Genomic DNA, 72,089 nt, shown 5'->3' with positions numbered 1-72,089 from the left:
CTCATCCCACTCCAAATACAACGGCTCGGGTAACTGATAAAAAGTTAAAAATGATGTTAGAAATTTTGTAGGATTCAAAAATATTGAGACTGCATGCTATTTACGCGATACATTCGGATTCGTATTGCTGGATATATACCATAATACTACAAACCAGTACCAGATACACTTACATGTTACCATGGGACATAAACAGCCCTTTTGCAGGGCGTTTTACGGGGATTGCGTTTGTTGGTATACAAAAACATTCAAACCTATCACTTTTCATTTGTTATATTTTTGAGGGAGCGAACAGTTAATAACTGTGAAACTTTTTGTTATTCAAAGCAAAGTTATATTCTGAAGGAAATGACCATTTGTACAGCACAGTATATAGATTGCATTCTTTTTTATGTCTCCCAGTTCATTCAATTCATCGTCTGCAGCTGAGCAGCGTGCATTAAATTGACTCACCAAAAATCTTCATGGTCTGTATTGGGAACATGGTGTCTACCCGTAGATTTATCTAACGCAAATATTACAAAAGCGTGGAATTGAGAAACCGGAAAGCTGTATACTTTGCCAGTGGAAAAGAAAAGTCAGAGTTCTTGGCAAACATTTTCGACTGTAAAATCATTAACTTGGATCCAATTGGTTGTCCAAATTTTGATGCAAAAGGCGACAACTCAAAGTTTTTGAACAATTGTGAAAACCATTATCCTAGCAGAATAGCTGGCATACACTTGAACCATTGTGCTTGCCGAAAAGTAGACTTCTTTTTTAATTGGTTGAAAAAACAGGCTAACGATGTACAACCAAAGCTGTTTCAATTTTTGGAGACAGCATCAGTTTACAAATCAGAGTTGAAACACAAAAATCGAAGTTGGAAACACAGATATCACAAAATTTATCTATCTCAACACGGATATCAACATCGTGTGAATTTCTGACTTCAGTGATTAAATAGGAGAAAGTCTGTTTCAAAACCCAGACATTGCAGCACAAGCAGGAAATTGTATTATCGCAAAAGAAGAGTTTGTACGTTTTGCAATTTTTCTGCCCATACTTGATCAAATCAAATTCCTGCATCAGACTAGAGGAAGTCATCATGGAGCACAGCCAACAACTTGCAACAGACAGCAACAGCTGCAGTGCGACTATCAGTGCTACCAACAAAACAATCAAGAACAACCAATTCAAAGGCAAAAGCAGCACCATCAACAACAACAGCAGCAGCAACAACAACAGAAACAGCAGCAACAATCGCAACCCGATCTAATGACTGCCCGAGGTAATACTGGATCGAAAACAACCAAATTGCAAAATCATGGAACCATGTAGCTCCTCCTTGCCATCAGCTCTAATCTCATTTCTTTCATCGGAAGAAATTCAAAGCATTAGTAATTGCGAAAAAACCTACCCCTTACCTGCAGATTTCGTGTATCGTTTAGTGGAAACAGAAGAAGATTTGAGAACTGGTTTTGTTCGTTATCAAATGTTTTATGAAAAATTTTTTTTGTAAATTATTATAAATTTTAAAAAAGTGAAATGGATCAAAACAATGCAAATGATGAAATTGATTCCTCACAGGTTACAGATTTTTTATATGACAGTAATGAGAGCAAAGGAAGTGTGTGGAAAATTTATAATAATATTAACCTACCCCAGTCAGAGGTTGTGTTCTTTGTTCAAATGTTCGTAATCTTTTCGCTGATGCTACATTGTATAATCAAACTCGCCTTCTCTTCTTCTACTTGTGAAGAGACATCAGCATGAATATCTATTCTGTCAAGTCTAGTCGGCTAAATTTTACCCAACCCCAGATTATGAACAAAACTATTACAACAAAATAAAGGGTTTTCATGGCTGTTGTGGGACCCTCTGGCTCTGGAAAAACCCAATTGATAATCATTATGTTAGTTCGGGGACAACTTCCACCACGCTTTTCCAAAAACTTCGCTATAAGGACTTCCAACCTCAGTTTCCCTCTTATCAGGAACAATCCTACGTTTTCAAAATTTTGACTTTTTCGTAGACTTAGTAGATTGTCTGTTAATCTTTACTGATTCAAGTGAGCAAATTTACAGCAACAAAACGTTTGTAATGCTGCCAACTTGTGGTAGAAATAAAAACTTAGGTTACGTTTATGTAAAGCACAAATTTTTCCAGCAGAGAGGATGGTCGCAAGTAATTGACTTGAATACCACTCATATCTTTTTGTTTAAGTCCCCTCATGATGTTCAACAAGTTGATTACTTAGAAAGACAATTGAGCCTTGCAGCTTTTCGTCGTCATTGTAATCCGTTGTCCACAAAAGAAGCTTTAGTTCATTTTCTAATAGACTTGAATCCCAAAACTTCCAAAAGTTTAAATTTCTGGTCTAATTTTACCAGCCCGGGACCCTCAATATTTTACCTACCAGCTCCACAACCCGATGAAATACCCTTGAGAATTGAGCAAGACAAAAGTTTACCTGCCAAAACTTTTGAATCAGTGTATCAAAGACACAGCTGAGGAACACATTGAGATCACAACGTAACAACAGAGTGCGAATTTTTTTAACTTAATGTTTATATAATATAGTTAAGGGTTCAGTACCTGTTAGGATTTAAAAAAACTGAAAGGTTTGACAACCTTAAAAAGCAGTAACTCAACAAACAGTACAGCAGAAGAGTTTAATCTGATTCCAAAAAACGTTGCTTGAGAATGCAACAAAATAATGAGTCGTATGTTGGGAGAATTTTGAATGATCCAAATGTTCTGAAGAGATCCAAAATCGCCAGCTGTCACTTCTGAAGAGATTAGAAACACGAAAGCAGAGTTCGGACACATCTAAAGTTGAATTAGAAAGCGAACCGAGCAGTCAGCAGAATATTCTTTTGAAACTACGCCAGATAATAAGCGGAGCTCAGGACAACACAACAAGTACTTTTTGGTCTACCGTTTCTCGAAGGTCTTAAACTAGACAGGATTCGAAATATACTGGAAATTTCTTAAAAATGTCTGATGAAATTACAATTGATGAATTCAGCGGCAACTTTTTTTGAGATTGCTTGGTGACACAGGATAGAAGGCAACAACAATTCTGTACAACATTCAACAACCAACATAGATAATAGATAAAAACTTGTCTCCCTATGAGAACACTTTGAATGATATTGACTTTTCAGCGGCAACTTTTTTTTGAGATCGCTTGGTGACACGAGATGGAAGGCAACAACAATTCTGTACAACATTCAACAACCAACATAGAGAATAGATAAAAACTTGACTCCTTATGAGAACTCTTTGAATGATATTGACATTGAAGAGGAGATGGTAATTAAAAAATACGCAAAAGCTGTAGTCAGGCAAAAAACTTGAAAGAACTCAGTTGAGGTCAGAAAGCGAACAACCTTCAACATCCACACGAAGTGAAGCAACAGAAAAGTCACTTGAAAGTTAGTCCCAATTCAGGATCCAGGACGACGATGAAAAAAAAAGAATGAATTCAACGACGCCAAAGATAACCTCTTTACCTCACCAATTATCAGAGGAATGAAGCAACGGTTTATGTTAAAATAAATTGTCGAAAGTTGCATCGCCTGACAAAAGAGTGGAAAACATCATACAGTAAATGTTCCGCAGCCTACGGTAGTGTAAAAAATCTTTAGAAAGAATCAAAACTTCCAGAAAAAACAGTTAAAAAATTCTAACACACACAAAACGCGTATACCAAATACAGAACCTACCGTAAAAAGATCAAAGTATTCGATCTGAAAGAGATCTGGTCTCTAGATATTGCCCACGTTGAATAACTCGCAAATTTTATTGGGGATGTAAACTATTCACTGGTTGCTGTCGATTGCTCATCTTGATATTTACTTGTACAGCCTATGAAGTCAAAGTATGCTACATGTGAGGAAGCACTCTAAAAAATGATAAATGTGAAGCAACCAAAAAAGTCTGGGTGGATCAGGGGACAAAATCCAAAAACTCGTTCAAAAATTTGTGTGACAAAAAAGAAATAGAAGTCTACACAACTCACAGCGAAAAAATATCGGCTTTTGCCTAGCCAAATATCAGATCACTTAAAAAAATAATCTATAAATAGCTCGACGAAAATTTGAGATACTCGTATATAACAGAGCTACAATGTTTTGTGAACACAATTCATGGTCGTACTAGTAGGGTTACCGAAATGGATCTTATCAAGATAACGAAAAATGATGTGCCGTATTTACGCTCTCTCACAACAGGTGCAGCATCATGCATGAAAAAACAACCTAAAAACCTTATTGCAAATGAACTGAAAATCCTCCAATTTACAGTTTATTAAAAAATGCGGAACGCATTCTCGGAAAATTTTACGAAGCTGAGTTGAACAAGGCGGTCGTGAAGAAATAATAAAACATCGAAATAAAATTCTAGCTATCATACGAACCTGATAATGAGTCAAAATGACTTTGGAGAAAGCGAGTTCACAGTTCATTATGTTTTGTCTGCATCTATGAGTGTTTTCACAAATAACACTCTTGCCAGTTTTAAAAATTTGTTTAGCGAAGAAATCATTCTTGATGGTGACTGGCGCGTAGCACCTAGTGAAGTAGTTTTTTCTGAGTGTCTTTTTAATGCTGTTGACACAGAGTTGAGATTGTATAGAAAAATGAGAAACAAGAGAACCGAGCAAACAGTGAATTAACTGTTAGTAAATCTTATACTGGTGAAAGAGCAAGTATTTTGGAGGGGGCCTATGAAAATTTTTAAAGAATTTATCCAACAAAATAGCTAGTCATGTTAACATAACACTCAAAAGCAAAGGAGAACGAAAAACGTTCCCTAAGCAAATTTCCAATCTGCTCAGTTTTGAAGGATCTCAAGACGGAGGGCTAGGTTTCCAATTTGGCTTCAAGTCACAAATAATTTTTAAGAACACGACTCAGATTACCCTTTAGACATCATGGCTGGAAGTGAACTCATGCTTATTTCCTCAATATTATCAATTACAAACACGTGGGACACTCAAAAATTCCTTTTTTTAGAATCATTGACAAAAAAAGACGATCGAAAAACGGTAACATTGGCATTGTAGAGCCTAGTCACAGAATAGACTTCAGTAAATTAGATTATAAAAAGCTGTTGACAAAAAGTATACAGTGTAATGCAGTTCAATTTTTTCGTGAAATGGGTAACGTAGTCCAATTTTCAGGGACCGGAAAAGCTATTCTCACCTTACGCTTTAAAAATTTCTACGCATAGTTTTTGTGTGAAGTCATACTATGTGCTGCAAGGTGTATCGCCTAATTTTTCGGGACACCATAGACAACGAGGAAGGGGTTTCGGTGCTCTTGGTGCTGGAATTGGGAGAGCAGCCCCACCTATTGCCAGGAAATTTGTGCTACCTGCTGTTAAACGTATTGGAAAAGAGTTAATACTTCAGGCTGTTCCCGAGCTAATTGAGGTAGCTAGCAAGCGCAAAACTTCCAAAAAAGCGCTCAAAAGCACCGTCAATAAAACTGTACGGAAACAGGTCAGAGACTCAATAGGAGCCTACTGCGCAGAAAGGCGAAAATCAGTTGAAAAGAGTCAAATGAGCAAATGCAAGCAGAAAAAATCACAAGGTTCCAAAACAAAAGTAGACAAAAAAACGGTTCTCCTACAAAAGTCCTGTCGTCAAACTTTTAAACGAAAAAAAACAGTCACGCGCAGTCGCTCTTAATTTTCTCAATTTTAAACAATGATTGCTAACCTCTTACCCTCGGAGGCAACACACACAACTCTAGTTGTTTTCGAGAACCCGCCTCTTCTGGTTATTTTCGGGAACGCTTTCACACAAGAATTGGACCATCTTTCTCACCCGACGGTCCAGTTTTAGAAGTCGAGATAATGGGTGATTGCAACAATTTTATTGACCTTCGAATATTGTTTTGGAGATCAAATTTAGAATTACCCAAGCAAATTAAGCTGACCTACGTGCAGGAACTTAAGCCGCTAAAAGAGATACCTTTATTTTGTAAACAATACCCGTCACTCTCTCTTCTCTGAAGGTACTGTTTCGGCTAATGATATTAAAAGTTTTGAACACAAATGGTAAGTTGAAACCAAAATTTTTCATGGAGACAATGCTATGAACACTTGGTTGGTCTGTCAAAGATATCATTACGAAACCGAACAGCAGAAAGTTGTTTGAGCCGATATCCATGCAACAGATGTTGGTGATTGTAGGGCGTCCGTTGCTCAGTCAGTTGAAGCCACTTTCATTGGTTATCCGGCCTGTGACATCTTGACAAGCGATAAACAACTTCTGAATGATGTAACTTTATAATTGCTTTTCCGAGGAAGCTCGAATGAGTTTTTAACTATAGCGGAAGCAAAAGCAAAAAAAAATAAAAGCACTTGAAAAACAGCTAATGCAGACACCTGCTGTGAATGTTTTCACAGAAATTCTACCTCGAAGATTTCCGGCTACGATAGGTGTTCAAATTTGGCGCCTGAAGATGTATTTTCGAAGGAAACACTACGTCGGATGATAATTGCATTGACAACTAATCAAGATTACCTAGGTACAAGCGGGACAAATCCCTATTATTACCTAGCCATCAATTTTTCCGAAGTCACTGTATACCGTAACGGTTTCCCTCTTGTAGGCACTCCTATTTCAACAACACAACATAAACGAATCTACCTCAACACAATTGAAGCCTTGGTTTATTTACAGAAGGGACAGGACATGGTATTCTCGTTAGAGATTATGATAATCATTTCATTATGGCTTTTGATCTTACATTTAATCAGAAAGATTCTCAAGACTTCATTCATCCAGAACTAACAAGCTCTTCGATATCAGTCGACCTCACATTCTCCCGAGCATTAGCTGACAAGGTTGAAATGTTTCTTTTAGATGAGTGGAATCCAACGTTTTTACATCATTTCAGACCAAAAAATAACAAAAACGCTTTGATAACATATCCAGGACATGATTAGTTTTGAAATTCTCCCCTTCGTACTAAAATGCCACCATCTCAAGCATAAACTTATGCCCATTTTTGCAGCTTACTGCTTCCCTAAACTCAGACTAGAGATTTATTTTTGTTAACGCATCCAAATCGTCAGAGCCAGGAACGCATTGGTTTATACTATGCAGACGAAGAAACAAAGTACAATTTCATCAAGAAATTTTTAAGAGAGTGTGTCAAGTGTACCGGTGTTATCATAAGTCATACATAGGCTCTAACATTTCGTTTTTCGCTCTCACAAATCCACAAAGAACAGTCAGAATACGCGCAATCGTTTTCAATTGCTGATGTCATAGCTTATATACCACAACTTATTTTTGTTGCCTAATTTTAGGAAATGAATCATTTTCTCTCCAAAACTCAATACCTACTACACATATGATCTTAGACAAACTCTTTAAAAAATCAACACATGCAGACACTCTCAGATTGTTCAAATTCAAAAATCTATTTGCTATTTTATGGCATAATGTTTTTCTCAGTTATAATTCTCCAAAAGTCCGGTTTTTCGCACCACAGATATTTATTTGAAAAGTATCAACGTCGATGTGTAGCCGTCATTGATCAAAATCGTGAAAACAGTCAGTGGGTGAACGTCAAAAAGATAATGGTCCTCAAATATGTATGCGATCAATTTTCTTGTTTTATCAGAAACGAGATCTTTATATGGAAACCTTGCACCCGTTGATCTAATTCCTGGAGTTGCAAGAGAATTTATTTCAGACCCCTCTACTGTCGGCAGTGCAAGTTTTAATTTCCTCTGTGAAATGGAAATCCCAACGGTCCCTTTTTACGATAATCAAGAAGGTACAATTCGTAATTCACATCAATTAATTCCATCTTTGGTATAAAGAACCTCGATGAACGAGATGATTTACTACAATAGGCAAAAAAAAGTTATTGTGAGAAAAATGTAATCGAAGACTCTCAAGGAACTATGGACATAGTTAGTCCTACGTCACCGTCTCTTCAAAAACTGGTCGGAAATAACCCCCCAAATCAAAGGTTTTCCAAGTATGGCAGCCACGGCTGATGGTAGTGAGCAGAGTAGTATAGATATAACGATGCGACGTTAGTTAGCACTCACCGAAGAAACACCACCAATTATAGATGCTCCCACAATAAAACAAATTGAAGCGGTCTTCGAGTTGTATTCTACGAAGATGATGCAGGCAAAAAACGAAAACTCTAATCAAAACTAAGATTAAAACTTGGATTTAAAATCTTTTTGTGTCTGTGTGTCATATAAAAATATTATATGCATAAATATAAAAATGAATTCGTTTGAATTTTTTTGTTTCGTTTACTACTTTTTCTCAACGAATTCGAGATTTGTAGTTTTTGTAAGCTAATGTATTGAACAACAAACTGATTAATGATTTCAGCTACAGTCAGAATTCTAGAGATACCGTAGGTGAGTTGAGCTAAAATGTTTCTGAATCAAGAGATTGTTCTATTAAAAGCAAGCATAAAGCATATTATTTGGTTTTAGGAAACTCTTGATTAGTTAATAAAACAGATAGTTGAAACAAACAGTAGATAGTCAGGATCGGCTGCAGGTCGAAGCAAGATAACCCCATCTACCACATCTGAGGTATCGTGGGGCACCGGAACTCTGCATTTGAGCTACCTCCACTAGTCTCGCTTTCCGCCAGCCTTGGAATTCGATTGCAGCGGCAAGTCGATTTTGAGAAGCAATAAGCCTCTCCATCTGATCGCCCTGCCCACTGCCGTTCGATTTCTCACTCTCCCAGCCCACTGGACTCTGTGTTGCTGCTTCCCTCCTACTTCGATATGCAACAACACTTGTTGCACTTCAGCGGGATGGGATTCCTTCTGATGATGAGAAAATCTGAAATGTATTAAACTTTCACATTTTTTAATTGCTTTGAATTATTCAGGTTAAGTTTCGTACTAAAATATTATAGTTATGTACACAGCTAAAACTTTCCGCGCGCAACAAATGAGAAATCTTTGCCTTGAAGCAAAAACAGAATATGTTATGCTGTGAAAACCCACAACTAAAGAAAAACAACTAAAAACTCCTACAAACATATTAATAAGAAGTTTTTTTGTGGTGTGTTTTCAATAAGATAGGTATAAAAGCTTTCGTAGGTGAAACAATAACGAAAAATCTATGACTAAGATACCTTTTTAGGTTTAGAGAAACTAATAAATTTATGAGAAACTTGTAACAAAAATAGAAACTAAACTCTTAGTCACTTATTACACGATCAAAATGCTACACAAACTCTTAATCACAGAGCTCCAGGAGAAGTTGAAATAATAAAAAAATTTGAACCAGTTAATCACAACAACTCTGAATCTCTCAGCAACTAGTTGGTCTTTTTTTCTCGTCAATAGAAAGAAGAAACCAAAAAGACTACAAAAAAGATTTTTCCTTGTCTTCAATGCAATCGAAAACTCGCCGAAAAAAGAAGTCTGAGACGACATCTATATATACTTCATAAAATACAGCCGGAGCGCCGAACTTTATCTGTAATTAATGAAATTTCAAAAATCAGACCATACTCGTGCTCACTGGTCACTGCCGCGGCTGCCATGGAGGGAAAAAGGTCGAGAGTGTATGCATATACTGCAATCATTGCTTCATGAGCAAGGAAAATTTTGTCCAACACATGAAAAACAGGCAAGGAATACCGATATATAGTACAGATAGAACAACACAAACATTATCTCCAAAGCAAGCTGGACCATCACAAGCTGGGGTGTTGGAGAGGGAACCTCCAAGGCAAGGGGAGAGTTCGTCAAAACTTGTACATTCAGCCTTCAGCGGCGGTTTTAATTTGCAAAATCAAGCCAACAAAAGAAATTGACATGCTGGCTTACCTGAATTCAGTGAAACCGGAGAAAGAGGACATGGCATTGTACAACACAAAACAAGCCATGTAGCCCATAAAGTTCAACTGGCAGCAGATTTGAAGCCACGAGTTGAAGAAGATGAATACACAACATTTTTCAGGAATACTGATTTGAAAGCTGTCTATTATAATGGTTTTTTTGAATATAAATTTTTCACGATGACTCAGCAAAAGATTGGCGTCTTCAGCAAAACATTGAACAGCTTTTTTTAGCTTTTCATCGAATGAGAATTGATGGATTCTAGAGAAAATAAACAAATTGCAAATAAAAATTGTAAAATTCAATCCTATCCATGGCTCGTCACATTTAGCGCTGCCATCAGAACTGGTTAACGACTAAAATCTGCTCAATATTCGCAATGAAAGGGACTCGAACTGTTTCCTATACTTCTACACCGCAGCATACCACATGAAATACGGCCGCGCGCTAGAATCAATCTCATGGCGCACAACATCTCAGGTCTGTACAAGAGCATGAACACGACTGCTTATCAAGCTCAAGGCAAGTATAAAATGCAAATGGCTATCAATAAGATCGACTCAATTGAGACGTTTGAACATGTAAACGTCTCAAGTAGCCAAGAGAAGATGCCATGTAGTCTTGCATGTACTTCTGGTTTCTGACGGCCAGCGGTATCACTATGTTCTGATTAAAAACAATTTAGAAAAACTAATGGCAAAAAAGAGGTATAAAAGTTGATAACAGTTCGGTTGTTTGTAGGAACTGCTTTCAACTTTGTAATAGCTGAGAATTATTGAAAAAACATCAAAATCTGTGTTATGATTACAACGCTGCGTTTACTGTCATGCCTACCAAGAAAAAACTGACCTTCAAAAAGTATAGAGCATAAATGTTTTCACCAAATGTAGTGTAAATTGCCTTGAGTCCATACTGAAAAAAGTTCGAAGCGTATCAATTGACTCAAAAAAGTCATTCCAGGTTAATAGGAAAGCATACGCTGAGCGGATTACTGCTTCGCTTCAGTGAAACACAATAACCCAGGTCTTTACAGATACATACTGCATCAGGGGCCTGACTGTATGATAGATGTTGTATATCAAACAAAGGAACTGGCTCGTGATGTTTTTAATAGAAAACAGCAGCATCGTGTTTTTTCCGGAACTTTTCCGATAATCAGCAAAAACAAAACCCAAACGCAAAAATCAAACGCATTAATTTTGGATCACTGTCATTTCAGTGCAAAATTTATGGGCTGGGCTCACGATGTTTGCAATATCGACATGAAAACTCAAAATTGCCACCCCAGAAACAAGTTTACAACTATACCAAACACCGATGAGACATATATCAGCCGAACGCTAAAGTTTCCATTGAAGAACATCTAGACAGACAGAAGGGGTTCATTCAAGTGTATGAGGATTGGCAATTTTTGGACTCTTTCAGATTTATGAACACTTCGCTAGAAAAATTGGTCGAATCAGTGCCAGACGACAATTTCAAGATTTTGAATCAGCACTCTGAAAAATATCAGTCAAGTTATATTAAGCTCTTACACGGCGAAGGATTTTATCCGTACTCCTACGTAAATTCTTTTGACCGATTTCAGGAATCGAAACTTCGACCTCTGAACAATTGGATAAATTGACTGTCATATGAAAACAACGCACCATCCATAACACAATCTAAATTATAAAAAACACAAAAAAATTTTGGAAAGTTTGATGGCTTCAGTTTTGGTGATTATCATGATCTATATTTATCAGTAGGCACATTGCAGCTAGCAGACGACGTGCTTGAAAGTTTTCGTACTCTTTGTCTTTAAACATATGTGTTAGATTGCGCTCAATATTATCCGGCGCCGAATCTTGCCCGAGATGCGTTCCTAAAAATTTATGAACCGCAACTCGAATTACTCACTAACAGAGACCATTTAGATTTTGTTGAAAACATGAAACAAGGGGTGTCGCTTCTGTGTTTGAAAACGTCTTTTCGAAGCTAACAATGAGTATCTTCCGAATACATTCAATCCATACAGAGAGCATAATTTTGGCCTAATGGTAGAAGCTAACAATTTGTATGCAGGCCTTATGAATACTTTCCAATCCCACTTGGAGTCTTTGAGATGGACTCAACTACGAAATTGCAAACAATTCTCAAAACTACAGATGAAAGTCATTGGGGTTTCAATGCGGAGTTTGATCTTGAAAATCCAAACGACTTGCATGACAATCACAAAGATTTTCTGGCGGCTCCAAAATAGAAAGCCAAACCATTTTGGTTGAGTGAGTTTTAATTTGAAATTTTACTTGATATCAAGCTAAAGTATAAATTCAGAAAAAAAACGTTGGCAGACTCTTTACAACAAGGAGTGTTATACACTTCATTACATTACCCTGAAACTTCATGTTGTCTTGGGCTTGAAATTAAAAAAATTCATCGTTGTCTCAAATTTACCCGAAGCAAATTGTTTTCAGCTTACATTGATCTGAGCCAGAAATGCGCCAGCGTGCAGCTAATAAAAATGACGAGAATTTTGTCAAGCTGATTTCAGACTGTGCTTACGGTAATTTTTGTGAAAGTAAAGGGGATCATTAGTCTATTTCACTGGTTCGTACTGAAAAAAGTTGTGGTGGATCCAAGAAAAGTTCAATTTGAAAGAAAACATCAAAAATCGTTTTGAATAAAATGGTCTCGGTGGCAATGCGGAAAAACATTTTTTTAAGAACAAACCAACAAAAGGGAAAAGTGGGAGCGACAATTTCGTACTTGTCGAAGATGTTTGTTTCACTTCCACTACAACACCATAAAAAACAATTTGATTGTTTGTCATTAAAATGAGACACGAATTCGCGTACCTATGAAATCCCAATTGACTTGTAGAAGGATCTAAAGAAATCTTGGCTTCTGTGCTCTCAAATCAAAAGTGTACTTCAGCACAACTGAAGGTCAGCTATCACGTTCCCTTTTTTGTATGATAGCATCTAATATATCCTAAGCAAAGTTTTGGTTAATTAAAATGTGTGATAAAAACTGCAGAAAAAATTGTTTAGAGTTTAAGCATTTTAAAACGAAAAACTAATTCATGAAGAAAACCTAAAACTTGAAACACAAAAAAAGTAATGATTATATTGCATAATTATTTGTTTTGTTTATAGATGAGCAGAAGAAATTTGTTAAAGGGATCATTAAATACGCTCAGGTTTAACTCACCTACGACGTGTTCAAATAAGTTTTGATGTGGGATCATGGCTTGATTAGAACGCCAAACTACAGAATTGGTTCAATTAATCACCAGCTTTACATAATTGAGACACACACAAAAGCACTGACCGCCTTTCGTGACCAGCAGTATTACTGTGGCTCAATGCACTCACTACCCTATGGTTTTAAAGCAATTCGGGAGAACATGTAAACGTCAACATTTTTCGATATCACAAAAAGCAACTGCTGCCTCTTATTGTATCCAAGAGAAGATACCATGTGGTCTTGGATGTACTTCTGGTTTCTGACGGCCGGCGGTATCACTATGTTCTGATTAAAAACAATATAGAAAAACTAATAGCAAATAAGAGGTATAAAAGTTGATAACCGTTCGGTTGTTTGTAGGAACTGCTTTCAACTTTGTAATAGCTGAGATTTGGTGAAAAAACATCAAGATTTGTGTTATGATTACGACGCTGCGTTTACTGTCATGCCTACTAAGAAGGAACTGACCTTCAAAAAGTATAGAGCATAAATGTTTTCACCAAATATAGTGTAAATTGCCTTGAGTCCATACTGGAAAAAGTTCGCAGCGTATCAAATGACTCAAAAAAGTCATTCCAGGTTAATAGAAAAGCATACGCTGAGCAGATTACTGCTTCGCTTCAGTGGAACACAATAACCCAGCTCTATACAGATACAGACTGCATCAGGGGCCTGACTGTATGATAGATGTTGTATATCAAACAAAGGAACTGGCTCGTGATGTTTTCAATAGAAAACAGCAGCATCGTGTTTTTTCCGGAACTTTTCCGATAATCAGCAAAAACAAAACGCAAACGCAAAAATCAAACGCATTAGTTTTGGATTACTGTCATTTCAGTGCAAAATTTATGGGCTGGGCTCACGATGTTTGCAATATCGACATGAAAACTCAATATTGCCACCCCAGAAACAAGTTCACAATTATACCAAACACCGATGAGACATATATCAGCCGAACGCTAAAATTTTCATTGAAGAACTTCTAGACAGACAGAAGGGGTTCATTCAAGTGTATGAGGATTGGAAATTTATAGACTCTTTCAGATTTATGAACACTTCGCTAGAAAAATTGATCGAATCAGTGCCAGACGACAAGTTCAAGATTTTGAATCAGCACTCTGAAAAATATCAGTCAAGTTATATTAAGCTCTTACACGGCGAAGGATTTTATCCGTACTCCTACGTAAATTCTTTTGACTGATTTCAGGAATCGAAACTTCGACCTCTGAACAATTGGATAAATTGATTGTCATATGAAAACAACGCACCATCCACAACACAATCTAAATTATAAAAAACACAAAAAATTTTTGGAAAGTTTGATTGCTTCAGTTTTGGTGATTATCATGATCTAAATTTATCAGTAGGCACATTTCAGCTAGCAGACGTGCTTGAAAATTTTCGTACTCTTTGCCTTTAAACATATGTGTTAGATTGCGCTCAATATTATCCGGCGCCGAATCTTGCCCGAGATGCGTTCCTAAAAATTTCTGAACACCAACTTGAATTACTCACTAACAGAGACCATTTAGATTTTGTTGAAAACAAGAAACAAGGGGTGTGGCTTCTGTGTTTGCAAAAAGTCTTTTCGAAGCTAACAATAAGTATCTTCCGAACACATTCAATCCATACAGAGAGCATAGTTTTGGCCTAATGATAGAAGCTAACAATTTGTATGCAGGCCTTATGAAGACTTTCCAATCCCACTTGGAGTCTTTGAGATGGACTCAACTACGAAATTGCAAACGATTCTGAAAACTACAGATGAAAGTCATTGGGGTTTCAATGCGGAGTTTGATCTTGAATATCCAAACGACTTGCATGACAATCACAAAGATTTGCTGGTGGCCCCAAAAAAGAATGCCAAACCATTTTGGTTGAGTGAGTATCAATTTGAAATTTTACTTGATATCAAGCTAAAGTATAAATTCAGAAAGAAAAAACGTTGGCAGACTCTTTACAACAAGGAGTGTTATACACTTCATTATATTACCCTGAAGCTTCATGTTGTCTTGGGCTTGAAATTAAAAAAATTCATCGTTGTCTCAAATTTACCCGAAGCAAATTAATTTCAGCTGACATTGATCTGAACCAGAAATGCGCCAGCGTGCAACTAATAAAAATGACGAGAATTTTGTCAAGCTGATTTCAGACTGTGCTTACGGTAATTTTTGTGAAAGTAAAGGGAATCATTAGTCTATTTCACTGGTTCGTACTCACAAAAAGTTGTGGAGGAGCCCAGAAAAGTTCAATGTGAAAGAAAACAGTAAAAATTGTATTGAATGAAATGGTCTCGGTGACAATGCGGAAAGACATTTTTTTAAGAACAAACCAACAAAAGTGAAAAGTGGGAGCGACAATTTTGGAGTTAACGAAGATGTTTGTTTGACTTCCACCACAACACCATAAAAAACGTTTTGATTGTTTGTTATTAAACTCAGGCACGAATTCGTTGACCTATGAAATCCGCCCACATTCCCTTTTTGTATGATAGCTTCTAATATATCCTAAGCAAAGTTAAAGTTTTGGTTAATGAAAATGTTTGATAAAAGCTGCAGAAAATATAGTTTAGAGTTTAAGCATTTTAAAACGAAAAACTATTTCGTGAAGAAAACCTAAAACTTGAAACACAAAACGTAATGATGATATTGCATAATTATTTGTTTTGTTTACAGATGAGCAGAAGAAATTTGTTAAAGGGATCTCTAAATACGCTCAGGCTTGACTCACTTACGACGTGTTGAAATAAGTTTTGATGGGGGATCATGGCTTGATTAGAACGTCAAACTACAGAATTGGTTCAATTAATCACCAGCTTTACACAATTGATACACACACAAAAGCACTGACCGCCTTTCGTGACCAGCGGTTTTACTGTGGCTCACTACACTCACTACCCTATGGTCTTAAAGCAATTCGGGAGAACGCAGTGTATCAAGAAATAGCACTGGATGAGGAAGTTGTTGAGACGGATTTTGAAGAAAAAACTGAGGAAGCGGACAAAATTAACCCGAATGCTACATTTGAATGATCAGCTGGAACAATTGTTTAGCAAGACGAGCAATCTTTTTTCACACCTCCAGATCTGGGTTTCTATCAACAGATCAAATACACCGGAAATGAATTAGAGGGAGACTTAGTGAATTTTGATGAAGAAAAAGCAAGAAACATTAGTATTGATAAGAGTGAGGAAAGAAACCCATTCATAAATTATGAAGCTGTTGAGGTGTCTAAAGTAGAGCAAATTTGAACAGCAAATAGAAAGTAGCCAAATAAAGATAATTGAGAATTAAGAAATCAACAGAGCAGTCAAAATTGAAAGAAGAAAAAAAACACCAACTCAAACAAAATTATAAACATGGTCGCATGGTCGTAAACAACGACGCGTCTATTTTATTGAAAGTGATAAAGATTGATACTTGAATTGTATTAATATTCATAAGAGTATAATTGATGCTAGCTCTATTACCAAAATTATGTGTTGCTTGAATAATTTACTGTGGAAATGAAAGATTTGAAAAATAGACAAACGTTGGAAAAATAAGGATAATAAAGACAACAAATAATTACCTCGCCTGTTGTCTTCTGTGTCTGGTGATTTCAAAATTTTGAGGGTTTTGGGTAACCAAAAGGTTTTGAAAGCATCTTCGATAAAAAGATCTGTTTGATTGACAATTATTTCTAAAAAATCTAGGCAGAAAGCGTTTGAAATTTTTGTTAGAAGAAATCTTTGTGTTACAAGGATTATGGTTGGGAATATTAGAAATAGGTGCGAAAATTGAAACAGTTGTTGATTTTTGCAATTGCAATTCTCATATAAATTTCAGAATCAGCTACTATTACTTGAATTTGTATCAGTATTGGTTTTTGATTTACTTCGATTTGAAGTCGTTGAATAAATTGGAACTTCTAAAATAGTTAAAAATTTAACTGGAATACAAATTACAAATAGATAAATCGATTCCAGCTAGGAAGTTCATTGGATATATTTAGGAGTAATTAGACTTTTAACACCATAAAAATGTTTTGATTTTGTTCGAACCTAATAAGTTTTAGCTTTCTATGGGAAAAATCTTTCGAATGAAGTGTTAGTAGCGGTAAATTGTGCGACATTCACCATAACAGTTTCTTTGCCTTCAAGCAGCTTAAAACTTATCAACTTGGTTCAATCTTGCTTGACAATGAATTTTAGCTTAATCTTGCTTCTTTAAAACCCTAATACACAAGAATTCAATTCTGGTACCATGGGCAGAGTTAATCAAAAAGTTGGGTGACTTGAAATAGCTGCGGTGCTTTATTCAATGGAGACGAAGCAGAAGGAAATCACATAGTTTTCTAATTGAATGCCCCCAAACATACAAAAGTGTTTTTGCTAATAACAGACGAGCTATTTTGTTGTTTATCTCAACGCCATTCACAAACAAGCTTTTTTTAGCGTTTCTTAGTACACTGAATACAATTTGATTATACAAAGGCAATCTTTGTTTGAAATTTTTCCTCACCGCTTTCAAGCATTCAGTTGTGAACATTGCATCATTGTAATTAAAAGAAAATATTTCAATCAAAATTGACACAAAAGTCTTTCAACTATAATTAGTAATCAAATATTAGGACTACGCGACTGAAATGACCAGAACGCAATTGCGTGGCAGTGAGGGAAGTATAAAATAAGTAGAGAGTTGAGACAAACAAAACCGAAACAAAACCAAATAACAAAACAAAATGACCTTAAAAGTGTTTGGAATATTCAAATTGAAAACCAGAAAGCCTTCTCCGCGTGTTGTTAACACGAAGTATTCGAATACAGTTTCTGCATTAAAAAAATGTTTCGCTGGGCACGCAATGGGGGACATTTGTGTGAGCCTGTGTTAGCAACGGGGGGACTACTCTAACCAAAAAGCCAAAAAATTACTAGAAAAGCAAAAAAAATCGTGTCTCCCCGTTGCAAACAATGGGTTACACAAGTTTCCCCCCGTTGCGTGCCCAGAAATACACTATACTGCTTACGTAGTTCCTACCATCTGGAACTGAATGGTCATATCGCATCCATTTTCAATCTCTCGGCTCATTGAATGAGATCAGAGAGCTTTTGTTGAACTCTTAAGTTGTTTTTCCCGTCTCATTGGATGATAAAACTTATCTTTAAACTTTCGTTGGTAGCCTTTGAGAAAACAAAAAACTACATAAAGATTTAATTTCTCAAAAATGGAAAGAAATTTTCTTTGGCGCACTTGTGAGATTGCGAGTCAATTCAATTTTGCACTTACCGTGCAGGTCCCATGTAACATCCTAAGTTAAATGGTTTTCTCTTTTCGGAGAACTTAAAATGTCACAACTACCTATAAGAACTCTCAGGTGAAATGAATTTTGCACCACCATAAATTCCAATGAACTTGTCGACAGACGTTTAGAATTTCATATAACGTAGTCCAGTTAAATCTGAAAATCTGTCTTTGTTGCGAAAAAAATGCGATACTGAATTGATTGTTGTTGTGCTCCAAAATGTGATGGATGAGTATTTTTCAATAAACACTGGTAAAAATTAGACATTTGCTACTAAAAAGGCGTGTTCCAATCAACCAACATAAATTGGGCATTGAGAGTTTAATTCTGCAAGAATATTTTTGTCTACCATGTTTTACTTGGTACTTTTACCGAAAAACACAATAAAGGTTCCGAGTTAAATCACTGCTGGGAAACTGAAGTAATCCTTACAGACTAGGTTTTCATGTTTTCTAAGTTTTAGTTTTTTGTTATTCATTAAAAGTTGACTATTGAGGTCTGAGGAAAATTTTATGTCGTCTTGAATACGATTAATTTTGAAATTAGGTTTCAAACACTTAAAATTAAAAGTATTTGTAAAAATTCCTGTGGTATTTGCAGTCGTAAAAGTCTTGTGTTTGTAAAAGTCCTGTGTTCTTTTCATTCTCTCAAGCGATTGTTAACGTCAAGTAAAATGAATACATTCACAGAATCTGATCTACAAATGAATGAATGGTACTTCCATGAAGTCTTGATTTTAGTAAACGAGTAACATATAGTTTCCAATTTCAAGAAAAATTCTTAAAAAGCATTTTAAAAAATTGCTTCGTATGGAAAGAAATATTTTTTGTTTCAATACGTTTTTTTTAAATCTGAATTGATATCTGCTGCCAAACAAAAGTATGAAATTTTTTTGGGGGAAATATGCCAATGTTGGTGTCCAAAAATAAATAGATCAATTTTTTTATCGTAAGAAAAATTTAATCAATGTAAAATAATGTTGTGGTTATTCGAGCATTTGGTAATCTTCTTTCATTAGCCAAGTCATTAGTGCTCCTTTTGAACGCTATGAGCTATTTCCAAAAACTATAATATGCTGGAAAAATGCCTCAGAAACAGCTTTTAGAAAAATTAGAAAAAACTTGAATTGACCAGAACAGCCATAAATTGGAGGAGCAGAATGTTGCTGTCTCATGATGAACACAAACTAAATTTTTATTAAAATTTTTTCTTTTGCCTTTTAACAAATTTACGTAAAAAAATCCAGTAAATGACTTTAAACATCATAATCAATCATTACGACGCATAGGTATACCCCAATACTTCCACCTTAGTAAAATTGGCTCGAAAATTAGATACATACAATGACCGAAATTAGGAGACATCATTTGTATCTTAATTTTCGCAAAAGGGGTTTCGCCAATTTTGCGAAATAAAAAAACATTCGGAAAAAAAATTAGGTTACAAGTCTTGTAGCACGTTTCCGCTCAATTTAGGTATCTATTATTCGCGAACATTTTGAGCATGCAATAAGCACTTTAAAAAAGATTTATTTGAAACTTTCAAAGCAACCACAAAAACTGATTTTTTTCCGAAAAAACCCTCGCACATCAAAGGCTTTGTATATCAATACGGCACTGGCTGATTTTAATACGTGGTACTAAATAGTACTAAAAGGTAGTAATAAGTAGTAATAAAGTACTATAAGTAGAAATAAAGTAGTAATAAAGTACTACTAGTAGTAATAAGTTAGATAATTTAATAAGTAGTAATTTGGTTAGGCCTAATTGCGGATTATATGCGAAATTGAGCTACTTTGCGTGCAAAAGTCAATACATAAATGGAGCAGATGCGCGATATGAGCCATTCAAAAAATCGGTTATAAAGTTTGTACTTGTATTTCGCGTTAGGACGCTTTTGCGAACACGGGTTGCTAATTTGCCTTCCATTGTGCCGGTTTCTGCTAAAAGAGCTATTTTCCGCAATTTTGTTCCATTTTCAATGTATTAACATAGTGAAAACGAACACGAGATACACGCATCGGTCATATCTGCCCGTGACGATTTGGGTATACCTCTGCGTCGTAATGATCAACTTTTATGACTCAAATATATGTATCCCTACAGATATTTTCTCATTTTTGCTCAGTTTGTGAATTGCTTGTGCGTTCTTTCCAAATAAAAAATTTCAGCCAATCTTTCAGTAAAAAAAGGGACCTATTCTGTTTCCCCCCAGTGTTTTTTATGACCCCCAGCTACAAATTATAAGTTGTTATATAGCACGTTACTATGTAAAAAAAAGAGAACGTGCGCCTGGGGGTCATAAAAAAATTTATGCTCACTAAGCTGGGGGGACAGAATAGGCCAGAAGAAGGCGTTTTAGGCTACGAAGCCTGAAAGGAGACAACGCAGTGAAATGAAAAAACGGCTTCAATTTTAATCTCATGAAATCTATGCGCAGTGTTTTTCGTTAGATATGAAGATAGGGTGTGAATGCTTTTAACGTCAAATTTGTTGGCGAATTTCTTTAATCGATACCGGTTCTGCTGAGTATTGACATGTTAGCCTCAAAGCTTTTTGTTTTTTTTTGGTATAGGATTTCGGAGGTTCATATAGAATTCTATAATCAAGTTACTTGTCCCCTTTTGAAGCCATTTTATTAACTGTTTTCATTTTTTTATTCTGCTGCATGCCAAGATGAAGAGTTAAAATTCTTTTTTTTCTGCATTTGATTTTCTGGCCAAAGTTTGGGAAAACGTCTATTCATAAGGACACTTAAAGGTCGAAAAATGAAAAATTACTCTGATAAGAGTTATCCGTACCTAAATTGATTTATTCAAAAAACGCTAGTTTTATTGTTTGAAAACTTGATGGGAAAAATATCAGTGCAACAGTTTCCTCAAAACGTCCTTGACTGCCGCACGTGTCTGATTGGTCATATTCTTCTTGGACTGCACTTTGAAGAACCTTGCTGGCATAGATGACCGTGTTTTCATCTTTTGGAGGTTTTGTTGCACCCATTCCAATAACAGTATACAAACCGTTGGTGCTCTTCTCTCTTGCTTTGCATAGGTCTACGGAACCCTTTGTCCATTTTTCATTTAACTTGACCAATGCAATATCATTTTCGAGCGTAGAGGGAACATAACTGAAAACCAAATGATCTACTCAATATATTTTAGTAATTCCTCCATTACCGGCCCGAAGCCCAGAATGGAAAAGGAGGAAGGAAAAACTACAAAAATATACTGGAAAATCTCAAACATCAGCTTTCAAATTGACTTGGGAAAATTTCCGCTAGCTTTTTAGCTATATTATATTTAAATTGTTTTAATTTTGGAAAACTGCATATTTTCCAAAATTAAGCGGGCTTAATCAGTTTTCCTATAAATTATTTTGCCCAATCCACAGCTGCCGGTACCAAACCATCAGGAGTGAAGACGAGAAGAGATAAGCATTTTTTGGCCCATGAACAGAATTATTGTTAGATATATTGGGCCGTGATAGGACCCTGTAATGATCAATTAAAATTTTTTTGTTAGATACATTGACCCATGAAAGTAGTTTGTTTTGACTGGCTCAGCTGTTGTCGTAATAATTTGCGGCAATGTAATGTGCCATAATTTGCCTTCGAAACACGTAACTAGTGCATCGTTTTTACTTGCATTAGGAGGTATGAACAAAATAATTCAGTGGCTAATGCCAATCAGAGGTGACAAAAAATTGGTGAAAATTAAGCTGGTGAGATTGAAATTTCGTCGGTTTTTGCGTTATTCACTGCAAGAAGCGCACTTTATCTGATGTCTTCTTTTCCTATTCTGAGAATGGCGCTAAAATTTACAGTTTTTGTATACTTTTTTGCTGAATACGTTTTCTCTTGTTGTAATTACATGTAGTACTTGAATGTAATTTCACTTTCAATTAAGTTAAATTTTGACCCATGCCTGCTTTCAATGAAACACATGAATGCAGGAAAAAGAACACTGTGCTGCATACCCGTCAAACAGTTGTTAGGAGAATGGCCATTTGATGTGCTATGGTATGACTAGTGTAGAATTTTGTATTATCGTTAGAACGCTTCTAGCTGGGGACTGGCTAATGCCCAAAACTCTATCAAATTTGAAAGGTTCATCGAAGAAAGGTGAGTTCGCCTGACAATTAAGTAAACACTTTTGTCCCCGTTGCTCTCTCAAAGCTATATATAAATGATATTTGATTCGTGAAATAATTAATTTCGTTTCCAAGTAATAAAAGTAAAATTTCACTGAAAAATAGCTATTAAAACAACCAAGTTATGTCAGTTCTTTGAATTGAAGAATTGAAGCTAAGGACTATCCCAGAATAAGTAACTACGAAGTAGAGAATTAATGAACGCAATCAAATATTAACCTGATATTCAAAACTAAAAATTATATATACCTTACAACAGTCGGAGGAATCCCGATTCCACTAAGTCAGAGTAATAACCTAATCAAAAAGGCTGATTAATCGCATTTTTCCAACACTCTTTCTACTTAGAAAAGTTGAACTCACGTGTCAGTTTCGTCTCTCAAACTATAACTAATTTATTTGACGAACGACTGCTTTTCAGATTCGCAAATTCTTCTCTGAGCATTTTTCTTGTGCCCAAGGGTACTCAATTTTATCAGTTTTTTTATCAGCCAAATGTATCATGTCGTTCCTTTTTGAACATTTTGACCTAACATCTAAGCGTAATATTGGGTGTAGAAGGTCAGTCACAAGATGCAACTAATCTTATGTGAATGTTGTTGCGACATGATTGGAGATGCGTGTTTAACTCGGTTTGGTGGTTTCAGAATATGGCACAATTCATTTTTCATGCTGAGCAATATGTGAGCAATATGACTCACGCTGGTTTTTACTCTATCCCATTACCGGATACGTATCCGATTTAAACTACGTTACCTTTGTTTCCCTTTTAGGTTGGAGTAAAGCTTAGTTTCAAATAAAATTTCAGTTTCTCCTTAGGGTCATAAAATAAAAAGAAAGAAAAAAAACCTTAGCTCCTTTTGTCCCTTGTTCCCTTGCAAAATAGTTGCAGCGCTTATACTTTGGGGTTAGAGAGAAATTTATCTGAACTCTTAACGTCTGATCGAGGTCTTCGTAAAACGTTTTGACTCTGAAAAATTGTTGTTTCTTTCAAAGAAGAATAAAAAAATCGTGTTTCATCTTTTACAAAAGAACGGTTTTGAGTAGTGGAAAATACCCGTTGTTTTTCCTCAATGCCTATGAAATTGTCCCGAGAGTGACCCTTCAAATTTTCAGGACGACAGGTCTTGAGGAGTTAAGGTTTTCAGGGCTTGCGGGAGTGGGGCTCTTGAAATTATGGACGCTTAGTTTTGGGGCAATCAGGAACCCTGAAGCTGTATCAGAGAGTGGCAGATCGATAATTCATGCTCTGATAACTCAGTCAAGGAATTAGTGTGGTCAACATTTCTTGTTTGCTCAATGAACTTATTCAAACATAGTAAACTAGCAAATCACCTATTCATTATACCATTATTCCTACTGGCTTTCTTTCACGTACTAAACCAAAAACGCCAACGGATTTCCAGTCATATCAATCGATTCCCAACTTTCATCTTTGTGGAAAAATTCCACAAGATGTCAATCTTAGTCGACAGAAAAGGCACCATTTAAACAACTTTGCAATCGGTACAACAAACCAAAACTAATTCTTTTTTTTTAAAAAAGACGACTCAAAGTGTTGCATTCCAGGAGTGAAAAAAAAATTAATTCAAAAATTATATCTAGACTGCAAGCATGTTAAAGCAGTTACGCTCGAACGGCTTGTTTAACAATCTCCAAGAAGCCCAGTTCAACGTTCGCGAAGTACTACGTTACTGTGATCATTGCAGTGACCAAATCATTAATTGGCGTCTTACCGGTCCTTTGGTTCATGCTTCTGGCCTTATAATTGATAGAATTTGTAACGAATTAGGACTGGTTATTAACGAAAGGCCGCTATTGGAAAACATTTGCTTCAGGAACGCCCCTTTGTTAGATCCTAAATACTTTATCCCTAAAACCGTGGACACTATTGATCCCGATATTAATTGCGTTTGCGCTGCACTTAGCACAATTTTGACCAAAACCCTAATCAAAATGTAAAATTGAAGAAATCTTTCTTTCCTTACAAAAGGAAAGCCCGGATCGCCACTCATTAAAACTGATTGACGCTGCCCTTCTATTTAATGGCCCAGATGATCTTAATTTCGCTACAAAAACAGATTTGAGAATGCAAGCCCGAACTTTCAAAACTAGTATTTACATGTTTTATGAAACCGATGAGTTTGAGAAAGCCCACTGGGATTGTTATATCGGAAACAACATGGCCCCAAATAGAGGAGGAATTTAATTAAAGGCCGGCATCTGCGGTGGAACATTGCATTGTTTTTTTTGTTATCCGTGTAAAGCCAAAAGAATGATGGGTAAGTCGTTTAATTTTGATAACATAATTTTCTAAACCGGACTAGCACACACATGACAATTATATAAACTAAACTAGAGTTAGTTTTTGATCAGCATAGGGACGCTCACTTTGTCCTCTCTTTATTTCCATTAGCACTTGGTGCTCAGCTCTTCCATCTTCTGACAAGTCGCTATCATCCGTTGGTTGATGATGTCGTTGTTCGTTTTGACGATGTTGTTGTTCGCTTTGCTGCTGTTGTTGCTCGCTTTGCTGCTGTTGTCGCTCGTCCTCAGGCAAGGCGATGAAAGCACCAATTTGCAGCCCTAATCTACGGAGCACCGGGACTTTGTGCGGGAGTTTCAGAGGTGGGAGGAGAAATTGGTACGGATGAAGCCAATTCCTGCCGTCTATTTTCAATGCTCCCGGGCTATCAGTGCCATTACAAAGCTGTTGAAAGATGCCATAGCCTTCGTACCACCAATCATCATTGAGAGACCGTGGCTTTTCACAGCGCCACAAGATAAGTCGAACTGGTGTGTGGTAGAAAAAAAAACTGAGTTTGAGTTATTTAAACTTGTAACTATGTCCTTAACCCCTTTTTAAATACTATTCCAGTTCCAATTGTTACTCAAGAAATTGTTTGTTTGGCCTAAAAATGTAGTTACAATATAGGTAAGTCTTTATAAAATATTTTCACAAAGGAACTACAGAGTCCAGTCGTGTTAGCATGAACTTCATGTGCTAGTTTATTTAAGTGCTTTTACACCACATCGTTGCTGTCCAAATGATATTCTTCTTTAGCGTTTGCGTGGGCACATTTTTCAAACAAGGTGAATAAAGTATTGATTGGAGTGCTGGTAGCGGTTCATTGGTCAAACTGTTGACCCACTTAGATAACATAGCCGCCTTAAATTTTTTGCCCGCCGCACTATCCAGTAAAAGCAATAATTGATTTTCTTCTTCCAGTTGTAAAATATCAAATCTACTTGCGCAAAATTGTACCCGCTGGAAAACGACAACCAAATCTAGAACTTTCGACTCCAATTTAGAAGAAATACGATAAAAGTGTTTTTTCGGGATTATAATTTTGATAGGTACTGATATTGATTGTTTTGTGGCTAAAGAGACTAATTTTTTTCTAGATAAACGAATTTACAAAGTTTTATTCGCTTATATTCGACCGATCGGTAAAAATTAACCGTTGGTTAAATCGTCTCTGCTAACTTCCTCCCTTCAATTTCACCTTCTCGGTTGTCACAACGTACGTAGTAAGGCGGCATCGCAGGTCCGCCTTCGTCGCTAACATCCTGTTTGGAATCTGGCTCTGCTGCGGTGGAGTCAAAGAGCAACCTATATATATCCACCGACGTATTCACATCCTCGCGTTTTACAGGTCGAATAATGATTTTTATTAACTCATTTGGAGCTAGAGGTCGACCAAGGGAGTTTTTTTATTTGGAATGAGTTTTCTTCTACTGAGTACTCTTGGTCGGATTTCCTGAACTACACTCTGGTTTTTAATCCTCCACTAAATCCGTAGTCCCAGCCTAGATTTGTAATCGCGGTTCTGTTGGCCAAGCATTCGAAAGAAAGCAGTCGAACTCATATTACTCTGGTTCCCCAACTTCCAGAAGAATTACGTTCCCATATATAAACTCCATCAAATGCCTGTTCCATGTATCTTTGACCTCTCTAATTTTAAAAAAGACAACCAAGAGTAAAGCAGTGCCAATCGAAGTGCGTGCCACTTATTTTTGGTACCTAGCGATGAGATTTTTTCTGAGGGTAGAATTATTTGTTTTCTTGGCCATCTAGTTAACTCAATTTTTAAGTGTTTTTTTAATCTCCGTAAACGTTTGTTTGCTTATCTTTCTGAGGTGAACTATCTATCAACCTCACGCTCGCTCAGCCTAAGTGCGCAGGTTAATTGTTAGTGGTATCCGGATTTGACGAATACACCACCCAAGAGTGTAACCGAACAAATGAGTATATAAACGAAAGCAACGAAACACTACTCTTGAAAAAAGGCAAAATCAAAACTAATTTTCCTAGTTACAGTTAAAGGGGTAATAAATTCAATTAGAGCACTTTTCCGAATAAAATGGGCGAAATGTAAATAAATAGGTGTGAAAAACTAACATTTTCAGTTGTCATCGGCTCCCTCTTCCCCTCCCTTTTAAAGTATAAAATCTTGACGCACGCCAACTTCTCTCGGTAGTCCCTGCTCCTCTGCGTTTTTCCACTAGGTCCGGTGGGTGATGAGTTGTCAAAAAGAAGGAGTCTTAAGTGTCGTCTTCCAATTGAGTTGATACCCTTCCGTCGCGTTCAGAGTATGTTGGCACCTGAATGCGATCAGTCATTTTGAAGTTCATCGGCCCTTGTCTACTCAAACCAGCATTTCTCTTAGCAGGCGCTCCCAACAATTAAATCTGCTCCTTCTGGCTCTGGGGCTCGTCAGAGTAACAGCAGTATTTCACTCGATACACGATTTTTTCACTATAACTTGGCAGAGTCCTGTTTAAGTCATCTAGAGTGCAATCACTAAGAATGCAGCTAACACAAACCACACAAATCAGCTTACAGGTGCGCTGTGGTTAGCCCGCCAAAGGAATGGAGCCTGTTAAATGATAACTCCTTGTGCATCTGTCTGTGGGCTTCCTCACAAAACCAATCTGGAATTTTCACCAAAAACAGTCCGCAGTAAGGGGTGTTGTTGAATCCTTACAACATGTCCGGTCTCGTACTGACAAGTTCTTGGGTCCGGATCCGATACCTAACTACCACTGGTGTCCTCTATAGTCCTCTGCAAAGTGGTCGAGTTAGACACAATTGCAGCCGGTGATCCACTCGCCACTATCAAAGGCTTGTGAGCTGTAGTTGAGAAGTCTGTTATCGCTGGATCGCGAGTAAACCAAGTAGGTCAAGTCGTCGAAGTACTCCGCGTAAGGTTCTTCCGGTAGTGCTACACCTGTTGTGGGCACGAAGCTTTAGAACCGCTGTTTTCAAGTCGAAAAACAAACTAGAAAGGCACGTAGATTCTCCAACTCGTGATATTGAAAATGTTTTTAGATGCAGTTTAAGTTGATTACTGCCGCAACAATGTGAAATGAGTTTCTCCTCCTAATTTCGGCACAGCTATCTTTTCTCTCCGATATCAAAATAAAACTCCAAGAGAAGCTGTATCGTGTCGCTGTTGAACCGTCTTCAATTGGTTGAGGTACTGGCACTGCGCAATATAATTTATGAAATTCGTTAACGTGGTGCACAGGCACTTTTATAAGAACCTTTATGGCTGTTTTTGTAAGCACTGTTGACTCTACTAGTGCAAAGTCGTGATACTTTAAAAAATCGGAACGGGGTATAGCTTCCTGCATCATGTCAAGTTTGAATTCGTTAAGAAAATGCTGCAAATTTTTCGGGAGTACAAGTGTTGCTGGAATATAGCAACAGGCTAAACTACCCAATGCGTTGCCTAGTATTTAGCCAAAATTGTGAAGTCTGACTTCAAATGCAGCCAATTCTGCTCTCATGCAAGCATAGTTTGGGTGAAGTTCGTCATTAACACAATAAATTGAGCAGCAACCACTGCTGAGCTCTGTTTGTTGTTGTGGCAGGCCCTCCAATATGTTACTCCAATGTCGGTGCTATTGATTAGCTCTCCCGAAAAATTCCTGATCTTATGGAAATTTCCATTAGAATTACGGCTGATCAACTTCGATTGCCCTTGTGTTTTGTTTAATGAGTGGCCCAGTAGGTGGATTCTTTCCCCTGATTCAAGAGTGATCTTTCGCACCGCTCCGTTTCGAAATTCTGTCTCTTTTCTAATCTATCACAGTCTCCACCGCCGTACAACCCGAAAAATGAGAAGTAATGACAAAAACCAGCTTTTAAGGTTGGCGCGAGGACAATAGGAGCAGTTATCCTACCTAGCAGTGGTTTGACGAATCGCTTCGACCTCTACATGCGTGTCTCTCTCTTCCGTCCAAGTAAATTTAAGCCTTTTCCCGCATTTCGGTAAGAACGATATCAATTTCTAGCATTTCATATGTTAATACCTTCAGTGTGAAATAAGTTTTATTCATCAAAACTTCAGTAGTAAAATTATTTTTTGCAAAACCGTCCCTGGTGCTTGTTTCATCGCATTGCAATTTCGTATTGGAATTCCAGGAAAACTATGTCCAGAGGTCTTAAGTTGAGAGCAGCGCGCCTGCAATGATGACAGGGTTTCCGTTCTGAAGACTGCGCAAGCTGCGGTTAGTAGTTAAAAAGATAGCACAGATAAAAAAGAAGAGTAGCCTCGGAGTAAGGAATCTCTCCGTTGCTCATGTCAAGGCCGCGCTGGCTCTGAAAGAAAAAATTTCAAATTACTCAAATCCCACCAAAAACCTATATATTTCCGTTTACAGAGAACTAATGAGTGTAACTCAATATTCAAGAGTAACTGAGGTTCATAAAAAGCAAGGTCGAGCGATACGGGCAAATTTATAAACGAAATAAAGAAATTATTCGTCGATCCCCAGTCGTGCTGGAACGGCGTAGCTCAACGTGTTCTTCCACTGTATTCTGTTTAATCGGTCTTGTTGGTTGTTCAACCTCTGCGTCTGGTGATCTACTTTCCCCGATGTTGGGTGATTACAACTGTTTTTGAACCAGTTGCTTTTGGTGTTCCAGATCATTTTCAAGACAACTGGTATCCGGGGCAGCATGATCGTTCAATTGGTCAGTTGTCTGTTCGAGTATAGAGATGCTAATTGTTTCCTCTTCCTGCTCAACGGCAGGCTGCCGGACTTGCATCTAATTTCTTTGCAACAATACTGGTGGCCGGAGGATAGGGTGCGGATCTATTTGCTCCCACTCGTCAATTTCCAGTGGTTCCTCCTAAAAATTTGTCGAACAAAAAGGTGTCGGTCTATGCTCGCCCGTTTCTGGTTTCTCTACCACAAATGATTTGAGGAGATTGTAGTGGATGATACGCCACCTATCACGCATTTGTGGTTTACTATCATTGTACGTAACTTCTGAAGTTCTCTCGAGGACAATGTACGGTCCCTCCCAAGGAAGAAGGAACTTTTTGATTTTGCTTCACGTTTTTAGAAAAGCAAACTTTGTCTTCGACTTCGTATTGTTTTCCAAAAACTTTTCTCTGAAATTGTTCTTTCTGTCGGTTTTGATTGACTCACAAAAGTTCCCGTGCATGAGAATGGGCCTGCCTTAATTGCTTATCAAATAAGTCAACAAACTCGTTCTGGGCCCTCTCTCATGAGACTTCGGGTAGAACAGATCAAAATTATATTGGCATTTTTGTGCATGGAGGAGACTAAACGGAGTGGCTCCTGTTGTCTTGTGAAAAGTCGTATTATAGACAAAATCGACATATGGCATTTTTGTGTCCCAAACCCCAGAGTTTATCGCGCAATATTTGGAGAGAACTTTGGCAATTACACGGTTATGTAGTTATATCCATTTGAACATTTCTCTGAGGGTGACACGGAGAAATTCTTGTTTTTTCCACCTTAGGTAATTTATAGAGTTCTTTAATCAAGTAACTTACCGAAGTTTTTTCCTTGGGCCGTAAGAAGTACATCGGGGACGCCACAATTTCCTGTGCCACATCTTTTGCTTCGGTTACAACAAGTGGAACGCTGAGTGCATATTTTGTGAACAAATCTGTCATAACAAAAATATACTTCGCTCTTGACCGTTCGTCGAGTGTAACTGGTCCTAGTATGTCAGCAGCAACAGTTTGAAAGTGAATACTAACTTTGAAGGGACTCAATTTCGCTGTACGTTGCCTGCCTGCCGTGGTCCGAGCTGCACATGAAAGACACCAAAAAGGTTTCTTCTCAATGTCACGCCTTATGAAGGGCCACCAGAACCTCTGCCGGATTCGCTTTCGTGTCTTTCCCACTTTAAAATGGCCTCCACTTATTGGGGATGAGTGAACTTGATATAAAATTGTTTCTGCAAGAGACAGCTACAATCAACTGCAATTGTGGTTGGTTATTTTCTGTTTGAAACCACTTTCTGTGCAAAACTCCATTCTTAGGAGCAAGCTCTGACCAGCGCGACTGGTAGGCTACTACTTCAGGTCATTATTAGACTACGTATTTTTTCGGAACTAAGTTAAAGCCCTGAGACGAGCGGCTATTTTCAGATCTTGTTCGTGCCCAGTACAAAATACGGCCGATTGCTTAGTCTTCCTATTGCAACCGTTCTATATCTGAGTCCGTGAAATTCCATGTTATAGCAAACCCCTCTTCATTTTCGTCATCTGTGGTTTCTGTAACAATAATCTTATTTTCGACAATAACAGTAGCTGCCGCCAGCAGTCAGAGAAACTATGTGCATTTCTACCGCCGAACTTTCTTAGCTGCCTGTCCACATTTCGTTTGATCTAAAGTCAATTGCACGATTATGGCGTTTCATTTCCTTGAGACCAAGTATCATCTGAGGTTTCAAATTTTGCAACACGAGAACGTGTTTATCCTTGCATATTGAAGATGTCTGCATTTCTTAGGCTTCAGTTTCAAGTTTGTTGCACGCAATTTGAACATAATTTCAGTGTCTTTGAAGTTCTCGTCCTCAGTCAAATTTTACGCCAGAACATCATCAAGAAACATTGGAACCAACTTCCAAAGGTGTTCTTTGAAAACATTCTTCATGAGCCTTTTAAATGCTCCTGGGGCATTCGAAAGACCAAAAGGCATTTTAATGTATTCATACAGCCCACCATCAGGTGTGATGAAAACTGTTTTCTGTCTATCCTCTGGTGCAACTGGTATCTGCAAGTAGCAACTTACTAAAACTAGAGAAACAAACGTTTCGCTCCTCTCAAGGCATCGAGACTCTGATATATTTTTGGTATGGAAAAGGCGTCTTCCACCGTAACATCGTTAAGGTCGCGGTAATTCACGCAGAATCTCCAACCACCGTCTTTTTTCTTCTGAAGAATAATTGGGGTACTGTAGGGACCAGATGCATTCTCCAGCATGCTCTTCAGTTCTTCTTGCATAATTGGTATCTTGGCCGGGGAAATAGGTTGAGGAGGTTTTTTAATGGGCGGAGTATCACCAGTGTCTATTTGATGCTGAACAATGCCGGTGCACCCAAGTTCATCGTTTTTCAACGCAAATATATCCCGATATTCTCGCATGAGTGTTCACAGCCAAACGACAGCCAGAATACAAAACAACAGGTGCAGATAATTCCAAAATTTGATCAAATTTCTGGTCTAGGATGGGTTTCTCTTGGGCTTTGTCGACTGTGTGAGCAAACCAGTTCGAAACATTATCATCAGTGACTGTCCATTCTTCAATTCCATTTTCACTTAGGTAATGGTTTTCTTGATTCTGGACCTGTTTTTTTCTAAAGAGTTGCGCTGTCATGAGATTGGCAGTCAGTTTCATTGGGACTATGGCCAATGACTGCTTGAAGCTGATGACCATTGACAAGTTTTGTATCTTGCATTAAAAGGTCAACTTCAGTTTCGCGACAATAACGTTAGCTGCCGCCTGCAGTCAGAGAAACCATGTGCATTACTACCGCCGAATTTTCTTTGCTGCCTGTCCACATTTCGTTTGATCTAAAGTCAATTGCACAACTATGGCGCTTCATTTCCTTGAGACCAAGTATCATCGGAGGTTTCAAGTTTTGCAACACGAGAACGCGTATTTCCTTGCATATAGAACCAAACTTTAATTCCAATACTGCGCGCCCCAGAACACTTATGATCTTTCCATCGGGTGACTCTAAAACAATCAAGCCTGAAGAGTTTTTCTGCTTGCATTAGATTTGTTGATGCCCCCGTATCAAAAAAAATTTGCGTTATCGAGTCGTTCTTTATGCCATAATCCACGGCTGCTTCAGAACCTTCATCAAAATCCTCCAAATTAGATTTTTCTCTCATCATCTTTGGCGGTTTTATTTATTGCTAGGTGCTTTTACTTGGCCGTTTTGTCGAAAAATTTAAATTTTCTTGCGTCCAAATATGCTTTACTCTTGTCTTTTAGCCTGTTTGCTTTGGATTTGGCCGGAGTAAAGCCTTTTGTACAAAAAATGTGGCCCTTTTGGCCTCTAGTAGTTTAAAAGACCGGTCTGTTGTTAGGTCTGGCGCTCACGGGAATTTTTGACAAAATGACCTTCATGTCCACATTGGAAACACTGTCTTCCCGCAACTGCTAATCGCCAACCGAGGTTATTTTGTTGAGCTGGTCCACCAACCTACTGCGTAGTGTTTGGTCATGAACTGATGAGTTGCAGACCTTAACGGCTATCAGACGCATAAGGCTTGTACAGACGTTTCTCTTCACTTTCTTGCTTTGTTTTGTTGTCACACTGTGGGACGTCATACTGCTTAGGAATAACTGACGTGGCAAATTTTCTCATCATATTTGACAAATTCTTCGTAAACTCGGTCTTACTGTTCACTAGTTGATCAGTTTTAGCATTGATAGACCCCGAAAGAACAGTAGATTTCTCCGCAGTGGCAAACACTCTTGATGCAATGCTTCTCTGCATCACCTCCTTACCATGAGTACTTCTCTGTGTCCACAACGGGGTTTTCAAAAACTGATCTTAGGGACGCTAAACGTCGTTGCTGTCGCATAGGTGAATTACGCGCTACAGCATCAACGCTCAGTGCCCTACTTAGAGCAGCTGAGAAGTTTTGGGGACTTGCTCTAAGTAAAAGTTCTTGGATTTAAACGTCGTAGAGTCCATCGACAAACTGTTCACGGTTCATGTTTTTTTCGCGTTGCAGCGTGTTATGGTTCGCTATCTCCCCTATGGACTGTATTCTCCTTGAAAATTCCTGGATTCCCTCTTCTTAACCTCGAATAAGGTTTTCAAACTCGGCACGAGCAGTTCGTTGGTTTTGAAATGGCATCTTTCGAGTATCCAAGTATCCAAACATTATTTGCAGAAATTGCGCCCGGTGCTCATCTTCATGTTCTCCAAAGTAGTTAAGCATTGCAAACTATTCGTCATAAGCGCATCCTGTGAGGTAGGTTGGGCAAAAGCCATGGCCTGTTCTTCATCTCAGCAATGCACACAAAATGTTTTTTCCAATCCACCCAAATTTTTATATTGGACTAGAGAAAGGATTGGGTTGGCGTGAACCTCGCCCATTCAGTGCGTCTCCAGCTTGAATGGCTGCTTCGGCAATTCGTTGTTTATTTTCTGTTTGCAACACCATTTTTCGCTATGTAATTGCTTAACCACTTAAACCAGAGGGCTCTTCTAAATTTTGCAAATCCAATTCTTGTTTTACTTCAAGATCTCGTCGAAGTCTGAGTAGTTCTCTCAGTTTATCAGCCCGACTTCTGACTTGAGTTAATTGATTCATATCCGTGTGGCAATCCAGCAGTCTTTCGTCAGTTGCTAAAGAATTTGCGGAAACTGTACTAGCATGAGATGACAGTCTAAAACTCGGAGATTACAATACGTAAGGAAGTTTGTTGAACGCACTTTTGGTTTGAACCCCAACTCGGAAGCCCACCCAAGATCGCCACTATAGAATTTTCTATATTTATCGTTAGAGAGCTTCTAGCTGGGGACTGGCTAGCGCCCCAAACTCTATCAAATTTGAAAGATTCTTCGAAGAAAAGTGAGTTCGACTGAGAGTTAAGTATAGACTGTTGTCGCGGTTGCGCTCTCTTAAAGCTGTCTATAGAAGATATTTGATGCTCGAAATAATTATTTCTTTTCCAAGTAATGCAAGCAATACTTTACGGAAATATAGCCAATAATACAACCAAGAATATATCGATTCTTGGAATCAAAGAATTGAAGCTAAGGATTCTCGCAGAATAAATAATTACGAAGTAGTGAACTAATGAACACAATCAAATTTTATCCTGGTATTCAAAGCTAAGAAATATATATAACTTTCAACAGTTTCAAGAATCCCGATTCCACTAAGTCAAAGTAAAGTAACCTAATCAGAAAGGTCGATTAATCAATTTTTCCCACATTTTTTCTACCTATGAAAGTTGAACTCACGTGTCAACTTCGTCTCTCAAACTGTAACTAATTTATTTGACGAACCACTGCTTTTCAGATCTGCAAATCTCTCTCTGAGCGTTTTCCTTTTGCCTGAGGAGAGGTACTCAAATTTATCAGTTTTTCGTCTGCAAAAAGTATCGTGTCGTTTCTTTAAGAACATTTTGACCTCCTTTCTAAATGCTATAGTGGGTGTAGAAGGTCAACCGGAAATAGCAAATCATCTCATGTGAAAGTTTGCTCGAGATGACCAGAGCTGCGTGCTTAACTCTGTTTGATAGTTTCAGAATATGGCACAATTCATATTTCATGCTCAACAGTATGTGTGCAGATTTACGCACGCTAATTTTTAACAATCTCCAATTAAGGGATACGCATCCTACTTAACCTATGGTACATTTTTCCCATTAAGGTTGGAGTAATGCTTAGTTTCAAATAAAATTTTAAAATTTTCCTGAGGGTCATAAAAAAAAAGAAAAGAAAACTTTGGCCCTTAAGAAAGAAAAGCTCCTTTTGTCCCTTATTCGCTTGCAAAATAATTTCAGCGATAATACTTTGGGGTTGGAAAGAAATTTATCGGAACTCTTCACGTCTGAACGAGGTCTGAGTAAAATGTTTTGACTCTGAAAAATTGTTGTTTCTTTCAAAGAAGAATAAGGGTGGGTGATGAGTTGTCAAAAAGAAGGAGTCTTAAGTGTCGTCTTCCAATTGAGTTGATTCCCTTCCGTCGCGTTCAGAGTATGTTGGCACCTGAATGCGATCAGTCATTTTGAAGTTCATCGGCCCTTGTCTACTCAAACCAGCATTTCCTCTTAGCAGGCGCTCCCAACAATTAAATCTGCTCCTTCTGGCTCTGGGGCTCGTCAGAGTAACAGCAGTATTTCACTCGATACACGATTTTTTCACTATAACTTGGCAGAGTCCTGTTTAAGTCATCTAGAGTGCAATCACTAAGAATGCAGCTAACACAAACCACACAAATCAGCTTACAGGTGCGCTGTGGTTAGCCCGCCAAAGGAATGGAGCCTGTTAAATGATAACTCCTTGTGCATCTGTCTGTGGGCTTCCTCACAAAACCAATCTGGAATTTTCACCAAAAACAGTCCGCAGTAAGGGGTGTTGTTGAATCCTTACAACATGTCCGGTCTCGTACTGACAAGTTCTTGGGTCCGGATCCGATACCTAACTACCACTGGTGTCCTCTATAGTCCTCTGCAAAGTGGTCGAGATAGACACAATTGCAGCCGGTGATCCACTCGCCACTATCAAAGGCTTGTGAGCTGTAGTTGAGAAGTCTGTTATCGCTGGATCGCGAGTAAACCAAGTAGGTCAAGTCGTCGAAGTACTCCGCGTAAGGTTCTTCCGGTAGTGCTACACCTGTTGTGGGCACGAAGCTTTAGAACCGCTGTTTTCAAGTCGAAAAACAAACTAGAAAGGCACGTAGATTCTCCAACTCGTGATATTGAAAATGTTTTTAGATGCAGTTTAAGTTGATTACTGCCGCAACAATGTGAAATGAGTTTCTCCTCCTAATTTCGGCACAGCTATCTTTTCTCTCCGATATCAAAATAAAACTCCAAGAGAAGCTGTATCGTGTCGCTGTTGAACCGTCTTCAATTGGTTGAGGTACTGGCACTGCGCAATATAATTTATGAAATTCGTTAACGTGGTGCACAGGCACTTTTATAAGAACCTTTATGGCTGTTTTTGTAAGCACTGTTGACTCTACTAGTGCAAAGTCGTGATACTTTAAAAAATCGGAACGGGGTATAGCTTCCTGCATCATGTCAAGTTTGAATTCGTTAAGAAAATGCTGCAAATTTTTCGGGAGTACAAGTGTTGCTGGAATATAGCAACAGGCTAAACTACCCAATGCGTTGCCTAGTATTTAGCCAAAATTGTGAAGTCTGACTTCAAATGCAGCCAATTCTGCTCTCATGCAAGCATAGTTTGGGTGAAGTTCGTCATTAACACAATAAATTGAGCAGCAACCACTGCTGAGCTCTGTTTGTTGTTGTGGCAGGCCCTCCAATATGTTACTCCAATGTCGGTGCTATTGATTAGCTCTCCCGAAAAATTCCTGATCTTATGGAAATTTCCATTAGAATTACGGCTGATCAACTTCGATTGCCCTTGTGTTTTGTTTAATGAGTGGCCCAGTAGGTGGATTCTTTCCCCTGATTCAAGAGTGATCTTTCGCACCGCTCCGTTTCGAAATTCTGTCTCTTTTCTAATCTATCACAGTCTCCACCGCCGTACAACCCGAAAAATGAGAAGTAATGACAAAAACCAGCTTTTAAGGTTGGCGCGAGGACAATAGGAGCAGTTATCCTACCTAGCAGTGGTTTGACGAATCGCTTCGACCTCTACATGCGTGTCTCTCTCTTCCGTCCAAGTAAATTTAAGCCTTTTCCCGCATTTCGGTAAGAACGATATCAATTTCTAGCATTTCATATGTTAATACCTTCAGTGTGAAATAAGTTTTATTCATCAAAACTTCAGTAGTAAAATTATTTTTTGCAAAACCGTCCCTGGTGCTTGTTTCATCGCATTGCAAATTCGTATTGGAATTCCAGGAAAACTATGTCCAGAGGTCTTAAGTTGAGAGCAGCGCGCCTGCAATGATGACAGGGTTTCCGTTCTGAAGACTGCGCAAGCTGCGGTTAGTAGTTAAAAAGATAGCACAGATAAAAAAGAAGAGTAGCCTCGGAGTAAGGAATCTCTCCGTTGCTCATGTCAAGGCCGCGCTGGCTCTGAAAGAAAAAATTTCAAATTACTCAAATCCCACCAAAAACCTATATATTTCCGTTTACAGAGAACTAATGAGTGTAACTCAATATTCAAGAGTAACTGAGGTTCATAAAAAGCAAGGTCGAGCGATACGGGCAAATTTATAAACGAAATAAAGAAATTATTCGTCGATCCCCAGTCGTGCTGGAACGGCGTAGCTCAACGTGTTCTTCCACTGTATTCTGTTTAATCGGTCTTGTTGGTTGTTCAACCTCTGCGTCTGGTGATCTACTTTCCCCGATGTTGGGTGATTACAACTGTTTTTGAACCAGTTGCTTTTGGTGTTCCAGATCATTTTCAAGACAACTGGTATCCGGGGCAGCATGATCGTTCAATTGGTCAGTTGTCTGTTCGAGTATAGAGATGCTAATTGTTTCCTCTTCCTGCTCAACGGCAGGCTGCCGGACTTGCATCTAATTTCTTTGCAACAATACTGGTGGCCGGAGGATAGGGTGCGGATCTATTTGCTCCCACTCGTCAATTTCCAGTGGTTCCTCCTAAAAATTTGTCGAACAAAAAGGTGTCGGTCTATGCTCGCCCGTTTCTGGTTTCTCTACCACAAATGATTTGAGGAGATTGTAGTGGATGATACGCCACCTATCACGCATTTGTGGTTTACTATCATTGTACGTAACTTCTGAAGTTCTCTCGAGGACAATGTACGGTCCCTCCCAAGGAAGAAGGAACTTTTTGATTTTGCTTCACGTTTTTAGAAAAGCAAACTTTGTCTTCGACTTCGTATTGTTTTCCAAAAACTTTTCTTTGAAATTGTTCTTTCTGTCGGTTTTGATTGACTCACAAAAGTTCCCGTGCATGAGAATGGGCCTGCCTTAATTGCTTATCAAATAAGTCAACAAACTCGTTCTGGGCCCTCTCTCATGAGACTTCGGGTAGAACAGATCAAAATTATATTGGCATTTTTGTGCATGGAGGAGACTAAACGGAGTGGCTCCTGTTGTCTTGTGAAAAGTCGTATTATAGACAAAATCGACATATGGCATTTTTGTGTCCCAAACCCCAGAGTTTATCGCGCAATATTTGGAGAGAACTTTGGCAATTACACGGTTATGTAGTTATATCCATTTGAACATTTCTCTGAGGGTGACACGGAGAAATTCTTGTTTTTTCCACCTTAGGTAATTTATAGAGTTCTTTAATCAAGTAACTTACCGAAGTTTTTTCCTTGGGCCGTAAGAAGTACATCGGGGACGCCACAATTTCCTGTGCCACATCTTTTGCTTCGGTTACAACAAGTGGAACGCTGAGTGCATATTTTGTGAACAAATCTGTCATAACAAAAATATACTTCGCTCTTGACCGTTCGTCGAGTGTAACTGGTCCTAGTATGTCAGCAGCAACAGTTTGAAAGTGAATACTAACTTTGAAGGGACTCAATTTCGCTGTACGTTGCCTGCCTGCCGTGGTCCGAGCTGCACATGAAAGACACCAAAAAGGTTTCTTCTCAATGTCACGCCTTATGAAGGGCCACCAGAACCTCTGCCGGATTCGCTTTCGTGTCTTTCCCACTTTAAAATGGCCTCCACTTATTGGGGATGAGTGAACTTGATATAAAATTGTTTCTGCAAGAGACAGCTACAATCAACTGCAATTGTGGTTGGTTATTTTCTGTTTGAAACCACTTTCTGTGCAAAACTCCATTCTTAGGAGCAAGCTCTGACCAGCGCGACTGGTAGGCTACTACTTCAGGTCATTATTAGACTACGTATTTTTTCGGAACTAAGTTAAAGCCCTGAGACGAGCGGCTATTTTCAGATCTTGTTCGTGCCCAGTACAAAATACGGCCGATTGCTTAGTCTTCCTATTGCAACCGTTCTATATCTGAGTCCGTGAAATTCCATGTTATAGCAAACCCCTCTTCATTTTCGTCATCTGTGGTTTCTGTAACAATAATCTTATTTTCGACAATAACAGTAGCTGCCGCCAGCAGTCAGAGAAACTATGTGCATTTCTACCGCCGAACTTTCTTAGCTGCCTGTCCACATTTCGTTTGATCTAAAGTCAATTGCACGATTATGGCGTTTCATTTCCTTGAGACCAAGTATCATCTGAGGTTTCAAATTTTGCAACACGAGAACGTGTTTATCCTTGCATATTGAAGATGTCTGCATTTCTTAGGCTTCAGTTTCAAGTTTGTTGCACGCAATTTGAACATAATTTCAGTGTCTTTGAAGTTCTCGTCCTCAGTCAAATTTTACGCCAGAACATCATCAAGAAACATTGGAACCAACTTCCAAAGGTGTTCTTTGAAAACATTCTTCATGAGCCTTTTAAATGCTCCTGGGGCATTCGAAAGACCAAAAGGCATTTTAATGTATTCATACAGCCCACCATCAGGTGTGATGAAAACTGTTTTCTGTCTATCCTCTGGTGCAACTGGTATCTGCAAGTAGCAACTTACTAAAACTAGAGAAACAAACGTTTCGCTCCTCTCAAGGCATCGAGACTCTGATATATTTTTGGTATGGAAAAGGCGTCTTCCACCGTAACATCGTTAAGGTCGCGGTAATTCACGCAGAATCTCCAACCACCGTCTTTTTTCTTCTGAAGAATAATTGGGGTACTGTAGGGACCAGATGCATTCTCCAGCATGCTCTTCAGTTCTTCTTGCATAATTGGTATCTTGGCCGGGGAAATAGGTTGAGGAGGTTTTTTAATGGGCGGAGTATCACCAGTGTCTATTTGATGCTGAACAATGCCGGTGCACCCAAGTTCATCGTTTTTCAACGCAAATATATCCCGATATTCTCGCATGAGTGTTCACAGCCAAGCGACAGCCAGAATACAAAACAACAGGTGCAGATAATTCCAAAATTTGATCAAATTTCTGGTCTAGGATGGGTTTCTCTTGGGCTTTGTCGACTGTGTGAGCAAACCAGTTCGAAACATTATCATCAGTGACTGTCCATTCTTCAATTCCATTTTCACTTAGGTAATGGTTTTCTTGATTCTGGACCTGTTTTTTTCTAAAGAGTTGCGCTGTCATGAGATTGGCAGTCAGTTTCATTGGGACTATGGCCAGTGACTGCTTGAAGCTGATGACCATTGACAAGTTTTGTATCTTGCATTAAAAGGTCAACTTCAGTTTCGCGACAATAACGTTAGCTGCCGCCTGCAGTCAGAGAAACCATGTGCATTACTACCGCCGAATTTTCTTTGCTGCCTGTCCACATTTCGTTTGATCTAAAGTCAATTGCACAACTATGGCGCTTCATTTCCTTGAGACCAAGTATCATCGGAGGTTTCAAGTTTTGCAACACGAGAACGCGTATTTCCTTGCATATAGAACCAAACTTTAATTCCAATACTGCGCGCCCCAGAACACTTATGATCTTTCCATCGGGTGACTCTAAAACAATCAAGCCTGAAGAGTTTTTCTGCTTGCATTAGATTTGTTGATGCCCCCGTATCAAAAAAAATTTGCGTTATCGAGTCGTTCTTTATGCCATAATCCACGGCTGCTTCAGAACCTTCATCAAAATCCTCCAAATTAGATTTTTCTCTCATCATCTTTGGCGGTTTTATTTATTGCTAGGTGCTTTTACTTGGCCATTTTGTCGAAAAATTTAAATTTTCTTGCGTCCAAATATGCTTTACTCTTGTCTTTTAGCCTGTTTGCTTTGGATTTGGCCGGAGTAAAGCCTTTTGTACAAAAAATGTGGTCCTTTTGGCCTCTAGTAGTTTAAAAGACCGGTCTGTTGTTAGGTCTGGCGCTCACGGGAATTTTTGACAAAATGACCTTCATGTCCACATTGGAAACACTGTCTTCCCGCAACTGCTAATCGCCAACCGAGGTTATTTTGTTGAGCTGGTCCACCAACCTACTGCGTAGTGTTTGGTCATGAACTGATGAGTTGCAGACCTTAACGGCTATCAGACGCATAAGGCTTGTACAGACGTTTCTCTTCACTTTCTTGCTTTGTTTTGTTGTCACACTGTGGGACGTCATACTGCTTAGGAATAACTGACGTGGCAAATTTTCTCATCATATTTGACAAATTCTTCGTAAACTCGGTCTTACTGTTCACTAGTTGATCAGTTTTAGCATTGATAGACCCCGAAAGAACAGTAGATTTCTCCGCAGTGGCAAACACTCTTGATGCAATGCTTCTCTGCATCACCTCCTTACCATGAGTACTTCTCTGTGTCCACAACGGGGTTTTCAAAAACTGATCTTAGGGACGCTAAACGTCGTTGCTGTCGCATAGGTGAATTACGCGCTACAGCATCAACGCTCAGTGCCCTACTTAGAGCAGCTGAGAAGTTTTGGGGACTTGCTCTAAGTAAAAGTTCTTGGATTTAAACGTCGTAGAGTCCATCGACAAACTGTTCACGGTTCATGTTTTTTTCGCGTTGCAGCGTGTTATGGTTCGCTATCTCCCCTATGGACTGTATTCTCCTTGAAAATTCCTGGATTTCCTCTTCTTAACCTCGAATAAGGTTTTCAAACTCGGCACGAGCAGTTCGTTGGTTTTGAAATGGCATCTTTCGAGTATCCAAGTATCCAAACATTAGTTGCAGAAATTGCGCCCGGTGCTCATCTTCATGTTCTCCAAAGTAGTTAAGCATTGCAAACTATTCGTCATAAGCGCATCCTGTGAGGTAGGTTGGGACAAAAGCCATGGCCTGTTCTTCATCTCAGCAATGCACACAAAATGTTTTTTCCAATCCACCCAAATTTTTTTATTGGACTAGAGAAAGGATTGGGTTGGCGTGAACCTCGCCAATTCAGTGCGTCTCCAGCTTGAATGGCTGCTTCGGCAATTCGTTGTTTATTTTCTGTTTGCAACACCATTTTTCGCTATGTAATTGCTTAACCACTTAAACCAGAGGGCTCTTCTAAATTTTGCAAATCCAATTCTTGTTTTACTTCAAGATCTCGTCGAAGTCTGAGTAGTTCTCTCAGTTTATCAGCCCGACTTCTGACTTGAGTTAATTGATTCATATCCGTGTGGCAATCCAGCAGTCTTTCGTCAGTTGCTAAAGAATTTGCGGAAACTGTACTAGCATGAGATGACAGTCTAAAACTCGGAGATTACAATACGTAAGGAAGTTTGTTGAACGCACTTTTGGTTTGAACCCCAACTCGGAAGCCCACCCAAGATCGCCACTATAGAATTTTCTATATTTATCGTTAGAGAGCTTCTAGCTGGGGACTGGCTAGCGCCCCAAACTCTATCAAATTTGAAAGATTCTTCGAAGAAAAGTGAGTTCGACTGAGAGTTAAGTATAGACTGTTGTCGCGGTTGCGCTCTCTTAAAGCTGTCTATAGAAGATATTTGATGCTCGAAATAATTATTTCTTTTCCAAGTAATGCAAGCAATACTTTACGGAAATATAGCCAATAATACAACCAAGAATATATCGATTCTTGGAATCAAAGAATTGAAGCTAAGGATTCTCGCAGAATAAATAATTACGAAGTAGTGAACTAATGAACACAATCAAATTTTATCCTTGTATTCAAAGCTAAGAAATATATATAACTTTCAACAGTTTCAAGAATCCCGATTCCACTAAGTCAAAGTAAAGTAACCTAATCAGAAAGGTCGATTAATCAATTTTTCCCACATTTTTTCTACCTATGAAAGTTGAACTCACGTGTCAACTTCGTCTCTCAAACTGCAACTAATTTATTTGACGAACCACTGCTTTTCAGATCTGCAAATCTCTCTCTGAGCGTTTTCCTTTTGCCTGAGGAGAGGTACTCAAATTTATCAGTTTTTCGTCTGCAAAAAGTATCGTGTCGTTTCTTTAAGAACATTTTGACCTCCTTTCTAAATGCTATAGTGGGTGTAGAAGGTCAACCGGAAATAGCAAATCATCTCATGTGAAAGTTTGCTCGAGATGACCAGAGCTGCGTGCTTAACTCTGTTTGATAGTTTCAGAATATGGCACAATTCATATTTCATGCTCAACAGTATGTGTGCAGATTTACGCACGCTAATTTTTAACAATCTCCAATTAAGGGATACGCATCCTACTTAACCTATGGTACATTTTTCCCATTAAGGTTGGAGTAATGCTTAGTTTCAAATAAAATTTTAAAATTTTCCTGAGGGTCATAAAAAAAAAGAAAAGAAAACTTTGGCCCTTAAGAAAGAAAAGCTCCTTTTGTCCCTTATTCGCTTGCAAAATAATTTCAGCGATAATACTTTGGGGTTGGAAAGAAATTTATCGGAACTCTTCACGTCTGAACGAGGTCTGAGTAAAATGTTTTGACTCTGAAAAATTGTTGTTTCTTTCAAAGAAGAATAAGAAATTCGTGTTTCGTCTTTTTCTTTATTTAATTTAGAGGCCAAAAGAACGGTTTCAGTACCGCAAAAAGCACGTTGTTTTTCTCAATGCCCAAGGAATTGTCACAGGAATGACCAGTCAAAATTTCAGTACGATAGGGTGTGATGAAGTAGGGTATTCAGGACACGCAGGGGGCGGGGGTGGTCGTCGAAAAAATGCACGCTTAGTACTGGGGTATTCAGGAACTCTTAAGTTGTACCAGAGAGTGGCAGATCAATATTTCATGTTCCGATAACTCAAACAAGGAATTAGTGTGCACACCATTTCTTGTTTGCTTAAGGAACGTTTGCAAACACAGTAAACTAGCAAATCACCTATTCAATATACCCTAATTCCTACTAGCTATCATTCATCTACTAACCTAAAACGCCAATGGATTTCCAATTTAATCACTCGATTCTCGAATTTCATCGCCGTGGATCAGTTCCACAAGATGTCAATCTTAATCGAAAGAAAAGGCACCTTTTAAAATAATTATGCAGTCGGTACAACAAACCAAAACTAATTCTTTTTATTAAATAGACTGGACTCAAGACGTTGCAATCCCGGACTGCAAAAACTATCATCCAAAAATTACATCGGGACCACGGGCATATTAAAGCATATCTCCAGAAAGCTCAGCTCATTGTTCGGAAAGTAGTACGTAATTGTGATCATTGCAGTGATCAAATCATTGCTCGGCGTTTTACCTCGGCGCTTTGATTCAAACTTCTCGCTTTAAAGTTGATAGAATTTGTAACGAATTAAGCCTAGTTGTTAACGAAGGCCCGTTACTGGAAAACAATTGCTTCAAGAACGCCCCTTCGTTATATCCTACCTTTTATCCCTAATACCGCGGACACTATTTATCCCAATTTTAATTGCGTCTGCGCTGCATTTAGCACAATTTTGACCGGAAACCCCCCCAATCAAGGCAAAACAATTGAAGAAATCATTCACTCTTTGCAAAAGGAATTCCGGGACCGCCTCTTATTAAAACCGATGGGCGCTGCCCCTCTTATTAATTGCCCAGATGATTTTTATTTCGTTACAACAACAGAATTGAGAACGCTAGTCCAATTTTTTAGAACTAATATTTACATGTTTTATGAGACCGATGAGTTCGAGAAAGCCCACTGGGATTGTTTTACTGGAAACAAAAACAGCACCAAATAGAGGAGGAATTGACTGAAAAGCCGGCATGAGTTGTGCAACAATGAAATGCTTTATTGTTACTCTTGTAAAGCTAAAAACCGTGAGGGGTAAGTTGTTGAATTTTGATAACATAATTTATTAAACCGGCTTACCACACACATGACATTTAATTGAATTAAATTAGAGTTAGTTTTTTTCAACATAGGGACGCTCAATTTGTGCTCTCTTTATTTCCATTGGCGTTTGGCGCTCAGCTCTTCCATCTTCAGCTGTTTTGACGCTGTTGTTGTTCGCTTTGCTGCTGTTGTCGCTCGCTTTGCTGCTGTTGTCGCTCGCTTTCCTTGCAGCAAGGGCTTTCGCCCTTGCTGGATTTAATGCTCTTTGTTCCTTTCTTTGTCCTTGTCTTGGAGACCCGAATATGTTCTGCCCATGGCGTTTTTCCAGCCACCTGAGGTGGCTTTGTTGGAGCCTTTCCAAGTCGCGCTTTTAAAATATTATTGTCCATAACGCGAGTGAACTAAAATTTTTTAAAACCTGACAAATAATGGGTAATGTGGAGCAAGGCCAATGACAATTAACTAAGTTCAGTTTTTAACTGAAAAAAATGAAGGGCAATAAATTGATTCCTTTGTTTCTAGTTTCAACAGGCTGAGTTTTAATGCGAATGACCTCGAGGTTTTCCGACTCGAATAATCCCGGTCTTATTTGCTTTGCCCCAAATCGTGCAACAATTTTGTGTGCCTCTTATCAGGTGTTATTTACCTTGCAATACACTAATTTTGGTATTGTTGTTCATTTGTGTGCTAATTCGATCTTATCTTTGTTAGAACAATGTATTTGAGCCCTAAGTGTTTTGTTCATTAGCCCTAAAGTTAGGACGCACATTTGTTTCTGAGACCTGCCAAAAATTGCACCTGTTTTACCAGCAAAATTTTTTGGTGTGAAAGATAAAAATGTCATTAATAAAAGTGTCAACTAACTAAAGGAACTACGGATCAGCCTTATGTTTCAGCCCCCAGCTTAGTGAACATAAATTTTTATGACCCCCAGGCAGGCACAAGTGATATTTTCTTACATAGTAACGTGCTATATAACAAGATTTGTAACTGGGGGTCATAAAAAACACCTGGGGGGGAGGCGAATCAGAATAGATCCGAAACTACGCATGAATTAAATTCTACAATTAGCCAAAATCTAAACATTAAAAGTGGAAATAAAAGAAAAAAACTTGTACCAAGACTTGTGACTAGCAATTGAAGGTTAAAAGTTGAAAGTAATAGTCAAATAAGAGTGTAGTATAAGTGAGTAAGTTGAAGATGTCACTTTTTGCCCGATGGATTCTGATGAGATATTGCATCAGTATCGATAATCCTCCAACTGTTGGCTAGGTTGTCACAAAACTCAGTAGATTCCATTAATTCTGCGGCTTTTATTTAACTTACCAGCCAAGCACATGACTGTTGACGAAGTTTTTGGAGGGATGCAATTAAAGCCGCACATCTTCTCGGCGTGAATTTCAGGGAATATTTTTTATTTAACGTTAATCTTTTGTTTCGTTAAATTAGCTTGCTCACTCACTAAATCGTGTTTATATATATATATATATATATATATATATATATATATATATAATTTTTTGCTAAACAGAACTGATCTACATTATATTGAAGTTATAGTGACCGCTTTCGACTACCTTTATATCTGATAAGTGTTTGTAAAGAATTCACGTAATTATGAAAAATCAAACTTCATCGCCAAGAAAAAAGTTTTGCTTTAATAAAGTGATGGATTGGAAAACAATCAACATTTTTCAGACATGTGATGGTTCATAAGGAAAAATTGCGCAGCGAAAACAAAATGGAAAGATATCCTCGACATGCTAAAAGAACTAGCTATTGATGAGAATGCTGTGCATGGGTTTAGATCTGCGAAACTTCATTTAGTATCTAATGCGACAATGCTGGAAGTAAATCAGCAATTCCATTTGCAGACCGTGAAAAATTGTTCCAAGCAACTGTCACTATAACTGGCCTTCGCTTCAACGATATTCAAACTTGGGTCATGCCAAGTAGTGTGTTAGAAAAAATTACATTTATAGGTATACATTTTCACCTACTTTTCATGCTTCAGGATGCGTCCAAAATTTTGGGTTCGGATTGTATTTGGGTTCAGGTTGACGTCACTGAAATCTCCCAGTTGAATAGTGAACGGCACTAAAATACAGACAATTGAGGATCAAATGAAAAGACCAACTTTTAAGAAAACGGTTTTTGAAATTATTGTCGGCTGAGAAACACGAGGAGGTTAAACAAAAATTGATACAAATTAGATCACATTTTGTTTATGAAAAACAACACTTTGATGCTTAGGACGCTTTTAAGGCTAGAAAAATTATTTTACATTGGAATAAAACAATTTTTGCGATCATGCAGCTTGTTTTCAAAACAGCTTTAAAAACTATATTAAAAATTCGTTGTCGTTATTCCCTTCATTAGAAAATTTTGAAACGGCCTTCTTTGTTGTAGGGGAAGTATAATAGGAAATTGCGTAATTTTGCTGATGTACAGAGATCGATCGTTTGTTTCGAACTTTTGTGCCATTCAACTGACTTCGGATTGAAAAAATTGAAAGGAAACAAAAACTGCTGAAATTATGCCAGAAATTTAATCTAACTTCAGCATGCTAGTTGAAGCTTAACAAAACCTTCTGAGTTTATTTGATTTTCAAGATCGCTATCAACAAATATTTAGTGACAAAAAGAGTTCCCAAGTTGTCCTCTAATTCTTCCGGCCCACTTTAGTGGGGGGACTATACACTCAGCCGTTTTCTTGTTCAGTCAATTTTTACCGATCGATAAATTCATCGCACAGAGTAGTGAGTTGTATCATTAGAAAACTTTTCAAGCGCCGAATTTCAAATTAAATTTTGTTTTGAATTTCGTTTTTTTTTCGAGGTGTTTCGGGGGTTAAAAGTTGTGTGAACGTTAGCCTAACTTCCGTTGTTTTGTTCAGATTTTTCGTAATTTTCCTTAAAATTTGATCAATTTTCGCTAAAAATATGATAAAACTGTTTAAGATATCCTCATTGATTTTATCTTTAAAGATAACAAGGAGTTGGTGAATTTAAGAGTTCGACCAACTGTTTTCGCTAAACTTCCAGCTATGTTTTTGAATAATCAGCATTTCTTTCTCTTTCCTAAAAAATATTATCAGATATGCCTTTCTGGTCGACTTTGTCAAGGTTTACCAGTAGTGAAGACAAAAAAAACTGCTGACACAATCTTTGTTTATGCAGATAATAGCTTAATGTACATCAGGTTTCTCAGTAGGTTTTTAAAAATAACACTTTAAGGGTCTTTCGCTATTTTGAACCGATAATTAGAAAAAATGCACAATTTAATTTTGATCTATTATTTCTTCGTTTGTCATAAAACCAATATATAAAGTTTTAGAAAAAAATGTGTTTTCTTGTAGCCGGGAAGAGATAGCAACACCAGTTTTGCTTCCAACGTTGTATTTTGCAACGAAAAGGATTCTGATTGTACTTTGTGGCTGTCCGGTTTAATTTTTTTTTTCAATTTTCTCATCCCAATAAAAGCAAGTTTATTTTCAATTGAAAACTCAATAATTATGAGGTTCCATTTTTGCCCCGTTAAACTGCAATAGATAAATTTTGTCTTTCTTTGAAAAAAATCTCAACTTTTATGGCTCCGACAAATTGTTTCCCTAAATTTCCAATGAACTCTTGAGTTTACCAGATTCTAATGTTATTTCGAAGTCCTATGATTGAATCTATTTAAGCAAATGTTTAAATTAGTACTGAACGAGCTAACAAAACAACTATCTACTTCGTACATAATGCTTTTCTGAGGACATAACTCGATATGTACCCATAATCAGCTATTTTGGTAACATTTTGTACGGTTGTGGCTTCTATAGAAAAGCAACAAGAGCTTGGCTTGGTTTTGGTCCAGTTAAGGAGTTTTATGTCTCAAAAAGTATTCGTAATGTAACGGCCAGCTGCATAATTTATTTAATTTACTTCTGTATTTTTGTTTTCTTTATGTTAGTTACAGAGGAGAACGATTTCAAATGAAACATCAATTATTGACAGTTCAAATTTACTTGCTATTGGAAATCAAGGAGAAAACATGATAGCGTCTGTGGAAAGCATATGTCTTTGAGCTTCAACACCAGTTGCGTAGAATTGTTTTTTTTTTAAATTTGAGTTCTACTTATGTTCGTTGTTAAATTGTACTCTTTTGACTTGTCTCACTAAAACGGCCAATTTGCTTGTTTGGATTTTGCACAAAAACGGCGTCCTGGACTTGGTAAGCTCTTATGCCAGTGTTGAGTAGGTCAACTGGGCATAAGAATTCTTTATACAGTTGATGCCAATACCCATGATTTTTAAAAATGTTTCATTAAATTGAAACCTTGACTAATACTGAGCAGCTATTTACAGCCAGTGTTTTTTGTTTATGTTTGTGGTCTTGCATACCAATACTGTTTTCATTGAGCATTTAGATTTGCGAGTTTTCCTATTTATAATAGCAAATTAATCAATTTTTATAAAAAGACACGCACACCGTATGAGCTACGATTGTGATACAGGATATTTAGGCCGAAATATTTGCGTAACTAACCGATGCATTGTTTGAACCTATAAATTTTAAATTTGAAACTTGGAAATTTGGGAAATTTCAAACTAACATAGGAACATCAACGTCACACTTCGGATGACTTATTTAATTGAATTCAGTGTCATCTAAATGAAATTATGTGCATGATATGAAATAGGGGAAAAACCGAAAAGATATAGGAACTTGATTTATTTGCTTAATCGTTGATAAAATTGCCATCCCGCATGTAAATCACTCAAAAGAAGCGCTTACTCATATCATGGAAACAGTGAGCAGCTGTCAGCACAAAAGAGCCATCGATCACAGTTCCACCACAGGGTCCGGGATGTTTTTTAGGATCCTCATTCACCCCTCGAAATGAAAGAATCGCGAAGAACATCCTTTGTTCACTTTTCTCTCCATTTACTATCCGACTGCTAATGTTGTTACGTAATTGTGATGCAGGTATAGCTAAACTCCCAGCGGCCAAACATGAGACCATTAACAGATAGAAATTTGCCATTTTCAGTCCTGGGTTTTTAAGAATTAATTTATATTCCAAGTAAAAAGAATAATTTCTCAAACGAAACTTTAAATAGATCTATTTTTTTGGTTATATTGTAAGGTGATAAAAGTTTTTTTCAGATGTGAAGGTAAAAAAATAATTTGATGCGATGTTTTAACTGAGCCTGTTGGAGCAGTTTATTGAGCGTCTGGCGAGTGAAAGAATACAAAAAGTTTTTTAAACTGCTTCCACGATTCAGTTTTGGTACAGGAGGCACGGTTAAAACATGCGATCAATGATTAATTTTAATTTGGTACATGAAAATTAATCCACCAAAAATTTATTTTTTCAGAAGTGGTTCAATAGAAAGAGGGCTGACACAACACATGCTATCTGAGCTCACCTCATGCTTAGCTGAAAATAAAAATACAAATATGATATGTCTGTACCCATTAAAACACATGACTACTATTACCATTGCTATGCACCAGGCAACTGAAACGTGGTACCCATATTAAGGATTCTTCTAAATATAATTTTGAATTCCTTAATATATGATGAGCTCCAATAGCATGTTTTATTAGCTATCTTGTTTTTTTCTGTCTAGTAGCAGTTTTCATCTAACATGGACTTACACTTAACCAATAAAATCATACGAGGCTATGATACAATGTCTTCTATAAGAAATGATCATTATAGACAGAAATGTTTCGAAAGATGTTTAACTGACTAGATCAGATTGATTACTTGTTTTTTTTCTGTTGCAAAAAGCCATTATCAACAAATAACACGGGCACAAAGTCCTCAGCAAGATATACTACTTGACACAAAAACAATCAACAAAGGTGTTATTGTACACAGTATATGCATTTTAAAAAAAATTCGGGTTCAGTACTCCAAAGTTTTAATTTTTTTTTCTTCGATTTTTAAAAGTTCGCTTCTATTTCATCACTTTTAATAAATCTTGGTCCTCTTTCAGCTTAAAATTTTTGCTTATGTCTGACTATTATAACAAAAATTTGATTAATTTTGATATTCTCTTGTATTTTTCCGCTGTACTTTTTTTAGTTTACAGAGCTTTAGATACATTTTTTAACCAGTTTCTCTTGCTTTTCTTGCACATTTTATTGCCTTTAATTTTTTCTATTCAATTTTGTAGTAATTGAACTTAACTAATAGTCAAAGAAGTTGGGTTATAACTTTTCCGATTATATTTAGCGACTAGTCCTGCTGTATATTTTTCTGTATTTCCTCTCAAATTCATTCTTGCCGTTGATACTCTTGCCTTAGTTTTCAGCTCATTCGCCTTGGTCTTCATTTCCCCCTATTTGCTTCATTTGCTCATTTTGGAGGCTTATTTGATAATGACGCACCAGTACCTGACCAAGGTACTCCCCTATTGTTTTTGGTTAAACCGTCATTAATAACTGAACTGTTAGATATGGTGGGTATTTTACAGTTGAGTTCTCATGGTGATTATACAAAACAATTTATATGGAGTTGTTAAAATGTAAAAAACAGATGGAGAAATGTTACTTATTTCGAAGATACTGGGCTCGGAAGACAACAGAAAATGGTTTTAAATTTTCGGAATGTTTTAAATTTTTGGACCTGATTCTGAAAAGATACAAAAATTCTTTTAAAGGAATTTACATTGTGCGACGTGAATTAACTTTTATTCAATAACCGTTCGCGAAATTTTTGTTTTTTTCGCAAAAAGATAACCTTCGTGATTCTAAAAACTCAACTGCTTTCACAAAGAAAAATTCTATCTTGTCTTGTACTTATTAAAACCGTTTCAGATTTAATTTTGTCTTCTGATTGTGTTATTAATGATTTAACAAAAAGACGACAGATTTATTTTTGTGCTACACAAATCAAAGAATTCTTTGAGCAGAAAGAAAGAATATGCGGCAACGCTCCCTTTTTCTAGACCAATGTCTTACTTTAAGAAAACATAGAGCTCTGAGTGTAGTTTAAACATAATTTAAAAATACCGAAATAAGAGTACCGCTCCGATCTTGTGGAGGCCATCTGTCCTGATTCAAAAACTTTTCAGTGGCAAAATTTCAAAAATTAGGTTTCTCAAAAATTAAGTTGATAACTGGGAATTGTCCGAGAATTATTCCCTTACATATATCGCAAGAAACTTTTCCATAACATTTTGTTTCAATTGTTCAACTGGAGATTTTGTCAGCTAGTACTCTCACGTAGGTCGTGAGTAATGAATATTTTTTCTGCTTGGAAATTTTTTTGGAGAAAAAATATGCACTGAAAAAAGGAACTTGGTTTCGCTTATAGTTAGGCCCAATATATCTTTTAGTTTTCTCTCATATTTTCCCTTTGCGAATGTGTATGTCTGTGTGTTTGTTTGTTTGTGTGTAAGTGTGTGTGTTTGTTTGTTATGTGTGTGCGTTTGTGTGTGTGTGTGTGTGTGTGTGTGTGTGTGTGTGTGTTGGCGTGACACCTAATAATGTTCTATTTGTATTTTTTTCGATTTTTGTTTGGTATTTATTTAGTCGTATCGAATTTGTTTTCTTTGAAAAAACCATTTAGGACTTGGCGTGGTTAATTCATCCATCCATAAGCCACAGACATACTTATTTTTATGCTATATCGGTACAAACGGTACTTAACAAGGAAAACTGATTTAACAATGGTCCTGAAAAAGTACATAAACATCTACACTATGGTACCAGAAAACTACCTACATCTAAAGATTTTTGAAACAGCGCCAAACATTAGAAAATTTGACATCTTGAGTTCAAATCAGTTTTCCACGATCGAGTCGTTACATTTTGGCTACTTTAATATCTAATAGGCGGTTTGTTTGCACAGTTTTCAACCAAGTTTCTAAAAACATCTAGGTAGAATTTCCGGCACATTTCCCAAACTTTCTCCAATGATTTTTCAATTTTCCTAATTGTTGCTTCAAGATTGCCTATTAACTTTTGATTCTCTTCAGATGGAGACTATTTAGTGACAATTTCATTACCTCCCACATTATTTCTGTAAGGCAATTGACGACCATGTTTGACTTATGCACAAGAGCATCATCCTGTTATGAATGAAGATTTTGAAATTACAATTTCTTAAATTTTGAAATTGCCAAGTAAACTAGAATATGTAGCTTGTTTGGACATATAGCAGTTTCCACTCATCTGATTGCACTGTACCCAAAAACATGTGACTTCTTTTGCTCGAGAAAACTTGGGCCGTTTTTTTTGTATCGCTTGTTTGCATGCTATGTATAAGATCTTGATTTGAAGCTGATTTGTTTAAATTTTTGTCAAATAAAGTTGAATTTTTTGAATGACAACAGGTTGACAAACAGCAGGAAAGATCGAAGCGACATAATCATTTTCTGTGTAACAGCTTAAAACGAAAATGAAAACGCTTTCAAAGCGTCAAAATTTTACGCCTTTGTTTAGACCTTAGCGCAAATCAAACGTTTTGAGCAAATACAACACTTAAAGAGCATAAATAGTGCTGTACGTAGCTTTTTGGTACTATATAATGAATATAAATGAAAATTTTAACCCACTGTCCAAATCATCAAGTTTTGTTTCGTTTCATTATAGGTTGACTGAAGATTTTCCCCATTTCTTGGCAGAGTGATGCCGATTCTCAAGATTTGAATTTTTCTGTCCTCAAAATATCAGAGATAGGCTCTAGTGTGTTCTCTTAGCAGCCGTGTATAGACCTTGTCAGTGTCTGGATCAGACCTGGAACCATTTCTGAAATATTCTGACTGAAGCCTGTTAATGCCTGAGAAGACGATACGGGGAGGCTTAAATGTTCAAACAACAGCTGCGACAGTAACCTTTTAGATCAGAGCATCACGTCATCCGATTTATCATTTGTCAGTAGATTGAACACAATAAATTCTTTCGCCCTATTTTTCACTAAAAAATTGCTTTTTCATCGGTTAATGGAACAATTTCAGCGTTGAGTTTTGTAATATGCGTATCGTAAAATGAATTTTACGATACGCATATCGTATCGGGTCCAGGAGTTTTTAATGCTTGGGCAATCAAGGCAGCAAAGTTTGCAATTGGAACCCATTTGCAGAAATTTAAAACTTGCTTTCATTAGTCCGGTCTACAAAAAAGGGGATGTGAAAATTTGTGAGAACTATAGGCCTATCTCAATTACTCCAATATTTGCAGAACTCTTTGAGCGTATACTTCTCAATCAGGTTAACGAATTTATGCAAAAAGAAGAAATCTTGAACGGTACACAGTTTGGATTTCAAAAACATAAGTCTTCTACAGATGCTGTTTTACACTTAATCGAAGCATTGCAAGAAAACTATGATAACTTAAAAATTTCAGTTGCCGTTTTTATTGATCTAGCTAAAGCATTTATATCAAAATCGCACGAAATTTTTCTCAAAACGATTGAAGCTTACGGTTTTTCAGAAAGTGCAGTTGATTTATTTGCTTCATTTCTTAAAAACAGACAGCAGTGTTTTAAGATAAATGATGTTTACTCAGAATGGTTGGAAACAAATCATGATGTTCCTCAGGGAACCGTTTTAGGGCCACTAGTTTTTCTTCTCTACATCAATGATTTTCGAGAGAAAAGGTACAAGGAAACTTCGACATAATTCAATTTGCTGATGACACATGTTTCCATTTAAGCAGAAAAAAGGTCAGCGAACTGGAAAAATGTATTTCTGAAATACTGGAGAAAACAGATAATTATCTAAAGCACAACAAATTAACCATGAATACCGGTAAAACTGAAATTCTTTGCGTCTCGAAAGAAAATGAAAATTTTAATCCAATAGTTCATCGGGGACAAGAAATTAAGCCACAAAGTCACTGCAGATACTTGGGTATAATGATTGATTCTAAATTAAATTTTCATGTACAACTCAACAAAGTCCTGTCAAATATGGCCACAGCGATTAGATCCATACATCTTATACGTTATCGGTTACCTCTGAAAGCACGATTGATGCTATTTAAATCCCTAGTCCTTTCTCATTTAACGTTCAGTGCTCTATTTTTTAAGAACATGAAATTCTCTGCAATGCAGCGAATTAATCGACAAATCAATTGGGGAATTAAAGTTTGCTATATGAGAAAAAAGTTTGACAGATCTACAGATCTCTTAGTAAAATCTAACACTTTGCCTGCAGAACTTTAATAAGCCAGTTGAGCGTTTCAAAACTTAAGAAGGATATTTCATTATTGAAATCAGATGGCACTGAGAGTTTTTCTCTGAGTGGTAATGTCTTAGTAAGAAAAAACAACAGAACTGAACAGCTAATTCTCTTAAGCTCGAGCAGTCGATCATTACAAAAAAGAAGCATCCAAAAATGGAATAAACTTCCGCGTGAAGTCCAGACTATCCGATCACGCTCAAAGTTTAAACGCATGTTAAAACAGCATCTGCTCCAACAATTCAAACTTGTACCGTTGGAAAGGAACGTTGGTGGCTTCAAAAGTTATTTTTACCTTTAAAAAACGAAACCACTAATTTTGATTTTTAACATTGTACTAATTTTGTATATATAATTTTAAACTTGTAATATTTAACCCCCGGGTTATATTTTCAATTTACTTGTTTAAACAAAAAAAAAGAATTTTGTTATCAAATTTTTGTAATATGAAATGCAATTTTAGAGGTGATTTTTTTAACGTATAAATCGAAGTTTGTACAAAAATCTGTCCTGTCTTCAAGGAGCTGTGTACAGCAGTAGTCTATCTTAGATTCTCATATTTCTCCACTGCTCCATCCGTAAGGTACTAATCATTACTTCTATTTGATATTTAAATAAAATTCACCTTTGTGTAATAGAAGCACCGTGGATCTCAGCTGTGAATCTCAGCTGTTTCTCATGGCATACTAAATGGCTGTGAGTTATCTTAATTGTACCAAAAACATAGAGGTTCTAAAATTGAAAAAAATGTTATGAATTTAGCGAGGAATTTGTTGTAAAGAAAGCATCGAATTGCTGAGAAATATATTTCTGAAATGAAAATGAAAAAGCAATTAAAAAGAAAACTCTGCTCCTGTTATATCATCGTGCAACTATAACTAACCTTGAGATTGAAGTTTTTGGGTTCTTTAGAATTTGTTTCGAAAAAACAACAGAGAAGAAAACAACTGTAGGCAAAAGAAAAATAGACAAGTTTTCTGCAGAAAAAATGCAATAAACCTGCAGTTACAACTTTGTTTCGCTTAAAATTGACAGAGTTTCAAAAAGTCAAAAATTGCATCGTCTTGATTGAGCACAAGAGGTTTCGTGAAATCCTGACAGTTAAAACATTTGAAAAATAGAAGTGAACTGAAATATCTGTTCAAATGATTTTAGTCTAATTATAACGAACTGAAACTCATCGCCTTTTCTGTCTTGAAGTTTTGTCATTTAGAACTGTGTAGCCAGTCATGCCTATCACTGTCTCAGAAGGCAACAACAACTGAAATTTTCATTTAATTGAAGCGCAAAAATTTTTGATTACTTCGTATGCTAATTGTTTTCTCAAGAGTTCTAGAATTAAGCCTGAACTCACGGATCCATGTTTGTTTTTCTTTTAGTTGAATCAACCGATTTGTTTTGCCATTTTAAGACTTTTCTTAATTTTGCTTTCGTTATTGTTCTTTTTTTCAGTTCCACCTGAACCAAGACAACTTGAGCGAGTTGTTCGCAACACATGAAGTTTCAACAAACGTATTAGTTCCAGGAAACGGAGCCGGAAGTTTCAAAAAACGTGTTTAGATTAATTTTGAAGTTGACTCATTCTTCATGAATAGTTTTAGCTCATTGCTTTCGTTATCAGAAGAGATGAATGAAAATTAATGAAATCTATTTAAAATTATTAATGAAAAAGTATAACATAATAACGTTAATTTTTCGAGAGTTTGCTTTTAGCTGCATATTTTATGTTTCAAGTTCTTAATCCTTGTACTTCCACGATTAATCTCAAAGTTTTTTGTTCATCTGCTTTGAAATAAAGTATTAAACAATAAAGTATCAACTTATAACTCTATAATCTGAAAACTCGACTGGTTATAAAGTGTTTTTATTTGGTTTTGATCTGTTTTCCAAATAACTGTGCAACAAAATATTAAGAGTTTTTTTGAATTTTTTAAAGAAAAGATTCAGAGTTTTTCTGAGAGCAAAAGTGCAAGTAATATTTTTTGTCGAAATCTTTATTAATTTCTGGTTTTTCAAATTGCATGAACTTTATTTGTGCCTACCTTGGCCTGGCTCATTTTTTATTGATTATTACTATTCAAACAAATCATTTTTCTCAAAGTCAGCAGCAGCAGCAGTTTTTGGAGTTAGGTTTTTCTGATTAAAATAATTCCTTCTTTTTTAAACAAAGTTGGCAGAATTTTCTGTTGTTTGAGAATTTAAAAGTAACACATTCATTTAATCAATGCGAACATCTTTATTTCCAGTTTGCAGTCGGAGATGAATTTTGATCAATCTCATTCAATTTTTCAGTTCACCTTCAAGGTAGATTTAGATGAAGAAGAAAAAGGCAATCTTTGGGCGGTCATTAGAGTACACATTGAAAAGTACAGCCGTTGACTGACAGCATAGTCTCAAAAATCTAACATCTATAAAGTGTTATATTATTTCAGTAAGAAATTTGTTTTTGTTTTGCGCCGGCGTGTTCTTGTTCTTTTTCTCTAATAAACAGAGTAAAAATGTCCCGGGAAATGTGTTGATCTTCTTTTTTGCATAATCTAAGTATGGTTTCCAGTTCCGATAACAAATAAAATCTTAACTTGTTCCGGAACTTACGTCCAATTTCAACTCTTTTATACTCATACAGAATGCTTTTTATGAAAAAGCCCGTCAGAAAATTTTGTTTATCAGAACAAATGTTTAGATCAAAATTCTGTTTCATGTTGTTAACGAAAAAAATGGCGGTTTCGTTGTCTTTTGTGTGAAAATTTGAAAGTTGAAGAAAACGAGATCATAAACTAATAAAACTTTTTGTGATCCCTATAAAAACCTTTTAGCGAAACAAAAAACTTGAAATCTCATTGATGTACAGATGAAATGCAGATAATGTAACAGTTATTGATTGTTTTTTTTTCTACTCTTAAGTGAATCTCTTTACGTTAGTTAAAGCACGTCTGCGAAATAGTTAGATGACATACCTTGTTTTTGTTTTCGTTTGAATCATATTGGCGAATCAATTAAAAATTCTGTATGTTTTATTGGCAACTGGATTTGTATTACGGTTTTGCTAACCTGAAAACCACTTTTAAAAAATTACTAAAATTAGAAAGTGACTGAGTTTTTTCTACCCAGATGAAAACCAAAAAATAGTTTTCTAGCCTTTTCAGAAATTAGTTTGAGGTTTAGAATTTTTCTAGTCAAATATCAAACACTGAAAAACCACCTGCATTATACTTCGACTTTTTTCCTCAAAATTGTTTTAAAGCTTTCAAAATCTTATCCAAAAGCTAAAGCTCCAAAAGATTCTATGGTTCTAATATTGATTCACATCATTTTATTTTTAAAAAGATGTGGTTGAGTGACATTAGACAATTTAAAATTTCAAAGCTTGCTATCCAATCAATCATAAAAATGCTGCTAAAATATCTGGGTTTATTTAAAATGTTAATTCCCTTCTCACTGAATTAGCTAACTAAGCCTGAACGCATTTTCAGAAAAAATTCTTCTTATAAACTGTTTGAGGTGTAAGCTTTCTCTATTATTTGACTCAAATCGAACAAACATTTTTCATTGTATCGTATACCCACTTTTATTTGTGTGTTTATATTTTTTCATTTTTTATTTTTAATTTTTTAAAAGTGTTTATATTATTTTTTATCAATATTTAATAAAAGCGAAGGCAAAAAATGTGTTTATTCTGATAATTTTTTTTGAAAATCTCGAAATAAAAAATTGCGGCCATTGTTAATGTTTGTTAATCACAAAAATTCTTAGCCTCATCATATTTTGTTTACTAAAGTTTAAGGAAATGTTTACAGAAAACGAAAACTTGTTACTTGGGTAAAATCGAAAAAAAAATAGTGCGAGAAAAAAGCTGTTTTTCTTCGCTGTGCTTTAATTGATTTTAACCTGGAAAGAACATATTGGTAAAAAATCAGAAATGATTGCAATGAATACTGTAAATATGTGAAATAATTTTTGGGCAATTTTGTGAATGTCGTGAATGCCTAACAATTAGTTCACATATTTACAGCATTCATTGCAAACTTTTCTGAACATCGTTTCTCATAACAATCCAGGAAAATGAAATTATGAAGTCTTAATGAAAGTGGCGAGAAAAAATCAACGCAGGACATTGATATTCATCGCAGGTTTTCCCAGAGTTATTTACGCTGTCGAAGTCGTTCCTTGAACTTCTGAGAAATGGAGTTCCGGGTGGAGATGTGAGTGGATGTGAGCAAAAAAATTGAAAAATTGCTGAATATGCTGATATTATGTAAGGAATATGCAGAATGTGTTGAAAGTTTACTTTTAGGCGCTGAATGTGCTAAATAAAATCTAGCGTTTTTGGCAATATTTTGAGTATGACCGCTGCCGTAATGACAAAAATGCTGTCTAAATGATATTGTAAAGTTCGAACCTGAGTCAGGGAGAAAAGTTTTGAGTTTTGAAAAAGCTGCAACGGTTGCCTAAAATATCGCAAAAATGCACCACAAATCTGGAGACAAGTTTTAACCAACTCACCGCTAAACTATTCACCTCTCTAATGGCTATCCAGAAACACCAGTAATAGAAAATGTGTCTGCATCATGAGAAATGTTGAAACCTTGGTCATTGAAGCTTTCGCACATTCTCTTCTACCAAGGCATCACCTACAAGTAAAATTTTGTTCTGTATTTTTCATCAAATATGCACAGAACACATGAACTAAAGACAACTAATAATCAAAAAATTTCATACAGGGACCACAGGTTGTTGCCGAACGAAAATAATAAGTTTTTGTAGGCCAGTAGGCGCGTTATTATAAAAACTAATCTTTCATGATGAATTATTTGATGAATTATTTTGAAAATCCTTGCTCAAAACCAACAAGTTAGTTGACGATGAGCTCGTTGATGATAATGAGTTAGTTGAACCACAAATTGAACAATGAACGCTCAAAAAACATTAGCATTAAAAAAGGATGATAAAACTTGCTCTAATTCTTTCCATATGGATTCATTTAACCCGCAATATCAACCTCATATCAATTCAGCCTTTTGTATTTTAACCCCCTCTAGCACATCGCTCTTCTATAATTTTTTAAAATTTTCTCCAGGAAGCGTAAACATAAAATGAAATTTTGACTGAACAAAACAAAAGCAGGCCTTGCACACACCCAGACACTCACATACACGCGTGCCCACACCACACGCACAAACACACACGAACAGGCAACAGAAACATATACACGCGCATATATATATATATATATATATATATATATATATATATATATACATATATATATATATATATATATATATATATATATATATATATATATATATATATATATGCCCATTTTTCGAAGAATAATATTTGCTTGAAATAGTTCTCTAACTAGACCAAACAACGTAGAAAAAACTGGCCCTCAAAAAAAAATTCAGTATGCAAAGCCAGCGCAGTCTGTACTTTCTCGAGCTCTCTTTACCGTCCAAGACGACAAGAAAAATTGTGCGATTTTTTCTGGCAGCCTAAAAAAAATCGAGAGTTTTCATAGCACACTTATTAAGTCACGTTTAACCTACAGCACGTGGGAGACGGTCCCCAAAAGGCCAAAGGGAAATGACGAGCTAAAGTCTGGATCATAAACTTGATTGATCTTTGTGAGTCTTTTCATAAGTTGAACGAGCTAAAGTCTGTATCATGTCGTATTTTGGTCTGAAAAGGTCTTTTCATAAGCGTTTTCGAACGAGCACATGAACGCGCCAAAATTTTGAACGAGGCAATGTCTGGATCATAAGCATTTTTGGTCTGCCTGGGTATTTTCATCGGCAAAAATTATCTGGATGGGTATTTTCATCGGCAAAAATTATCTGGATGGGTATTTTCATAAGGAGTTTTGAACGAGGACCTCAACCTGGGAGGAGTACCTTTTGTTCTCCGGTATTGTTTGACATCTTTGAAGAAAAATCTACCAAATTGTATAAACATTTAGAACTGTTTATTGGTTATTCTTTTAATAAAGTTCTTGCTAATTGGAAAAAAAAGAAGTTACATTTTTATTGAGATATGAAGTTAACTTTGGTTTTGTGTTGAAATAGAATGAAATGAAAAAGAAAAACAAATAGAATTAAATGAATCAGAAAAGTTCTTTATTAAATTCTTCATTTACAAAGTTCTTTAAACTTTTTAAAATTTTTTCAATAAATTTCTTGCTAATTTAGAAGTTACAATTTTTGTTGAACTAAGAAGTCTAATTTGGCGTTGTGTTGAAATGGAATATAGCTCAAAACGCTCTAATAGTACCAAAACACTAGGTGGCATATAGCACGATGTGTTGTCAAAGTTACCACTTCACGCAAACAAAGAAATAGCCCACAAATATCTCTCTTGGATAAGTCTTCCAAAAAAACGAAACTATGTTTGAGCTTTAAGTTGAGCCACATTGGGCGTTAAAATTTTGTCCTATTAGTAGAAGTGTACTATTTACACGAAAAATTGCACGAATCTTGATTTTTTTAGCACCATGAACTATCAGTTTACGCCCATTAAATTAAAGTACGAATTATTAAGTCTCAAGTAAAATAGCATCCCGTTCTGTATTTATAAATGCAAAACGCTGAGAAAATAAACGCAAAAATCTTTAAGTGTTTCTTTGCCGGACGATGTTATATAAAGGCGGGTTTTATTAAAAAGTGGAATTTGGATATGTTCCTGCAGGCTGAACAGAAGAATCTTAGATTAGCTAAGTGCGGCATGCAATGTATTAATCCACATTTTTGACCTTGAAATTTCAGATAAGTTTTTAATCGTTAAAAGTTGTTGTTTCATCAGGCCGCGAGAAAAGCATTAAATAATTTTTTTTGCCTCAGAAATTTTCATTAATTGGATCCAAAATGAAAAATGGACACGACCCTAATTTCTCGGATATATAAGAAAGCATCAAGTTCCAATTTGAAGGAAATTAGTTTTTACGGCGATTGATATCAGGTTTATGTTAATCCAATAATGGTAGGATATGTTGAGGTTCCACAGCTATGTTGTCTTTTCTTTCTTCGCCCAGGTCCAAGTTTTTGCTTAAAACTATGTAAGAATTGCACTGATGAGCGCTGAAATAAGTTTTTTTTAGCAGATAACTTTTAAATAATATTCCGATTAATATGCTGATTTTCCAACACATTTCAATCGTAATTTCAGCACTCGTCACAATATTAAGCGGATATACTTGTAAAATTTTTCCGCTGAAAACTTTTTTTCAGTTGCTGTCAGAGCATTTATTACATAATTTTCACTTATTTCAGCAGTTATTTTACAGGTTTTTAAAGCTTTCTTTACACCATTCCAACACTGTCAAAACTTACCTTATTTCAAAATTTTCAGCACTTAGCTTGAATAATTTAGATTGCACATTTTCAATGCTTAAAGTACATTATTTAAAACAGTTAGAAAAATACTGGCTACACTTATTTTGTGGTTCTTTACATAAAAAACAGCACTGGAGCAAGGCTAAAAAAGCTTTAAAAGCATTACAACAGAGCAGGCCAACTTTAAAAAGAAACAGTTGGAAAACTGCCAAAAGATGTAAGAATTTTGTTAACTCTTATGATAAAGCATTGATCGCCACTGGATTATAACGCAACGTTGCTTAACTGTATGAAACCAGGTAGTTTATATGTACTGGTCTTCTTTGTGTTATTTGTGCTGAAATTTTGACTCTCTCAGTGGCTCTCCGTGCCAAAAAATGAATACGCAAATTTTTGAATGATTTGTGGCTCTTCAGAATTGCAAAAGATGAAAGAGTGTACATGCTGAGTACCTTATGTTTAATAGTGAGCCAAATAAACTTGCATGTAAATTTTTTAAGGAGCGCTCTGAAAGCGGTTAAATTTTCTATTTTTCAGGAATGCTAAAATTATGTATGAATTGTGCAAAATTTTCCAAGTGTTAAACTTATGTAAGGAATATGTTGAAAAATGTTGAATTTTGGTAAGAAAAATACCGAGTTCTTGTAAAGAATGTGGTGAAAGCACCGAAACACTTTCTTTCTGAAGTGCTGAAAGTATGTAAAAATTGAACTGAAAATTTGAAGCGTTGAATTTATTTAAGGTATGTGTTGAAATATGTGCTGCATTTGTTTAAGCGATGTTCTGAATTTATGCAAAGAATGCGCTGAAAGTGCTGAACTCGGGATTTTGGAATGGCTAAAATTAAGTAAGAGACGCGCTGAAAAATGTGCTGAAATTTGTAAGAGATGTGTTGACACACGCTAAAAATATTTTATTCAGCGTATTCAGCACATAAAACTAGACTTCCAACAGATTCAGCAGATTTCGTACATAATTTCCAGACATTCAGCACATTTCTTTCAAAGTTTTCCGCTTACTCTTGTTCACGTATTATCAATGCCATTTCGATTAATGAGTGCTAAAAAAGTATCGAATTTATTCAAAAATTTTTGTTTTATTCCTTGAAGTATCAGTTTGTTCGAATAATATGTTAAAAGGATAGGAGAGTCACAGTAATCAAGTACTGAATCGATAACTCCATCGAATGGTTAGATTTCAACAAATTGGAATATATGATAGAAATTTTAACAGTTTTTCTAAAAAACTATTTTATTTTTTAAAAAGTTCCTATACAGAATAAGAAAACACCTAAAAATAAAAGTACCGCCTACAAATACTGGGTGATTACTCCGGGTGTGGACTATGAAACGTCTAAAGAACAACATGGGACCTATAACTTTTTCAGCTGGTGTATGTTCATCTGCATCTTCGAGAACATCTCCAATTGATTCAATTTTGATTCACACGGCTGGAGACAGCCACAAAATGGTCAAAAATCAGCAATTGGCAACAACTATATGGGCAACCTTTCCGAAAAGTTACCCAACATTGCAGAACATGGGTTAAAAGGAAATGACTCTTTAATTTTGTTAAAAAGCGTTTTTTAAGAACTTTGGTATGGATTTGATTCTACGATGCGGATTTCAGAGACCTGAAAAATCTCTGACCAAAAAAGTGGAACTATCTTCATTGTGGTAATAGTTGCAGTTGTGATGCTGTTATATCGATAGCATAGCGTACAGATGCTATAACTGTTATGAATTTCAAGATAACCCGGTTTGTTAAAACAACCAGCAAGAACAAAAAGTGTTTACTAAGCTGAATCAATTTAAATGCAGTTGATTCCTTTATTGTTTTGCTGATCGTTATTTTGTCCTGTTTATATTGTTTCAATGGATGACTCCGTTGAACTATTATACCTTTGTGAATAAAAATAAGTTACCTTAAAACGCGGTCATGTTTCGTTTTGTACTTCTTGGTGTAATATGCTTGACTGGAAATAGCCCAACAACTGGCCGAGAAAAAGCAGTAAGATGTTATTTGCTTTAATAGTAATTATGCATTTTGGATTCCCGATGGAAAGATTGGTTCTAAACTTTGATAATACAGTTATGTAATATTTGTTCTAGAATATTTGTTCCAACTCCGGCCGGAGAGTTGTCCAGATTACGATCCCAGGCTGTTTTATTTATTTTCCATCGGCAAAGATCTCGTCAAAAAATAGTAAGCTTGATAGGGCCCAAATTAAACAATATTAGATAACATTGTTAGTAGTAATACTCATGGTTTCATCATCAATGGGATAAAAAAAACACCACAATTGTCTTTCGTATAAAAAGTGTCGATAAATGGCAGCGCTGTTTTTATGATGACACTGAATGGTAAGATTATGGTATCAAAATCAATCTGATACCTATCTCAGGCAACCTCTCGCTTTCATTGAAACCATATCTATGATAAATAAACATATAGGCGCATGGTTTCGTAGATTCGTACATACAATATCCAGCCCTCAATAGAAAAATTAACATCGTCTCGAATAGTGTCTTTTTGACAGCCTTTATTGCTTGCGTTCATTGCAATAATTACTTTTGGCGTTTTCCTAATGCTGTCTTAAACGCCATATACTTAGCGATACTTATATGAAATAAAGCAGACAAAAAGTTTACGATTGGCTTTTTATCTCTAAAAGGCCTAGGTTTACAATGTAACCACAATCAAAGCGGGAAAAGACTGTTTTCTAGAAACGTTGGGAAAAGTAAGGTGATCTCCTAGAACAAACCTCCGAGACCATACATATTAACGGCCTATAGAGAGCATTAATAAAATTTTGTTCATCATTCTTTTTTCAAATTTTGAGACTTTTTGATTGGAAATAAGAAACCCAGAACAAAAAACTCTTGCAAGGAAATCTTTGATCGCTTGGTCAGAAACCTCCTGTAAGGAGCGAAACATTACGTCAAAATCGTCGACTGCTTATCAATCGTGGAAACGAAATCCAAGATCCTATATGGTTTCTTGCATATAATGTCCAAAATAGTACTTGTGTTCGTAGGAAACATGCCCAAAAATTTTTGCAAATGGTGTTAAATTTTCTATTTCACTTAGGTTGACTAGCTGCGGAAGATCTTGCGCCAAAAACTCTATAACAATTTGAAATGTGGTTTGACGACTCTCGCATTTCCGTAGGACGGTTATTTTTTCATCACAATGCTTTTGCCGCCTGTTGGAAAATCAAAATGAAATAATGATTTCTTTCGGGTAACCAAAAACCATCAAATATGTAAACAAGAAACGTAAAAGACAGCCAAAGAATTCAATATTCAACAATAGTTTTATTATAAAACTTGGCTTAATATTTTGTCTTTTCAACCAAAGATATTCAACTGAGAGCTACTGTTTTCGATCGACAACAACAAAATCTCCCTACAAATGAATTGCTTAAGTTATCTATAAACAGAGTCTTTGATCTAATCGCGGTTCTCCAGCATTTTTTTTCTTAAATTGGATCAAGTCCCTCAAAATTGTTTTTGTTATCACAACTTCTTTACAGGTCAACTCGTTAACTATAGCATTGCTGTCACGTTGTTGTAGCGATGTCATGGTTCTACTGTTTGGTAACCTATCAAGCTTGAACGCACAATAAAGGCTAAGCAAGGGATATTGTTCACTTCGCAAATTTGGACTAATTTAGTTAAGACTTTCTTACTTAAAGTTTGCTAAGACTTCAAAAATCAGCCAAGTGACCTGAATGCCCTCTTTATATATTTCTGAATTTTTTACGATTATGTGAAAATACACAAAACAATGTCATGCTTCTGACGCTACCAATTGATTGGTTAACATCTCAGCTCAAGATGTTAGTCTTGTGTGAAAGCTTGAAGTCCCCCAGCGTATCCACGAAATTTTTTTAAATGTGACAACTAAGAAACTTGCCCCGCGGCAGGTACCATCACCATATAAACTTTGATTATGCTGACTTAAGGACCTGATAAAAACTTATCACTATTAAAGAGCGCCCCCTCTCAAAATCAGTAGTGCAAACGGTCAACTGCTACGTCCACCAGTTTTTGTTCCATATATATCCGTTTCGTCGAATTGTGTTGCATTACAAGTCAGCAGTTCTACTAACAACGTCTAGGAAGCCAGTTTTCAAAACTGAAGTTCTATCATTTTTGTTTTCAACATTTTGTAATAATAGTCGGATTTTCCAAATCTATATTAGCGGCTGCAACTTTTCAACCGCTTATTAGTAAGTTGTCTGCATAACCTCTAATCGCATTAGAGTTAATTAATGTTGCAGCAAATTGGAGAATTTTTGAGGTTAAATGCTAGTTAAAAATTAAGCAGTGTTTTCAATGAACTTCCTTACAACTTTTTTCTCGTAGACATTTTGTCTGCTGCCTAAAAATTGACATAGCAGCATTACTAGATATCATAATTGCTGCCGCCAAATAAGCAAATTTGGAAGAAAAAAAACTGAAGAGACGGTGACACTTTGTGAAACTCCTCCCTTTCAAACTACTTTTCTCTCAAACATTTGCTAATTTTTTGTTTCTCTTTCTTTTTTTACTACTGCCCTTGTTCGATATTTCTTCTGTTTGGCTGAAACAGCCAGGCTCAAGCCAATTTACTGTTTCTTCAGACACAAACTTTTATATCTTCTCCAATATTTTGTCTGTCATACTATTTTCTGAAGCATCATCAATTACAAAGTGAGCATCAGCTGTACTTTGAAGCTATAATGCAGCAGCAGGTTTATCAATTTATAGTAACTGACTCCAAAACCAACAAATTTTTGCCCTAATTATAAAATGAGAGTGGGATCTCTGTTCAGTGGTCCCTGTTGTAATAAAAACCACAGAAAACACAATTAAATATATAAGTCAGTGCTGCTCTTGGTACGACATCAAATTGGTTAGTTGAACAAGCAAAATTGCCGTCGCTTACTGTGGCCCTCTCATCAGAACTACCACTTAAGCATTGTCTCGATAACTAAATAAGCTCAATTATTTTGGTTCGTCTTACCTTTTTAAGTGTTTTCCACGGATACTGTTTATGAAAAAGTGACCATTCGGTTCTGCGCACCGGTCGTAGCTAATAAGAAACGCAATTTTCTGTAAACAGGTACTGGTACTCTCGCAACTGATCAACAGCTGCCTTTTGAATCAGATTGCCACTCAATTTTTGAGACTCCAACTTGTTTGCTTCAAGATCAATGAGACAAGACAAAAGTAAATCTTTGAAACTGATTATAGTACTCGTTGGACCAGAGGTTAAACACAAGAACTTCTATGAAAAAAAGGTACTAAAATGGCTATAGGGGATGGTTTGTAGAGTGAAGTCAACTCTTTTCATCAACTGTTGACATCTTTCATCTGTTGCTTGAAGTGATAACTTCTGTCACCCTGACCGGACTGCCAACGCACATCTGATGGTCTTCTCGTCGGGCAAATCCACTTCATCTGTTTTAGTCTACTGTATCTCTCCTACGGACTCGTTCCAAGCCACCCTGTTATGCGCCAGGGAAATGCTATACAACCGTCAGATATATCACTCGTCAAACAAAGATCAGTTTTAAAGTTCAGCTTCAAAGGTGCAATTGGCTTCGTAAAGAAATAAAAGTGAACCAATCTAAAGCCTCCTGTTGATTCCCATTGGCTTTTTAAGAGTGAATATTTCAAAAATTATTATCAATTTGTCAATGAAATTTTGCTTCTTTTTTAAACTTTTTAACGTTTTTAACGTAGTTATCGTTTTTATTAGAAAACAAATACGTTTTGCCTCTTTTTTGTTCTTCTTGTTGTATGTCATAACCGCTGTCGTTGATTGTGCCCTTTTTACGTCTGAAATGTGCTTTAAAAAAGAAAAAATAATACGAGAGAAGGAGGCCCAAAGCGTCATGGTATTGAGACAACATCTAGACACATTTCGTTCTCTGCTGAAGCTAACATCTCAGTTATATCAAAATTCAACGCATGCACCGCAAATTAACATAGGTGACGTTAGGATTCAATTTTCAAAGGTATTGTGTTACGGTGACAGAAGAGGCGACAAGCAAGTCGAAGAGGTTCAGGTCAAAGCTTTCAAACTATGCAGAGGCAACGCGTAGAAACGCTAAACTTACGTAAAATATACTTTTTGAAACGCTAAAATTATGTAATATCTAGGCTTAGAAACGCTGAATTTTTGTAAGATCTATGCTTAAAACGCAAATATTATCTAAGGTAAGCTTTAACTAGCGTTGAAAGTTTTAAGTTTGAAAGTTTTGCACATTGTTATTTTAGTTTCAACGCTTTCATTCCAAATTTACGAAAAAATTTGTCAGGGAATTAATTAACTTGTCATCGCTAGTTACCGAATATCTTACATATTTTGCCAAAGTTTCTTGGATAAGGTTCGGGAGCAAAAATGAACTTATTAGTTTTGAAATTTGCTGCTATGACGATGACGTAGAAATTTCTCGCTTTTGGTTTTTTCAGTTTTCAGTTTCTAGATGAATATTTGGATGACTGAATTAATCAAATTTTATCTAAAAACTTTAATTAAAAAAATATGTTCCTTTTCATTTTACCCTGCAGTGATTTTGGATGATCCTATTTTTCTTCATAAGATTTTAATAGTTGTCTTGTTCAGTGTCAACAACAAAGAAATCGTTTGTTTTTAATTGTAGAAAAAAAGCTTCAAGCTCTGCAAGTGCTGCATAATTTGCTTGAGTGTTTACATACGTTTTAAAATAGTTTTCATTCATATTTTTTTTTAAATTTGTTTTCTCAGGATTTCCAATTTCAAACCTTATCGAACGAAGAGGATTTAACGAGCCGAATTATTGGAGGTGTAATTTCGCCGCCTTTTGGATATTTCGTTCAAATAATGAATGTGAGTCGTGATGGTCACGAAGAATATGTTTGTGGAGGCTCTGTTATTGACCTGACATACATTTTAACAGCTGCTCATTGTTTGGATGGTGTTGGTAAGAATAAATGTTTGTTAAATTTTCACAATTTTTTTTAGTTTTCTTAACATGTTAGAGTTGTTAAATAAATTTTATTATTTGAAAAAATTGTTCCTGAATGTTCGTTATTTTTCCACATCGGTTCCTGAATCAAACATAATCAAGTTTTCAGTTTATACTTCCACCCTCCAAAATTTTTCGTGGGGTATGAATTTTATGCAAGCCCGTCTTCTTTGTGGAGCCAATTTTGGCTGATCGATATATTTTTGAGGAGAAATACAAAAGTGGTACCATTGGAAAAAAGGGAAAATCGTTGGATCCATTGGATACGTTGAAGAAGTGAATGGATCACTGAAAAACCTTAATTTTTCCGATTTCTGGAGGAAATATTACGGAATCAAACTGCTCATACCGGTCTTCACAAATTCATACAACTTATCTGATTACCAGTTTTTCTATTCTCAGTTGATCTAACTATCTTCAATATGCAGAAAATAAAACAACTATTTAATTAATTTCTAGTATGAACAATTTCAGGCTGCAGCTTCCCGGACCGAACTCCAAGTCTATATCAGTACTGTTCAAGCCTAATTGCAAGTCTTATTTTGTTTCCCAGTACTGGGCAAGTCAAAATACAAGTCTTAAAAGTCTGGAAAGTCCTAACCAAGATTTGGATAACACTTGGAAGTTGATTCCCAAGTCAAAACCAACTTTTCAAAAAATTTCGAGTGAAAATTTCGAAGTTCGAAAAATTTGGTCACCTGCCACGTTTTCTGAGTTGATTTATAGTCACTTTACCGGGGTGGTTTCAAAGCACCCCAAACCCTTTCAGTACTATCAATTAGCACCCCGGGGGGTCAGAGTAGGCTGTATTTTTGAGTTTTCAGGTAGTTATGGGCCGTTTTCAGCCATTTCTGTTGTTTTTTGCGGCTATTTTTGACATTTCTCCGTCTATTTTAGACGTTTTTTTCGGCTTTTTTTAACGTTTTTTTTTGTCTGTTTTTGACGTTTCCCTGGCTATTTTTGACGTTTTCTTTGGCTATTTTTTCGACGTTTTTTAGGCTAATTTTGACGTTTCCGGACCCAATTTCGACTTGCCGAGACTTGGATTTAGAATTGTAAAGTCTTAAATCAGACTTGGATTTTGAATTGCCAAGTCTTAAATCAGACTTGGATTAGACTTGCCAAGTCTTAAATCAGACATGGATTTAGACTTGCCAAGTCTTAAATCAGACTTGGATTAAACTTGCCAAGTCTCAGCCCAGACTTGGATTTAGACAGCCAAGTGTTAAAAGTGACATGATCATAGTTCTGAATCAGCAATGAAATAAGATTTGGATTTGGACTTGCCCAGTCCTGAAATTGACTTGGCGTTAGGTCTGGGTTAGTATCTGAGCAAGTTTAAAAGCCTGCTGCAACTGAATAAATTTTCCCTATCTGTATAAAATCGTATTGTGTTCTTTTTAATTTTTTTTTCGTCATAAAAGGAATGTGGATGACTTATAGCTATGTAGAAATTTAAATTGGTAATCATACTTGAACTTTAAAAGAGTACGGAGTTTTTGAGTTCTATCGTGTCCCGAGTAGAGACGGGATAGATACTATTATCTTATCAGATCCTATAATTTTCCAAAAAAGTACGACCAGAATGCTTTACTTGTAAGAAAGTAAGATTTTGAAAGTCCGATGTCTAGCCTCTCTCAAGTTCGTTCCGGTGCCCTGCTCACTCGCTCTGGTTTTTTTCTAGTTCACTTTCTATATCTAATTTAAAATGTAGACAAAATACAAGTGCTTGAAGTAATAAATTCATACAAATTTTTAAAGCAAAAATTGAATTTCTGACATATTTCACTTTTTTAAAACTAAGTTAACAGTGTTCACCGTTTCTTATCAGCATAAAGTAGGATCAGTGTAAAATCGTAACCAATAGGCTGAGACCACAACTATTAGAATTTTAGTTGTGAAACATTTTTTTTTAGTTGAACGGACAATTAAGTAATGCAACTAGAGACAATATAACAGCTGCGAACACTGGACAACCATTAAGAGAACATTCAGCTCTAGACGGGGAACGAGCTACCAAGTAGATTAGGTTCAGTAATGATTTTAACGAGAAACGGAAAGTGAAGTAATTTTGTTAGAACTGTTACCTTGAACTCTCAGAACTCTCAGAACTGTTATCATGAAAGTCTCTGTAAAGAGGTTAAGCCATCTCTTTCAATCTCTTGCGTGATTTATATGTAGGTATCCCAGCTCTCATGAGGTCAAATAAGAGCATATAAAAAGCCACTGCTAAGTAGCTGAAGTTCATAAACCAATTATAGCGTATTACTGACCTCAATGCATTTTACGGGGATTTATATGAAATTGCGTTCTATACTGAATACTAGCTTGCTGTAATCCGCGAGTAGCTTGTTGCAACGAAAAAACCGTTAGTAGTCACTGACATCCATTATAACTGAAAGAAATTAGAGTTTTACCAAATTCCCGATTTTCGCCAAATCTGAAAATTTTTACAAGTTGGGACCGAAA

General features: G+C 36.5%; 2 protein-coding genes across 2 annotated transcripts in view; one reads left to right on the top strand and one right to left on the bottom strand.

The window, feature by feature from the left end:
• Positions 1 to 21,157: 21,157 nt before the first annotated feature.
• Positions 21,158 to 50,405, bottom strand: LOC142336695 (trypsin-3-like). Its single transcript, XM_075385607.1, has 3 exons — positions 49,891 to 50,405; positions 47,113 to 47,209; positions 21,158 to 21,473 (listed from the first exon to the last, which is right to left on the bottom strand). The coding sequence occupies exons 1-3, from the start codon at positions 50,138 to 50,140 to the stop codon at positions 21,158 to 21,160; spliced, it is 663 nt and encodes a 220-aa protein (XP_075241722.1). The 5' UTR covers positions 50,141 to 50,405.
• A 14,004-nt stretch (positions 50,406 to 64,409) lies between these two features.
• Positions 64,410 to 72,089, top strand: part of LOC142336694 (chymotrypsin-like) — a 16,075-nt gene continuing 8,395 nt past the window's right edge. The window contains exons 1-2 of the mRNA XM_075385606.1: positions 64,410 to 64,630; positions 69,380 to 69,575. Coding sequence (XP_075241721.1) covers positions 64,559 to 64,630; positions 69,380 to 69,575 — 268 coding nt within the window. The 5' untranslated portion in view covers positions 64,410 to 64,558. The remainder of the gene's footprint in view (positions 64,631 to 69,379; positions 69,576 to 72,089) is intronic.

Source organism: Convolutriloba macropyga, chromosome 3 (assembly GCF_964194025.1).
Source record: "Convolutriloba macropyga chromosome 3, txConMacr16.3, whole genome shotgun sequence".
Taxonomy (NCBI): Eukaryota; Metazoa; Xenacoelomorpha; order Acoela; family Convolutidae; genus Convolutriloba; species Convolutriloba macropyga.
This window is presented reverse-complemented; position numbering and strand designations above follow the sequence as displayed.

Coding starts and splice junctions, on each gene's coding strand:
- LOC142336695 (XM_075385607.1), bottom strand. CDS start 50,140: ATGGCAAATTTCTATCTGTTAATGGTCTCATGTTTGGCCGCTGGGAGT. Junction 47,210..49,890: donor TCACTGTTTCCATGATATGA/GTAAGCGCTTCT, acceptor TCTGTATTTTAG/TGCCGTTCACTATTCAACTG. Junction 21,474..47,112: donor CGCATCCTGAAGCATGAAAA/GTAGGTGAAAAT, acceptor TTTGGTTTTCAG/TTATGTTCCCTCTACGCTCG.